We start from the raw sequence: 72,089 nt of genomic DNA, 5'->3' as shown, positions 1-72,089 counted from the left end.
CCGTTCGGTCCTATTCTGTGTATAAGTGGAAGACTGCTCGGTCTTACACTAAGTGTTCGGTTATGTTAGTCTAAAAAGTATTCAAATAGTTCGGTCTTGTTTCTGGGGTGGATGTTATTGTTCAGTTTTGGTTTAAGATGGGATCTGTTTTTATTGGTTCAGTTTGATTGTATTGATGAATAAATATGATGGTATTTAAAATGTGATATGAATGAAATAATATGGAAATGAAAGAGTATTCCAGGGAGGAATATCTCATGATTGGTTATTGAATGATAGAGTATGAATGTGGTTATTCTTAGCTGGCGTTTATCCTGATATTCTCTTATTACTCATTCTCAAGTAGAGAGGAGTAAGTCATGTGTGAGAATGGCAAGAGGTCCTAGTCCATAAGGTGAACTTGGACGAAACGGACTAACCTCGGGTGGCAATTGTTGAGGGCATCCCAGCTATTACATCACCCGGGTGCAAAAACGTCGTAGCTATACATAATTCATACAGTCCGGACAGTCAGAGTAAAGTGGTCGGTCATTGCATGCATTGATGTATGGTTATGGTTGGAAATGCATGATTGGTTGTTGCATGGTTGACAATTGAATTATGTTAGATTTATGTGAAATATATGTTTTACTGAATTAATTAAATTACATAAGCTTACCCTATTTTCTGTCTTGTCTGTATTGTCCGTTCGGTCGTTATTCTTGTTGCAATGATCATCCTGTAGATGTGAGCAGAAGGGGAAGAGTGCTTGTTGGAAGAAGCCTTGGAAGAAGTGGAGGTTAAGGTTGAACCTTAAAACCGTTCGGCAATTAGAGACTTTCTTTTTATATAACCGCTCAGTATAAGCATAGTTTTGAAAACCGTTCGGTCTAGACTGTAGATTTTGTAAAGCTTAAATTCTGAAGTATTGTTGTAAAGCCGTTCGGCCATAAACGTATTTATTCTCTTTCAGAACTGAACTATAATATTGTTAACTATGAATATTCTATAATATAATTTTATACTTTATTTTTGAGAGTCTACAATACAAATGTATATTCTCTTTAATATAACAGTATAGGTTAAATAAAAAAAATATTAGACTTGGATTATGTCAAGTATAAACAAATAAATTAGTTGCATACAGTAAGATAAATTAATATATAATATATTATTATTAACTACACGACATTACTAATAAATGTATTCATGCAGCTAAATGATCAACCTAAAGGATTTTGCTGCCATATGGCATTTTCAGTTACAACAATACTATGAAATACCATATTAAGTAATAAAAAATAATAAAATCACAGAAACATAAAAGAAACATACATGAAGCATTTATTATTTGATTAATCCAAAAAATCATTTAGTTTTGATAGTTTAACATAATTCCAGCATACTCTCATGACATGCATAAACAAATCCCTAATAAGAAATCCAAAATGGAAATTTGTCTTCCCAGTACTAAAAAATTCAATGCACGAACAAATGCAATTTGTATGGTCCTCTCAAAATTAGGTAACACTATATCAGTATCAAAATTGATAAAAAATAAAATAAAAATGAGCTAAGGGATAAACCTATTGTACAACAAAGTCTTGAGTGGGAAAAAAAATCAATGTACAAGTGAAAAATTTGAGATCCCTCTTCTGTATACAACTTGTGAGACAAGAAGCAGGTGAAAGGAAACGAAACCCATTGCAAAATGCCATATTCTGCAGCTACTAACTATCCACCATTATAAATAAACCAAAACAAATGAATCTTTCTCATGGCATCGATCCTGCAACCTTCAAGGGTAGTGTAGAATTGTGAAGTCTAATTCAGTTTAGAAGAGTTATGCTACTTCTGTTACAATTGATATCAGCAACTTTGTATCACTCAGCAATAACCAAACCGGCTGCAATCAAGGGTGGAACATTGCAAGCCAAATATGAGATGTGAATTAAGGAAAATTAAAGATCACCTTCACTCAAGCACACACAGATATCTTCAACACTTCCATAGCCAAAACACTCAACATCCAAGGCTTTTCATTATGTCAGTCAGCTCTTTGATCACAGTTCCAGGATCAGCATGTGATCCGGCAAGGTTGATAGCATGATACTCCAAACCTTTCCACCGTGCAATATATGCAAAATGGGGGCGTCTGAATTGGCTGCTAATGATCTCCAGAATCACAGTTTTAGGCAATGCAGATACTATATGAGTAAGACCAGCACCATGTGCGCCAATGATGACTGATGCATCTTGAATGGCTCGAACCTGATCCTTCATTGACATGTGTGCAAACAATCCGTTGACAAGGTTAATTTTACACCCTTTATGACCAGATACCCAGCTCTTCAAGGACTCAAAGACTTCTTGCTCGTTACTTAGTCGTGATTCAACTTTACCACCATGACGTGGATGAGCTAAATAATCTTCTCGGCGAACAAAGAGGACATTGTGTCCAAAGAGTGGTTTTCCATCACGCCGTATGTTTAAAGGTAGCCCAAATGCTGCTCTGATCATTTCTCCAAACTCAGAAAGGCGTGCAGTTTTGTGATCATCAGGCTTTTGCCAAAGTTCTTTTGCAGGAACACCAGAACAATCTATATCTTCTGTTAGTCCTTTAAACAATGCTGTCTCATATCCCAATGGTGAGAGAATAGCATGACGAAAACAAACTGAACCACTGAAGTTTTTGGCATATCTGAGGCTTGAGAATAAAGCCTTCCATGTCTCTTCAAGAGGAGCCTGAAAGTTTAGGAGGAAACTTGCAAATTTAATCACCTTTTAAACTTAAAAATGTCAATACTGGTGTCCAGCAAAAATCTAAACTAGTCATATTGTCAAGACATGACAAGAGTGTATTGTAGAATTGTTGAAACTTGAAAGTTTAAAAGATTATATTTGGGATTGGTAAGCCATGTATGTACAAAATTCTAAACACTCTTTACCAACTAATACAAAATACCAAAACAATTGCACATGCTTTGGAAATGCACGAATAAAAGAAGCTAAAAAGAATTAAAAAAACCAGGTCTATATAACATTAACATCATTAATTTTTTAGATTATAGTTGATGTTTTAATCTAATGTTTCCTACCAAAAAGTTCAAGAAATCCCAAGTTATAGTACCACCGTTGATTCTTTTCATGTAGATATGGAAACCCAGCTTGGTCCAATCAATTTCTTTTATGGTAGGAAGCAATGCGAATCCAGATTCTAGAAGAACCTCCTAAGTTATCAATATCAACCATACTTGTTAATTTCAAATTGGGTTACAGAAATTACCAACCTAGGTAATAACCTCTTAATAACTTCACACTTTGTATTTCAAAATCCTAGTTCTAACCTCATTTTTTTGGGAGCTTAGTCTACAGCTAATGCCAAAAGTTCTTTAAAGTGGTCAAATGCATGTGAATCAATGGCATCATAGATACTACATGTTCGCTTTTTGTGCTTTCGTATGCAACAGCATTAGAATGTTGAAAGTAAACGAAACTAATTGACAAAACTGATAGTTCATACCATACAGTGGCCATCAACAAAGATCAAATGTGGTAGATTAGGCAGACCAGTGACTCTAGAAGAAACATAAGCACTGTACCAGTCTGTAACAGTATGAAAAAGATTAGCATACTCAAAACGTGTCACCAGAAGTGTTGGTTCCTCAATCCACTGCAAGTAGAAACCTTCTCGTCAAACTCGTGGTAAAGTGAAGGTAATTGTGAAAAACTAAAGCTAAAACAAATAGAGGAAGTATACAGGGAATGATAAGCTTCATCAATCGAATATCTCATACACATTCACTACAGAAAGAAAAGAATACTTGCATCTTTAAGGTAGTCAAAGCACCTAAACTTGATCAGAATAAAAGATCTTACCCAACCATTGCACATTAAACCCCCCATTTGATCAGAAAAAAACAAAGCATACTTATTTCACCCCTAAAGTGAACTCAATTTAATGAGCCTTTCAAACTAAGACAAGATATAATAAATTAATAACGAATCACCATAACAAATTTCAATTCAGAATCAACAAACAAGGAAATCCTCAATTATCCCCGCTCAACCAAGCATCACTCACAACCCTACAACTAAGGTTTTAAAGATCAGTTCACACTCGCAAATCAAGGTTTACGAGGTGTCTGTGTCAGCAATTATGGCCATATCAGTTACATTTATCTGCAACTTGTCACAATATCAATGTTTTTGGAAATATCAGTTACAATTATCCACAATTTCTCACAACATGAAGTAAAAAAGCCATAACAGTTTAAAACCTTGCCTACAACAACCCAACCACTAAACAACAAAACACCACAAGAGCAAAGCCACAAAAAAACCCAAACTTTCCACTCCCCTCACCTCATCACATTCAAAATCCTTCCCTCCCACGATCCTAATCTTGCCGATCAAGTCCCTCATGGTGTGCCTCGTGACCTCTCCCCTCGGTACAAACCGATCCAAAAATTCACGGTCAACCAGAAACTTCCGGTCAACGAATCCACCCCCGTCAACCTCAAAAGCACCTTCTTGAAACGCCGGCAACTCCTCCTCCTCCCTCCGCCCAATCACTGCCGTCAGACTCTCCCCACCGCTCGTCATCGCGATCCTCTCCGGCACCATGCGCAACCTGCCCCCCTCGCACACGGAGCTCCGGAGAGTCTCGCTGTGCCAACACCGGAACCACCCGGCACCGTCTCGGGCGTGCAGAACGTCACGGCGGTGTGTGAATCCGTTCCCGAAGTAGGCCTCGCAGGAGCGGAGAGGGGCGGTGGTGGCGCTCTGCGGCCAGGGTAGGTACGAGGGAAGAATAGGCCATGGCTTTGAAAAGTGCGTTTGGTGGGAAAGAGGTGTGAGATAGTTGTTAACTTTGAAAGGAGAAGATTTTGACGTTGAAGAAGATGAAGAGGGTTGTCGTGAGTGGTGGTGGGTGAAGTAGTAGAAGAGAGACAAAGAGTTGAGGATGAAGAGGAATACGAGAGTTCGAATAAGCAAACTTGTTCTTCTGTTCATGGCTTCTTCTTCTCCTTCTCTCTGTTATCTCTCTCCTTTCTTTCTCCGGTGCGACAGTGTTCTGTTGTTGGAAAAGTTGGTGCGTAATTTTATCAAACCAAAACAGACCAATGGAATGGTGCCATGTAGCACATGGTGATGTGAATTTGGTCCTCCTCTTTCCCCGGTCTTTCTTCCACAAAGTACAAAGAAACAAACAGAAAAAAAACTGGAAATTTTCTGAGGATTTTTTATTTCGGGGTAGAGATTCTGTAAGGATAAATAGTTCACGATAAAAATCTGTTTCTTACTATTTTTAAATCATATATACAATCTAGGCGATTTATTTTAATTTTGAATATAATTGTAGGAATTTTTCGACACAAATTTTGGTTGACGACTTCCTGGAGATTGTTATGAAAAACTTAGAAAATAATACGAGGTAATATATGTTTTAAATAACGAGATTCGTTTAATAAAAGGGAATAAGTATAAATAGAATTTTAATTAATTAGTTTTATTATTTAGAATAATACTATTTTTCTAAAACTTATTAAGGAATTTTTATAGTTTCTCTAAGCTTTCTTATTTATAATTTATCTGTTTAAATATAAAAGAGTTGATTGATTATTAAAACGAGATCTAAGTTTCTCTAATCAATTTTTATATAAAAATAAGTTAATTTTTGTTTTTTTCTTGAGTTTCATATTTTGCCATGTATGTGAGCATTTATCTATGGCATTTGTCATCTAAATCTTACTAACAATATATATTGATCGTGATTATGTGATTTGTAAAAGCAGACTGAGTTCCTTGACTTTGTCATGTTGTTTTAAGTCTTAGTTTGATCCTTTAAAAAGTTAAAGAAAACTAAATACTTTGTTTCTAAATTTTTAGTAACTTGATATTTTGAGTTAGTATATTGGAATTGCATGAAACTATGTTAGTTGTTGAAATTGGTAGTTTGGTATGATGAATTGTTGTTATGAATAGCTTGCTCGATGTTATTTGTTTTTGGGTGATCTATAATTTATGAAACTTTTAATTTAGGTCATCAAATTGTTGTTGAATTATGTTTTGGTAATATGTTTGGATACTGGTTGGAACTATTGATGAACTGCCATTTGAGCAATTTGGTATTCAATATGATAGTTAAACATGTTTTTGAATTAATCACAAAGACATGAATACCAAATTGGTCATTTGGATAGGTCTTGAGTATATTTAGTTGTGCTTGGTCACCGTTTAACGCCAGTTACCACAGTAGGTGTGGAACTAAATTCATGTTAAGGTGTCAAAGTATATTGAAAGGGGATTCTGACTCAACTAGTATCTTATTCACATATAGTATGATATCTAGGTGGTTTGAGTCGAAAGAGGCTTCACATGAGAGACAATATGACATGGAAGATGATCATACTTAGAGAACTAGTAGGGTTAACCTTGTCATGACTTAGCGAGAGATATTGGTCCTAAGCGTTGGAACATCATTAGAGAATTGAGAGTAAGCATGATAAGTGCAGGGTTTCATGAGTCCATTCAATATATTAATCTTTTGAAAGGCAGTGCCGATAGTTATCTACATATAAAGAGGATTAATATATGTTTTTATTTTTTGAACTTTGACGTGAAATTGGAATTTTTCTTTGTCCGAAACTTTAATACATTACATTTTGATTTAAAAATGAATGTATATAGTCATTTTAACTCAATTACCTTAAATGTTTTTGACTTAACAAATGCATTTTATGCTAGTATTTGAATTTGATATGTTTTTACTTCAATATCAATTGGGAAACGTGTTTTACATGTAAAAAAATTTAACTAATTAAGAGAATTATATTAATTCATTTTTAAAATTTAAAACCCAAAATGTACCATAATTTTAAACCTTAACTAATTTTAATTTGCCGAACTAAAAATATATATACTTAACTATATATATTAATTGTAGTTAAAAATGGTGGGAAAAAATATATTAATATGTGAGCAGTGGTAGGTAAAGATAAGGCTAGTAGTTTTTGAACTGGGTCAAAACTTTGAAGACTAAGTAGTCATAATTTAGTTAGAGTGTTTCTAAACTTTTGAGATGAATGTACTAGGTAAAAAAATCCATCTTTTGAAAAACTTTACACCCTTGTTTTTTGTTGGTTTGTGATGATATTAACTTACATTGTTGAATTTTATATTATATATTTATACCATGAGACTTATAACATGTTATTTATACTATCACGTAGTAAAATTTTAAGATCGTTAGAGTCTTATTTTTATCTATTTCCAATAAATATAAAAATATATTACCTAAAAGTGTGTTTATGTACGGTATATATTTGCTTAAGTTTGCATTCATTTAAGTCTGTATCTTATCTAAATCCATACATGGAAAAAGAAAATTCTAAGATTAAGTTTCGAATGAATTTCTCATTAATTCTATATTGCTGAATAATATGTTGTATAGACTGGAGTTTGGATTGCTCCAACAAAGCAATAATCATTCAAACTTAGACCTTAATTTTTGTGTATCGTATCTCTCTGTTTATCTTTCACAATGAAGATGAATTATTTTTTCAATAAATATAAAATTTATTGTATACCCACATGTTCCATAATTTCATTGTGTCTAATATTCCATAATTATATAATCATAATATTTCATAATTATGACTTCTACATTCCAATTAAGTCTACATCAAACTTTTCAAATCAAAATAAAGACTGAGTGGATTCTGTAATAAGAAACTAAAAATAGAATTTATAAAGCATGAGAGAAACAAATATATTTTTTATGTAAATTTATATTTATTGCTTAGTTATTAGATTAATTTTAATAAATATTTTTTTTATTAAATTAAGTAATAACATTCTCTAAGCTTATCAATTATTTTAACCAAAGCTCTCAAAGTATGTACAAAAAAGTCTTTATTAGTTATTGCTTACCGTGGTTAATTACTAGAACTTGGAATTTGATATCTTTCCTAAACTAATTATTTTTTAACTGAGCAAACAAACATAGATATGCTTCGTCTAATTCATTCATTTAGATACATTGCATGTACGAAGGATTGTAATGTTAATTTATCCTCACTCCTTGTTATGCAAACCGACTAATGACTAATGCTAATATAATAAAGATTAATTCATATCCTTTTCAGATCTCCAATCTCTTGCTTTCTCAAATCCATTAGCAAAGTTCTCAAAATCATTAATGGTTTGGTCAATCTCCTCTTGAGTGTTCATCACAAAGGGTCCAAATTGCACTAAAGGTTCCCCCAAAGGCTCTCCTCCAACCAATATGAACCTAAGGAGCTTAGAAGATTTGTTCCATGCCTCTAGACCATCACCATGGCCAAGAAGAAGAATATGGTGAGAATTTGAAGGTTGAGATTTCATGTTTCCAAAGATACCCTCTCCTTCCAATATATACACAAAAGCATTCCAAGTTTCTGGTATAGGTTGCTGCAAGTGTCCTCCAGGTTTGAGAGAGAAATCCAAGAACATGGTTGGAGTCATTGTGTAGATTGGAGACTTTATCCCCAGTGATTCCCCAGCTATAACTCTAACCTTCACACCATCATCCTCAGCTTCTGCTATGTCCTTACTCAACACCTCTTGATACCTTGGTTCAATCCTGATATATCAGAACAGAAGAAAGTTATACAATGATCATCTTATACAATAATAAACAGTTCTTAAAGCAGTTCATTGACAAGTAAGAAAGAACTTATTTAGATAAACTTTTTCAAACACTTATAGAAGAAAGCAAATCAATTTTCAAATTGTCTTATATGAGTAATCTTGTATTATTGTTTTAGAAGAAGTTGTTTTCAATATGCATGAAATTTCATCCTTTTCTTTCTGCAATTTTGTTTCTGAAAAAGTTTATCCAAACCAATCTTTAAGATAGAAAATATGAAAGAGAAAAGTTGAAGTTTTGACAAATAGTGCTAGATTTTCCCATTTATAACGAGACCAAAGCTAACATGAGACCACTAATCCTTTCTTAAACAAGGCCAAAAGCCAACTTAAACAATGATGTGTCGTAGCATCACAAGTACTTCCAAAAAGCTATAGTGAGAAAAGTAGACTATATATACTGTAATGGGTCACTCAAAACCTGACAAAGTTTGAAACTTGAAGTGGCAATGTGTTGCCTTTATTATTGAAGTTACCATCATCACAGGGAATATGGATGAGAGGCACATATGCTTTCCATTTCAAACCGTTGTGCACACTTGCATCATGTAGCTACTCAAAGCTTTAAAAGCACTTCTAGGAAATGGTCCATAATGGCATGGTGAGAATCATGAGAAAAAAGTGGCATGTGAAAGTAAGCAAGGTATATATTATTTCCAAAAGTAAAAATTATATTTAACTTCTTTTTTCTTTGTAAAGAGAGGAATCCCTTTTTGTCTCATTGATAGTAAGCATCATCCGGACTAAAGGATCCTTCAATGACATAACAATGATGACCAATGACGCAAAAAATGTCATCAAAACATAAGTCCAAGGCTAAGGTTGTTGTTTGAGAAACTGAGAAAAGAGAAAAGGCTAAAATGTCTTCTCCTTGAAGGTTACTTCTAAAAGCCGTATTGTAAGATCTTTATCATTTAAATCTTATCCAAAGTGTGTTAGGTAAGTTTATTGAAACAGAATAATGTCTAAGTATTTCTTCTGTCATGTTGCCTAATAAAAACCTTATTATTCCACAGTATTTAAAATTGATCATTCAACCACATATGACTAAGTTATATACCAAAGTTTGAGAAGTAATCTAAGTTCAAATCCAATGAGGAAAAAGGGGTATTTTTTTACTAACATTTTATATTTGGAAGCAAGGTTGATCCACAATTGAAGACCCTTTTGTGTTCCTTGTGCAACAGGCATTTCTGAGTGCACAATCCCTCTCCCAGCAGTCATCCATTGCAAGTCACCAGCTTCTATAGTCCCTTTATGTCCTTCAAAATCTTCATGCGTGATAGCTCCCTGAAAGAGACCAAAGATTGTCCACTGGTAATAATAAATATGAGTACAGACACAAAGGAAGGGACTTGCATAGCACCTTCACAAGTTTAGGTACAAGTTGGTAATAGCTGTTGATATTCTAGAAGCAGAAACAAGACATTAATATGTGGGGTCATTCTTGCCCTTTTGCTTATGTAACCAGCTTTTATTGACAATTATTTTGCGGTTCGTTCAGATCTCACTAGTTAATGTGACTGATTTGGCAACTGTTTAACTTATTTGTTGGCATGTGTGAGTTCATAATATCTTATTAGAGTTCGAAACTTCAAATCAGAAAACCAAATCTTTAAGACATAATTGATTCTCCTTTCATCTTTGTTTTTTGGTTATATATATGGCTGTTTTCTTGAACAATCAGAGGCTTCTCATCAAAAGCTGTGAAGTTTTGAAAATTTTATTCAAATAAGTGTATCAAAACCCAAAATATGGAAACAACTAAGATGTAGTTTCATCTTCTTCTAATTTGTTCAAGTTCTTAGAAGATGCCTGATCAATATTGTCATCTACTAGGAGTTTATTGGTATATTTAATAAAATAAAGATTTTTTTTTTCGAAAGAATAATCAAACAAGTTTTCAGTCTGCTTTTGTATTTTATTTTGAACCTGGCCTTTTAAATGGCCATTAGTCCTTTAAAATATTATGTTCCTTACTTTAAAAGGGATTTCTAAGTCAAATATCTACTCAAAAGATTTGTCCAATGATGGCAAACAGTTATATAGGCAGCATGTGATGTTTTCCATTGAGAAAATGGAGCATGAGCTTGTCAATTGAAGCATTCAATTTGCTCTACCTGCAACATGTATGTGACTGTCTCAAAGCCTGTTCACGAAAAACATAAAAGAGAATGAACATGGAGTCATTATAACTCATAAGAGAAAAATTCTCAACAACAAAAGAAAAAGGCCAATTTTCAAACCTCTATGAGGATGATCAGGAAAACCAGCAGGAGCAGTAACTGCAATGTTCAAAATTTCACATTCTTAGAAAACAAAAAATCACACACTTTGCCTCAGCAGGAAAACAGAGCAAAAAACAGAGGCTTTCTCACCTGAGAATTCATCCAGCATAAGGAAGGGATCAAAGTACTTGAGCTCAAACCTGATCAAACCCACTTAATAAATCAATTCAAAGATCTCAACTTTGCAATTAGTGCAAACTTTTAATGCAAACAAAAAAAAGGGGATCGAAATTTTTAATTTCTTTCTTTTCCATTCTTCTTCCTGTCACTTACCTTCCTATGCTTCTTCTGACAACAGCTCCAACTCCCTCATGCTGAGGTCTTGCCAAGAATTTCTTGGCAACAAAACAAGGGTCATTAAAAACACTGCAACCTTTTCTATGTGGCATTTTGTGAAATGGAGCAGACCAAGAATCCAAGACTCGTGAAAAGTGTGAGGAAGAAGAGAAAATGGTTGAAGGTATATATAGGAAGGTGGTGTGGAGAATGAGAAAGAAAGAGAGAGTTACCCTTTGGAAAGGTCAAATGAATGAGAATGAAAGTGTTTGATGAAAGAAGGAAACTTTGGTTTGTTTGTTGTGAGTTTCTGTGAACGTCAGCATAACGCAGTGATGATGTGCAGTTCAGGGGATCCATCTCAGCCATTACATGAATGCCATGTGTCGTTGGTTTTGTTCAAAGTGAGAGCTCCAAAAAGGGAGAAAAAAAAATCTTCATTAGTGCTATTGACATGAAAATGAACAGCACCAAATATGTTTCATTTTCAGATAAATGTTAGTTAAAGTTTAATAGAAACAATGCATAGTTTTCAATCACTCAGAAATTAATAGATTTAGCCTTTGCTTCAGTGAGTTCACTGTTGACACAGATGGATGGAGATCTATGCACAATTATTTGAATTTATAGGTTATTTTAAAACAAATAAAGCTGCAAAAGAAAAGGTTTAAAACAAATAACAGTTCTAATTTTAAAATTAAACTTGCCTACAATTTTAAAAACCACCGAAAGCTAGTTTTAAGTTAACATTTTCTATTCTTAATTTTTTTAAATAAGAAATAGTGAAAATTGACGTGAATCATGGTTGTTTCTAATGAATATTTGTTTTTAATGATAGAAATAAGAAGATCCAAATTTGCGAGTTACTTTTATTTTTATATTTTATTTTTATTTTCTTTAATTTTTTTAAAAATATTTTATGTAAGGACTGAAAAATTTAAGAAATTGGAGAAGAGAGGTATTTGCATAGGATTGGACCGTTCAGTTTTCAGAGTCATATATAAATGAAAGTCTCAAAAATTCGTCTTATTATCTACATGCACAAACTCTCTCTAATCTTCTGATCTCTCTTTTCTCCTCCTTCTTTCTATAAATTCTCTCTAAAAATCTTTCATCTCACCTCATCTGATCTACAATCAGATTGTGCGTAAGCTATCCTAGTGTCAAAGACTTCCATTCTCACCGATCAAACTTACGTTTTGAACGGGTAAGTTTTGATTCTTGAGTTTTTGTGAAATTTGGAAAATTCTGTCACATGCAAGGTAGCCTGGCTGGTTGCATGTGTTCTTCAACCTTCTCTTCTCCTTTCTAACTTCATTTTGGTCTGTTGGGTGGTCTTTTCTCACCAATAGGTGAACTATAGGTGTTCCTAGGAATTTCTGGTGGTGATCGAGTATGAAGTTAACTAATTTAATTACTTGGTTTTGATGTATGAAAATATTGTTTGATGATTCTGTGTATGAAATTGAATGATTTAATGTTCGGTGATGTTTGTGTGAAATGTTATATGTTATGTTCATGAGTTTGGTGATTCTGTATAATTCTGGTTCAATAACTGAGTGAATTGTGAGGAAGTGTGATGGTGAAATTGGGAAAAATGTGTAGTTTTGATAAATCTAACTTGTTAAAACTTTTGTAGAAGTTCTGCAGAATTATGCAAAAAACAGAGGTTCGATGTTGACCGTTCGGTCATTATCAGACACTAGGTCATCAATGGGGTTAGATTTTCTTTAGTCTTATCCGTTCATGACCGTTCGATCTTAAGAGAGTGGTCGACCTCCTAGTTGCATATGGTATCTTAGTAGCGTTTATTTATTTTTTAATTCAAACAACTTCACTTTACACTCATTTTTTCTTTTTTTTTTCACTCAACTAAAGTCTTTTTTTTTCTCAATCTAGACAATTCAAGATTTTAAGATTTCAAGATTTTGTAGTAAGTAAATGGAAGCAAGGAAATAATGTAAGGAAATAATGTAAGGTAATAAAAGATTAATAGATAATAATAAATTTTTTTTATTAATAAATATTAAACTCAAATTTTAAACATTTTAAATATATATTTATGTTCAACCCAACGATTATAAAAATGTTTTTCTCACATATCATCGTCTTGTTATTCTTGTTTAAACTGTAAATTGTATTAGCATATCCAAATACACTTTATGAGTACCTATACATAAAATCAAAGATGAACATGCAACTTTTAACTTCCCACTTCTTTTCTCTCTCTCTCTCTCTCTCTCTTCTTTTCCTTATTTTTTTTTCACTTTCTCACTTCTCATATTCAATCCAAACAAAAGATTAATGATCTAATTCATTCATTATAATCCAATCATTTTAAGTTCAAATACAAGTAAATCATATATTATTACATAACCTTATTTTTTTTATTAATAGTTATATTTCTTTATTTTTACCATATTGTCACTTGCCATTATCATTTTCACTTATCCATTAGTTTCGCTATCACTTATTTTATAAGATGACAAAATGAGTAATCAATCACTTTTGATCTAAATCACCAAAATGGAACAAACCAAACTCACCTATTATATTAAAATTAAATAATATATTTTACTTGTTTCATCAAAGAACGAGTCAGACCACCATTTGTTTTTTATTATTTCTTTTATTTTTAAATATATATATATATATATATATATAATAAACCTATTTAATTATATACAAGTTTTCTAAACTTTTAATTTGATTAATTTATGTATTTAATTGAATAAATTAAAATATTTATTATATTATATGTTAAACTACTGTACTATAGTTAATAATTAAAATTTAATTAATAAATTTTAATAATTTAAATTATAATATTATTTATAATATAAAAATTTATTTTGTAATTATTATTTTTTATTTTTTTAAATAGGTAGTAAATTAAACAAAATAAACTGACTAAATTAGCGGAATTTTGACGGATTAAAAATTACTCCATAAGTCGTGAACCAATTTTTTGCATTTATCATCATTATTATCTGTCACTCTCCATTATTTTACCCATACATTAAGATTGATTAACTTACTCACTACTAATAATTATTGTTATCATTATTAATGTTATTTTTATTCATATCACTTTCATTGTTTTTTTTTACATTATTATTAATATTACCATTATTATTAACATTTAGAATATGATTTTCGTCGTCATCTTCTTCTTCAACTTCATATTCCGATCTATATTATCATTTTCTATCATTATTACTGTTATGATCACTTGTATTACCACAACATCTACTTCATCTTGTTGCTATCATTGTTTTCACAATTATTGTAATTACCACTTTCTTCTATTTTGTATAATTATCACACAACTTATTATTATTATTATTATTATTATTATTATTATTATTTATAATTAGAAAAAATAAAGAAGATAAGTGTTGGTTCCGTATGATTAGTGTATCATTTTCATCATTAACATGAACCGAACGACAATCGTAAATAACAATTACAATTAATAATAATTAACTTAAATCAAAATATGAACATTTATAATTAGATTGACATTAATTTAAAATTTATTTTGAAATTTATAAATAAAAATTTAAAATAGTAAAATAAATTGATTAAATGTATTTATAGTTAAGACTGAACATAACATAATAAAAAACAAACGATAATTAAGATAAACAAAATTTCAAAAACCTCGATCCCAAAACTAAAATAATTATTATATTAAAATTGTTAGCATTTAAAAAAGTTATTCTACCTTATGGTTTTCTTGGCACCAACAGTTCGATCATCTAAGCTGATCAACCACCAGGCCGATTACTCAAACTGGTTGAATATTTAGGTTGACCGATCATCTAGGTTGACCACATCGTTAGATTACAAACGATGATAACTTATTAACATCCTAATGTAGGTTAAGGTGTAATTGGGCCGTAATTTGGCTAGCGAAAGGTAAAAACCCATTACAGCCTATTATAATTAGTATAAATATAGGTCTCAGGTATGACTTTAGACCACGATGCACAATATACATGCATTACTTGTGCTAATCGCTCGGTTACATTACTAATTTGAGCGTCGGAACGCCTTTGATAGGTGTCCGCCCGCCCTGCTTAAAGAAGGAGGAGGGAGAACGAGCAATACAACCTCAAGTTCTTTGAGCAACGTCCATCTGGTCTTCAACGTCCGTCCGGTCTTCAACCTAGAGCGCTTCGAGCCACGTCCGTCCGATCTTCAATACAACCAGGAGTGCTTAGATATGTCTGGTCTTCAAGGTTCGTCTGGTCTTCAAGGTTCGTCCAGTCTTCAAGAACTGCCCAGTCAAGGTTCGTCGAGTCTTCAAGGTCCATCCAGTCTTAGAGACAACATGGAGTGCTTTGAGCAAGGGACCTCCAAACCCTACTAAAACATTTTGGCGCCCACCGTGGGGCCGAGCAGCATCCCCTATGATCCACAAGGAACCAGAGAAGGACACAGTCTTAGCATCATTATGCCGACCCGGCCCCTACATACTGATCCAGATTGTAGAAACTCTCACCATCAACGTCAACAAGCTTCCGCGGCTTTATAGGTCTAAGGACGCATTCACCACTTAGCCAAATTTGGCTTCGAGCATCCAGTCTTCCGACAATGCCTTGGCTTCAACTATTCGGTCGTCCAATCTCAACCATTCGACCATTCGGCCTCAAGTACTTAACCAAATTTGGCATCAAATATTCAACTTTTCGGCCATCCGACTTCGACAATTTGGTCATCCGGCTCAATTATTTAGTCGTCCGACCTCAACTATTAGGTCATCCGGCTTCAATCATCCGGCCTCGGCCATTTGGCCTCCGTCATCTGGCCATCCGGTCTCGACCATCTAGATTCAGTCATTCGGCCTCGGCCATCTGGCCTCTATCATCCGGCCTCGACCATCTGGATTCAGTCCTCCGAAATCAACCATCCGACCTTCGTCATTTAGCCTCGGCCTAGAATCAATAATCAGTCGTCCGGACACACCCCGACCTTAACTTTTCGTCTATCCAGCCTCAACCATCCTCAAGCTCTTGGCCATCCAACCTCAAGCTCTTGGCCATCCAGTCTTAAGCTCCTAGCCTCAAGCTCTCGGCCATCCGGCCTCAACTACTCGGCCGTTCGGCCTCAAGCTCTCGGCCATCCGGCCTCAACTGCTTCGCCATTCGGCCTCAAGCTCTTAGCCCGTCGGCCTCAACTTCCGCCATTCGACTTCAACCTCGACCATTAGGCCTCTTACTCGGCCATTCGGCCTCAAGCTGTCAACCATTCGGCCTCAAGCTCTTAGCCAAATTTGGCCTCTAGTGTTTAGTGTCAACCGTTCGACCATACCTTGCCTCCTCTTCTCGGCCATTCGTGGCCTCGCAGGTACTTAGCGAAATTTGGCATCTACATTCAAGCATTTGGCTACTCGACCTCAACTGTTTGGCCATTCGGCCTCAAATGTTCGGCCATTCGGCCTCAAGCTCTCAACCATTTGGCCTCAACTACTTGGCCATTCGGCCTCAAGCTCTCAGCCATCCCGCCTCAACCATTCGACCATCCTGCCTCATTTGTTCGGTCATTCGGCCTCAGATAATTAGCCAAATTTGGCCTGAAGTGTTCAGCCTCAATCGTTCGGCCATACCTTGGCCTCTACCTCTCGGCCTCCCATGGCCTCACAAGTACGTGTTCAGCCTCAACCTCTTAGCTAAATTTGGCCTCTAGTGTTTAGCCACATCCGTTTGGCCACACCTTAAAGGAATCCCGATCGGCCTCACCGAAGGTCGGCGATCATGGAACTTCATCAAAGGAATCTCGACCGGCCTCACAAAAGGTCGACGATCGTGGATCTTCACCAAAGGAATCCCGGTGGCCTCATCGAAGGTCGGCGACCGTGGATCTTCAACAAAGCTATCCTGGCTCGCCTCACCGAGAGTAGGCGACCGTGAATCTTCACGACTTGTTACTTAGAGTAAGGATCTATAGCTTATCTAGCTCGAGCGGCAAAGGCACGACCAATTTTTGTCTTCCATCCACTCATCTTAATCAAACGAAAAAAGAGGACTTAGAGACGAAAGCCAACCAGAGAACCCGTCCTATTCAGGAAGGCCATGTACAAAACCCCTTCGCAAGATAACATCATGCTTGGGCTTGAGGAACTTGTGTACCGAATGGTCTCCTTGGCTCCAACTGCCCGACCATCCAAGCCGACTAACCACCAGGCCGACCACCTAGACCGGCCGAGCACTCAGGCCGACCGACCATTAGGCTGACCATCCAGACCAGCCAACCACTCAGGCCGACCGACCATCCAGGCCGACCACATTGTTAGATTACAAACGATGATAATTCATTAACACCCTAATGTAGGTTAAGGTGTGATTGGGCCGTCATTAGGCCAATGAAAGGTAAAAGCCCATTAGAGCCCATTACAAGTAGTATAAATAAAGGTCTCAAGTGTGATTTTAGACCACGATGCACAATATACATGCATTACTTCTTGTGCTAACCGCTTGGTTACATTACTAACTTAAGCATCGGAGCGCCTTTTTTGACAGGTGTCTGTCCGTCCAGCTTGGAGAAGGAGGAGGAAGAACGAGCAATAAAACCTGGAGTTCTTTGAGCAACGTCTGTCCGATCTTCAAAGTTCGTCCAGTCTTCAACCTAGAGCGCTTCGAGCAACGTTTGTCCGCTTTGAGCCACATCCGTCCGATCTTCAATACAACCGAGAGTGCTTAGGTCTGTCCGATCTTCAAGGTTCGCCCAATCTTCAAGGCCCATCTAGTCTTCAAGGTTCGTCGAGTCTTCAAGGTCCATCCAGTCTTAAAGACAACATGGAATGTTTTGAGCAAGGGACCTCCAAACCCTACCGAAACAATTATTATCGGTTAAAGAGAAAAAAAAACGGGTTAAATATGTTTTTGGTCCCTTAACTTTCAGTGAAAATTGGAATTAGTCCCTCTTCAAAACTTTGACCTAATTTAGTCCCTAAACTTTAGAAATGTGTGAATTTAGTCCTTTTAGCTAAATTTTGTTAGGTTTATTTTATGTTTTAAGTGCGTATTATGCATTTGAATTGTTTATACCGTTTGACACATTTTTGCTTCAATGTTAATCGAGAAATACGTTTAAAACATCAAATAAAGTTAACAAAATTTAGTTAAAAAAACTAAATTTACACATTTTTAAAGTTTGAGAACTAAATTAATCCAAAATTTTAAAAAGAAACTAATTCTAATTTTTAATAAAAGTTAAGGGATCAAAATATTTAAAAAAAATATCTAAGTTATTTATAACGCCTTAGTAATTAGTAATTATAACGAAGAAGTCTTATATATATATTCAGAAAAAATATATGAAATCTATAATCGTTTGTGGCTGTGTTTATTAATTGTTGAGATAAACCAAACGCAGATACTATAATTAAATCAAAGTCACATCACATCTTTCATGATCAACTGTTGTGTTGAAAGACTGATGATGGAAGCAAATAAAAGGAAAATTGGTTCTTCTAAGAAGTCTATGGCAGTCACCTTCAATTCAGTTCCTATTTAATTTGTGTTTTATTCAATGAACTTAGCAAAATACCTTTCTTCATGTTAAATATTAGCAGAACCATGACGACAGGCTTACGTGATTGAAGGCTCAACAAATTTTGAGCTGGTACATTTTACCAATATGTATCGAATTTTAGTATACAAAAATATCATTATATATCATGGATTCTAAGTTTTAAGGTTAAGAATATTTTAATAATTTTCATCCTCAAAATTAAAAAAAAAAAATCAGAAACACTAGCTGTTAAACAATCTTACAAAAAATGATTTTATAATGAGTTTTCATTTTATAATTTTTGTCTTATCTAATTTTATCCAATTTTCATAAGCACAAAGAAATTAGTAATTGACCTCGAAAAAATCAGAAATACTCGTTGTTAAACAATTTCTTACAAAAAATTATTTTATAATGAATTTTCATTTTATAATTTTTGTCTTATCTAATTTTATCTAATTTTCACAAGCATAATGACATCAAAGGAATTGATAATTAGCCTGGAAAGAAAAATCAGAAACGCTCGTTAAACAATTTCTTACAAAAAATGATTTTATAATGAATTTTCATTTTATAATTTTTGTCGTATATAATTTTATCTAATTTTCACAAGCATAATGACATCAAAGGAATTGATAATTAGCCTGGAAAAAAAAATCAGAAACGCTCGTTAAACAATTTCTTACAAAAAATGATTTTATAATGAATTTTCATTTTATAATTTTTGTCGTATATAATTTTATATAATTTTCACAAGCATAATGACATCCGAAGGAATTGATAATTGACCTGGAGATTTTTGTTAGAGATGATGATTCAACATATGCAGATGATGAAATTAGAGACGTTAGTGAAAATTGTGAAATTGAGGATTTCTTGAATGAACCTTTGCCTGAAGGTGAATATGTCAATGACTTAACTTTTTACAAAGATAAATTGTTTAATGACAAATGTTTTTGATTTTTTCAATTGGAGAGGTGAGTAAGGGTTTGGAGTTTCTTTTTTTTTCTTAGTTTTGAGAATGAAAATTATTAAAATACCCTTAACCTTAAAACTTAGAATCCATTATATATAAGGGTATTTTTGTCTACTAAAACCCGATATACATTACTAAAATGTACTAGCTGAAAAATAGACGTATGCGCGTTAGCAAACCCATATATATATATATATATACACACTTAAAAATTTAGAAATTTATTACAAATAGAGTTAAAAATTTGGAATATCATAAAACATATTTAAATAAGTTTATCTTACTTTGTTAATTAAAACATTAATTTAATCTTGGATCATTATATATAAAAATCGTTCTACTATAATATACAACAAAAATAATTATATTATAATATACAATATCAACATTGTTTATATTTGTCTGAAAAAAAAAATTGATTTATATTAATATTAGCATAAATTAAATATATGTTAGTTTAATTTTTTTTTGGTTTTATGTATTTTATAGTAATTACTAAATATATATCAAGAAATTGTCATTGTAACATGTTAAAAAAAATAATTCATTATAATTAATAAATGAATATAATAATAATATAAGAATCTAAGGAGTATTTTGGACTATTAAATTTCAAAATAGAGTAAATTCAATTTTTACACTTTTTTATTTGGAGCAATCTGTTTTCCATCTTGTATGTAGTCTTTGTTTAGTTACATTGTTTTTTCTACCTTCTAGAAAGTAGTATTCTATTATTTGTAATCTTAGAATCATACTTTGATTTTTGTTTGGGTCATATTTTGTACGTAGAAAGAATAAAGAGGACAAGTTATGCAAAGATACTCTGTTTTAAGAACCAACATTGAGATAAGGAAAGCTAATTATTTAAGATTTTAGATGAAATTATCTAGAGCTTAAATCTAGGATTTTAACTATAGTTATAATTAATATAGTGTATTGTAGGTTCCTCTGTTTTAAGAGAATGAATTGTTAGCAAAAAGTCTAAATGTTGTGAAATCTATTGATGGATAAATGGAAATTCTGCAGTTTTGTTAGCATTGAGTAACATAGGAATGTAGAGTAGAAATGGTAATGAGGTGGTGAATTATGACTAGATTTTGTTTCTAAAACAGTATAATTATATATATATATATATATATATATATATATATATATATATATATATATATATATATATATATATATATATATGTATGCGATGAAATTAGATCTTTAGATGTTAATTGTGTCTTAGAATAATAATATTTTATGTGTTTTGATTTGTTGAGGAGATTTATAATAAATTTTCATGATGGATGTAATTTGGTATATAATATTTGGTGTGGAGGAATGCATTTAAATACACTAACACAAAAACATTATATTATGTTATTGAATTTACATCTGACATGTAGACAATAGAGGTAAAAAAATACACACTAATATTTTTGTAATTAAATGATTAATAGTTACATTATATGTAAGTATAAGACTTATTACGTCTAATGCTTATAGGTCACACATAAACTTATGTCTAACATGTAGACAACAAATGTAAATTTACATTTGACCTATATAAGTGTCAGATGTAAAAATAATCTTTTACATCTGATGTTTATAGGTCAAACATAAATATGTTTAAAGAAAATCCTATAGGACCATTTCTCCTCACTTTCTCTCCTGCGTGAATGTTCATCTCGACAGTGATATCATTTGGTGCGAGTTAAGACTTCTAATAATGGTGACCAAAAGTTATATTTTTGGTCATTCTCATGTGTAGTTCATTGGGAAACATCTTTTCCTCTGAACATTTTTTGCATTGAGGTTAGTTTCTCATCCTTCTCGTTATATTGTTGGCGCATGCGACTGTTTTTTGGGGAACTCAATCATTTTTATGTATGAATGCCCTTGTGGTTTGTCTTGAATGTGAGTTTTATGAATTTTGGTTTATATTAAATGTTTGATTAATTTTAGCTTTATTAGATGTTTTATGTTTATACAATTTTAGATTTAATAGATGAAGGAGGAGGAGATATGAGAGAAAAAAAAGATAAAAGATTTACTATAATGTTATAAAAGAACCAAACATAAAATTATGACTTAAATGCTTACTTTGTCCCCATGTTAAGAGGTGAATTTTTGTTTAGTACCCAGTTTTAAAAGAGTTTATGTTTAGTACTGGGCACTAAACAGAAATTCACCTCTTAACATGAGGACGAAGTAAAGATTTAAGCCTAAAATTATTGTTGTTATTAAGCCAACCGACGTAAATTTATGTCTCTCGCACTACAAAAATCTGCAACTTTTCCGGGAGTTATTTTTTATGTTACTGGCGTTTTTAATGACGAAACTTGATGGGAGTTACAAAAGTTAATAGCAATATAGTATAAATTTATATATTTGTATAATAAAGTTGGGAGTACGTGGCAAGGTGGCAAGTTCACGTAGGAACTTTAATGTAAAGATGGTTTTTTTGTTGATATATGTTCCAGGTGGTAAAAAAGGTGCTTTGTTGGGTGCCATCACGAGTGTAGGTATGAGAGTTGTGTTTCTTTCCTATGCTGTTCTTGCTTGAAACTTTGTTACGTTTTCGACTTCGAATTTGTTGCTTATATGTATATTATTGAGACTATGTATGGAATATCTTGAGAATGGTGAGATAAATTGTGTGATTTGTTGATTAATACATGTTATTGAGAATGTGTATGGATTTATGATGCGAATATGAAACTCTGTTATTTTTCTCGTATTGTTGTCGAGTATGTGTGAGCTTTTCGTATTGCGTTACGATAAGGATGTTGAGTCTCGTGTAGAGACAAAGATTTGAGTGTCACTTCCTTTTGCGTAAGGAGGTGAATGTCTCGCCCATTGTGATGTCGGGGAGATAGGTCTGAAGTTGCGATGAAGGACGACTCGAATCGCCCTATTTTGTGTAACAGATTGGGACGACAAAGTGCGAGGAAACGACATTGGTCTATAGATGGATTGATATGATATGTTTAAACGTTGAGATATGATACTATTACTTAATATAGCCTATGTTTAATGTTGTTTTACTGTAATATATTTTATGATGTTGTTTTTGGTTGCTCACCCTTGCATGTTTGTGGTTGTGGTTTCCACCTGCAATGATCGTACTTGTACGGGAGTAGATGATGTTGCAGATGATGTTGGAGTACAGTAGTGTGACAAGAGGAGGAAAATTAATTCTTTTGGGATTTTAGTGATTTTGTTCTTTAAATTTTCTTTTCAGGCTTAGTGTTTCGATAAAGATTATATTTTGGATTTATTTGTATTTTGCAAGAACTGCGTTTATGATTTTTGACTTTTGCTTCCGTAATGCTATTGGAATAAAGTATTTTATTTATCCGAAAAGATCAATTTTGTAGTAAACTATGTAAGGATTGTATTATTCTAATTCACATGTGACATTCGGTTAGGTGTGTTACAATTTGAACTTGTTAACCCTCGACAAGTGTAATCGAATCGTATCAAGTAATAATAAAATGGTAAAACCAAGTATCGTTTCCCAAAGGACTTACGGCCTAAACAACTATGTGATTTGTTGATTAAATTAGACTTATGAACGAATTCTTGTAGGTTTAAATGAAAATACTGAAACTTAAATATGAATGCATGTATTGATCAATTGGATCAAAAGAAGCAAAAGTGATTGATGTAAATTGTGGAATGATGATGTTGTTAGGGTTTTCAATTCATCTTATCCACTCTCATGTATTCAAGAATTCATCTTTCTTCATTAATGTTAATGCCACTTTCTAATTTACCTTAAACCTGATGTCTCGGTGAAGAAAGCCTACTCCTAATCACTAGTTTACAATGTCTTGTCTCCCTAGAAATTATTCATGCATTACATTCACACAGAAGCTTAAAGGAAACCAATCCTCCTATCCTTATGTCTAGGCAATATTACTCTTGGGAGAATTTCTTCAGTTCTAGATTTACTTATATGTGTCCATACAAATAACATCAATTATCATGCAATTGAATGAGTTAAACAAAACATGCATAGAGTATAGAAGAAAAACCCTAACAATTAATGAAAGAAAGCATATAGATTAAAGAACCAATTCAATACATGAGAGTTTCAAAGGATTACATTGATTCTCCAACAACAATGAAGGTTTAGTTCACCATAGACATGGTGAAACTAGATGAAAAATAATGACAGAATGAAAGATAGAACCCTAGAAGTTGAAGAATAGAGCTTGAGCATCCAAAATCCTCCTCCAAGGGGTAGAGAAAGTGTGATTTTGCTTCGTTTTGTCCAAAGATACTAACCCTAGGTCGAGTAAAACCTTATATAGCTTCCTTAAGATTACAGCAAAGTGGCCCAAGGCTCATTAAAATGGTGCTCAGCGGTAAGTGCAATTCTTCTAATTGACGCTCAACTACAGTTTTGCTCCTCAGCGGTGACTGCGGGTCTTCAGAGTGCCGCTCAGCGGTAAAAGTAGCGTTGAGCAGTACTTGCGGCTCTTCTTTTATGCACTTTTTCTTCCTTTTTTGAATCCAACTCCTAGCTAATTCACTTCTTTCATTCAATTCATCTTAAAACTTGCAAAAACAAGGAAAACCAAGCATAAAACCTATCCAACTCTCTTATTTCCAAAACTTAAACAAAAACATGATTCCAAGCTAGTTTCTAAGTCATAAAGGTTGTCTTTAAGGTCAAAATTAAGTATAAAAATAACAGTTTTTGAACTGTTATCAAGGGGTTGTCCTTGTCTATTTCTCTAAAAGTGGCCACCTGAAATACACAGAGCGCGTTCGACTTCCCCAAGGTCAATACCCTCCAAATCCGCCTCTAGGGCATCAAAATACTCACATGTCGCCTGGCCCCCCAGCCACTGGCTGTTCAGGAAGGAGTTGATTGTCTCAACATCGAATGCAACCCGCTTCCCCCTGACGTAGCTCATGAAAGGTTCCTCCTCATCAGAATAAACTCGAGCGTTGGCATAAAACTCTCTCACGACTGCTATATTGGTAGGCTCGGGATAGGTGGTGAGCTTGCTCTAGTGTCTCCTCCACACCTCTTCTACAAATTATGGTGCTTCAAGAGGTAATTGTTCAACCTTCCTTTCCATAAGCAGCCTGCGGTTTTGGACCCCCTCAAAGTTTTTCTGATGCTTATTGGAGAGGAAGGTGTGGGAGTGTACCTTCTACTTCCTCATTTGGCCCTTTTTAGTGTTGGCAGTAGTGGTTTTGATTCTCTTGGTACCAGAGGAAGAGGTTATTTCTGCACAAAAAGATTGGACACAATTTCACCAAGTGAGAATAACCAAGATGAAGATGAAGCAATTGCAATCACATTTTCAAGAAGATGCACAAACAAGAGTTCACAGGACATAAAACCTAGTAGAGAAACAATGGAAACAAGAAACATACATGCTGGAACAGGAAAAAGTGAAAACAAAGCGAAAACAAAAGGGCCAGGACACTGGTGGTGCGACCTGCTGGCGCTTAGGCGCCCCTAGATGGAGCGCGCCGGGCGCGAGTGTTGCAGAAAATTTCTACAGATGCAAGGGCTGGTTGTCTCATGACTGACCCAATGTTAAGCCCGTTACAAAAATATCATTCCAGAACAGACTTGCACAACAATGACAGTCAACAAAATAGAGTTCAATTGAGTATGCACATATACTAAAACATACAATCATGAAAGATTATGCACACTGATGGCCAAAGACAATGGAAATGCACACACAAAAACAACAAACAAAACAACCCTAGTCTAGAGCAGTCAAAACAAAAAATATACTTGAGTTGGATGATCAACAAGAGCGAAGAAAGCAACGTGTGGTGGGAGACCGTGGGGATGAATGAGGGTTTGAGAGATGAATGAAGGAATGAGTGGGTCAAGGTGTTGCAGCAGCGGTTTAGGCTCCTTTGAGTTCTTTAATCAGGAAGAGTAATTCGATGGGCGTGAGATAGTGAAGAGTAGGAGAAAGTGAGTATTTGAGAGTGTGGCCATGAGAGAATGAGAGTGGGTGAGTGATTGAGAGGGTGGGTGACCGTGAGAGAGTGGGTTGAGTGGAGAGAATGGGTGACCATGATAGATGAAGAGAAGAAGGTTTTGGTTTCGGGGGGATGGGGGGTTTGAGTGACGGCGGCACGGTGGAGAATGAGAGTGACAAGGATTGATGGTTTAGGGTTCGACACTGAGAGAGTGTGGCTAAGGGTTAGAAAATTTGAAATGGGCCAACTGACTCTGCATTTAAGCCTAACCCGAAATTGAGTCTGCAACTATGACGTTGGGCGCCCCTAGGTGGATGGCGCCGGGTGTGACTAAGCAGAAGACCACACACCAGCATAAGCTGGCCCTGTGCATCTCGAGCCGGGCACCCCTGGTCAGAGGGGGCTGGGCGTGAATTCTGCAGAATTCAGCAACTGCAGAATTGGACAACTCACTCTATGAGTTTTGGAATTTGACATTTCTTGGCACTAAATTCAGCCCATATCACTATGTTTTTTCTATACAAACTTGCTCAACACAAAAAGGGGTGAAATTGAGTGCTAGAATGACAAATCAAGTGCACACTTCCAAGCTCTCTAGTTCTTACAACTCAAGGCTTTACATTTTGACACTTTAAGCTTACCTAAACTCAATAAACTAATCAAAATAAACACAATTACCAGAACACATCTAAACAGGTTGAGCCATACCTATTCCCATCAATTTACTACAACACTCAACATGACACTAATACACTATTAACCTCACATAAGCTACACAACACACTAACATGCTCCAGAATAACCAAATCAACCCAACACATCCTAAAGCAATTTCAAACAATCAAAATACACTCAAATAACAAAATTACACAGAAGAAGGGTTAGAAAGTTGGGTTGCCTCCCAATAAGCGCTTGTTTAACGTCATTAGCTTGACACTGTTATGCTCAAGGGTCAACCAACTCAATACTTGTGTTGAGGCGTTCCACCTCACCACCCAAGTAATGTTTAAGTCGTTGCCCATTGACTACCCAGCTTCTTTGTGGGTCATTAGAGGATGGATCCATTAGCTTGATTACTCCATGCTATTTAACATCCTCGATGGTGAACGGGCCCAACCATTTTGACTTTAATTTGCCAGGGAAGATTTTGAAGCAAGAGTTAAACAACAACACCTACTGGCCAGGATGAAAGATCTTCTTAACTAGCTTCCTGTCACGATAGAACTTGACTTTCTCCTTGTAGCTTTTGGAAGCATCATAGGCATGAAGGCGCATCTCTTCAAGTTCAAGCAGTTGTCTCTTTCTCTTTTCATCCGACTTGAAGGGGTCAAAATTCAAGAACTTTAAAGCCCAATAAGCCTGGTGCTCCATTTCCACCGACAGATGACAAGCCTTTCCATAGACCACCTGGAAAGGAGATAGCCCCACTGGAGTCTTCATGGCAGTTCTATATGCCCAAAGGGCATCATCCAGCTTTTGAGACCAATCCTTTCTAGAGGAAGCAACTGTTTTCTCAAGAATCTTCTTTATTTCCTGGTTTGAAACTTCAACTTGGCCATTTGTTTGTGAATGATAAGGTGAGGCCACCTTATGCTTCACTTCATAATACTTAAGCACCTTGACAAGCTGAGCATTGTAGAAATGGGATCCTCCATCATTGATGAGGACCCTAGGAACTCCAAACCGGGCAAAGATTTGCCTTTTCAAAAATTTTATAACTGTAGAAGCATCATTCTTAGGGCAAGCAACTGCCTCCACCCATTTGCTCACATAATCAAAAGCCACCAGAATATACTCATTGTTGAAAGAAAGAGGAAGAGGGCCAACAAAGTCTATACCCCAGCAATCAAAAACTTCAACCTCTTGAATGGCCTGCAAAGGCATTTCATGCCTTCTTGAAATACTCCCCGTTCTCTGGCATTTATCACAGTTTCTATCATGACAGTGAGAATCCTTGAACAAGGTAGGCCAATAGAATCCAGATTGAAGAACTTTTGCAGCTGTTCTTTCTCCATTAAAGTGACCCCCATATGGAGAGTTACGACAGTACCATAGAATCCCTGCTGCTTCTTCATTAGTGACACAACGCCTCAAGAGGTTGTCAGCTCCAATCTTAAACAAGAAAGGGTCATCCCAGATGAATTGTTTTGCATCATGTAAAAATCTCTTTTTCTGATGCCATGATAGATCTTCTGGTATGACTCCTGCTGCCTTGAAATTAGCCATGTCAGCAAACCATGGCCTCTGTTGAATATGCAGGAGAGTCTCATCTGAAAAGGATTCACAGATCTCTTCTTCCTTGCAAGTGACTTCTTCATTAATGAGTCGGGATAAATGATCCACAATCACATTCTCACTATCCTTCTTGTCATGTATCTCCACAAACTCTTGTAGCAATAACACCCATCTGATCAATCTTGGTTTGGAATCAAGTTTGGTTAGCAAGTATTTGATGGCAGCATGGTCAGTATAGATGATCACCTTAGACCCAATGAGATAGGGCCTAAATTTCTCCAAGGCATAAACTATGGGAAGGAATTCCTTCTTAGTGGTGGCATAGTTGAGTTGGGCACCGTTCAAGACTTTGCTTGCATAGTAAATGGTGTGAAAAATTTTCTCTCTTCTTTGGCCGAGAACAGCACCTATGGCATAGTCGCTTGCATCACACATCAATTCAAAGTCTTGATCCCAATTGGGAGCTATAATCACTAGGGCCGAAATCAACTTATTCTTCAGGATTTCAAATGCCTTCAGGCATTCCTCATTCATTTCAAAGGGTTTATCCTTTACAAGGAGATTTCTCAAGGGCTTTGCAGTCTTGGAGAAGTCTTGAATGAATCTTCTATAGAAGCCAACATGACCAAGAAAGCTTCGAACACCCTTTACATTAGTTGGTGGAGGAAGCTTTTCAATAACCTCCACTTTAGCTTTGTCCACTTCAATCCCCTTGGATGATATCTTATGCCCAAAAAATGCCTTCGGTCACCATGAAGTGGCATTTCTCCCAATTAAGAATGAGATTGGTTTGGATGCATCTTTTCAAGACAGTCTCTAGATTTGCCAGGCATAGATCAAATGAACTCCCAAACACTGAGAAGTCATCCATGAAGACTTCTATACATTTCTCCACAAGGTCTGAGAATATGGCTTGCATGCATCTTTGGAAAGTGGTTGGGGCGTTACAAAGCCCAAATGGCATCTTTCTATATGCAAATATACCAAAGGGGCATGTGAAAGTTATCTTCTCTTGATCTTTAGGATCCACAGCTATTTGATTGTAACCAGAATACCCATCTAAGAAGCAGTAGAAGGCTTGACCAGCGAATCTCTCTAGCATATGGTCCATGAAGGGGAGAGGAAAGTGATCCTCTTAGTGGCCTTATTTAGCTTCCGGTAGTCGATACACATTCTCCAACCGGTGACTGTTCTTGTAGGGATGAGTTCATTCTTCTCATTACACACTACTATCATGCCACCCTTCTTGGGCACTACTTGCACTGGACTCACCCAAGTGCTATCAGAAATATGATAAATGATTCCGGCCTCAAGAAGATTTAGAACCTCTTTCCTCACCCCCTCTTTAATGATGGGATTGAGCCGTCTTTGAGGTTGGGCCACTGATTTGAAATCCTCTTCCATAAAGATTCTATGCATGCAATAAGTGAGACTTATCCCCTTTAAATCAGAGATAGACCATCCGACAACTCCTTTGTTGCTTTTTAGGACCTCTATCAGCTTCTTCTCTTCGTCAGATGATAAGGAGCTACTGATAATTACTGGTTTGTCGTTACCCTCTTCTAGAAAAACATACTTTAAGTGAGAGGGTAACATCTTCAACTCCAACTTCTTCTCTTCAACCATGGCATCAATCTTCAGGTCTTCAATCTTTATTTCTTGAGTTGGAATCTCCTTGAGCACATGAAGATTCGTCAAACACTCTTCAAGAATTCTCTCTTCTTCCTTATTGAGAGATTCATGTGCATCAATTAGGGTCTTCATAAGAGGGGATGAAATATGTATCTCCCTTTTCACCTTCATGCAAGCTTCATCAAGCACATCAACTTGAAAACACTATCCCTCATCATTGATGTGGAACATGGCTTCAAAGACATTAAAATTCACCTCTTCATCTTCCATCCTTACCTTGAGCTTGCCATCATTAACATCAATAAGCACTCTTGCCGTCTTCATAAACGACCTTTCAAGAATGAGAGGCACATCCACATCCACCTCCATCTCCATGATAACGAAATCCACCGGGAACACAAATTTATCAACTTTAACAAGCACATCCTCCACCACACCATGTGGATACTTGATGGATCTGTCAGCCAATTGTAGAGTCATCCGAGTGGGCTTGAGTTCTATCTCTCCAATCTTCTTGAATAAGGAAAGAGGAATTAAATTGATGCTAGCACCCAAGTCAATCAAGGCTTTCCCAATAGCTAGCTTCCCTACAGTGCAAGAGATGGTGAAGCTACCCGGATCCTTGAATTTTTGAGGGAGGAGCTTCTGGATAATGGCACTACAGTTGCCTTGCACTTCAATGGTCTATTCCTTTATGTATTTGTTCTTTTTAGTGAGGAGTTCCTTTATGAATTTTTCATAGGCCGACATTTGTTGCAGTGCTTCTCAAAAGGGTATTTTAATCTCCAATTGCTTGAAGATATCCAGAAACTGCCCAAACTGCTTCTCCTTCTCCTTTCTTGAGTAGATTTGTGGATATGGAAGAGGCTTCTCAAATTCTTTTTCTTTTCTTTTTCTTCTCTCATCCCCTCTTCTTTCTTTTTCTCTTCTCCAACACTCTCTTTTTTTCTCTCTCATTCTTTTCTTCTTTCTCATTCTCATCTTTTCTCTTATTTTCATCTTTTTTCTCAACACCCTCTTTTAAGTTCTTTTTCTCTCCACTCAATAACACCTCACCACTTCTCGTGGTGATCACTTTGCATTCTTCCTTGCGGTTAGCTTCCGTATTGGCTCCAAAATTCTTCTCAGACTTCTCCTCTAGCTTCTTGGCCAGTTGGCCAACTTGGATCTCCAGATTTCTGATGGAAGCTTTGGTACTTTTGTGGTTGGAGATGGACACTTGCATGAACTGTTGGAGAGTGTCCTCCAACTTAGAGGTCCTCTTTGATAGAGAAGGGTGTGGTTGGTATTGTTGTTGTGGTGGTCTGTTTGATAGCCCAGCTTGTCCTTGGCCCATGCTTGGGTATGGTCTCCACCCTTGGTTGTAGTTAGTTTGTCGGTTTTGATTACCCATGTAGTTCACATCTTCTTGGGTATTGGCCTGCATAGCACACTGACCGTTTGTATGTTCTCCACCACACAACTCACACCCTTGATGTTGGGCATGTGACACATTTTGGAGCTCTTTCGACAACTAAGATAGTTTGTTCATGAGAGCTTCAAGTTGTTGGGTCATTATCTTGTTTTGAGCTAACAAGGCATCCTGAGATTGTAGTTGAAAAACACCTTTTTGTTGAGCCCTTTCATTCTGCAATTCACTGTCATTTGCAGCCATGTTTTCAATTAGCTCATGGGCTTCTTCTGGTGTCTTCCATCGGATATTTCCTCCAGCCGAGGCATCCAACATCAATTTGGTTTGGGATCTCAATCCTCCCAAAAACATATTCAGGACTGTAGGCTCATCAAACTCATGAGTGAGTGTCTTTCTCAATAGCCCCTTGAATATATCCCAAGCTTGACTCAAAGTCTCACTAACATCCTGCTGAAAAGATGAAATTTCCTATTTCCCTTTGTTAACTTTGGATTGTGGAAAGTATTTGTTGTAGAATTTGGCCACAACATCCTCCCATGTAGTGAAGCTATTTTCAGGAAAGGAATTGAGTCATGCCTTGGCATTGCCTCCCAATGAGAATGGAAACAGGCTGAGTCTTATACCTTTATCAGGTACATCATGGATCTTCATCGTGTTGCATATCTCAAGGAAGCTGATTATGTGATTGAATGGCCTCTCATGCGATAGGCCATGAAACATATTACTCTACACCAGGTGGATGAGAGCAGGCTTCATCTCCATGTTTGTAGCATTGACCCGTGGCCGAGCAATGCTATTAAAGTGGAGAGATCATGAGAACGTAGAGTAGTCCTCCAAGGTGCGGCTGGCTTGCCCATCACCATTACCATTCCGATTGTCAACCATATCCTCCACTTCCTGATCAGATGTAGGGATGAAGGGTTGCTCATGAATCACAGGTATGGGAGAAGTTTCTCTTCAAGCCCTGTTCTCTCTTCTTCTTCTGCTATTGTTTCTTCGGGCTGTCTTCTCAACTTCAGGATCTAAGAGAAGAGGTTCAGAAGATGATGTGCTCCTAGTACGGATTGTGCCCTACATACACTAGAGACAACAGTACTAGAGCGCCAAGTTAGCCCCAAAAAATAATAAAGACAAAAATTATTCACAGTAAAAAGAATATAAGAATAAAGCCTAAATTGGTTAAAAATCACACAAAAGTAAAGTGTTAACATTGAATAATATTGTATAAAATAAACTAAATTGTTCAATCTAATATCATTCATACTGCTAAATGTTCATACATAAAAATTAAAAAGAAAGATGTTCATTACATATGTTCAATATAGATGTTCAATACATATATTCAATACAAATGTTCAATACTAATAATGACTCAAAGATATTCAATAACAATATCTAATTTTCTTTTTCTTCATTACATCCATTGTTTGACACACTCCCTTGATCAGATACCTACAATATAACATAATAGTTAGTTGATAATATATTAATAAAAAAATCATACAAATAAATTTAACAATTATTACCGATGATCGTTGAAATACTGCAAAATGTCAAGGCAATGGGCCTTGATGATTTTGCAACAAAAGTATCATCATTGCCTTCATTTCATTGACTTGTGATGTCAATGAAGATACCTATAACAGAAAAGTTTATTTAAAAAGTGAGAAATATGAGACCTAACATGTTAATCTTAAAAGGAACAAACCAAGTACATATTTATTAAATATTCATTAAGCTAAGATTGTAATTCAACATTAGAAGAAGTCAATGAAGATACCTCTATAACAGAAAAATTTATTTAAAAAGTGAGAAATATGATACCTACCATGTTAATCTTAAAAAAAAAAACCAAGTAAATATGATACCTGAGATTGTAATTCAACATTAGAAGGAGTAGATGAAGATGATTTGAAGAAAATACAAAAAAGAAAAGAAGTTTGTTGTGTGCAAGAAGAAAAGAAATGACAAAGAAAAGTCATTGGGGAAGGGAAAAACTGTTGGATCAACATTGGTTGTTATAACAAGTATTGTCAGAGTATCCTGAGACAAAATTGACTAGTGAGCAGTGTTAACTCATTGACAATCATACCAAATCGTTTTAAGTAATAAACCGGTAAGACCGAATATCGTATCCCAAGAGACTCGTATGACACTTTATAATCGTATAATTATCTAACTAATTTAGACTAAAGAATGATTCCTTTTAATGTGAATTAAGTGCAATGAAAATAAACATAATGCATAAGTGATAGATTGTACTTCTTGGGGTTAAAACACTTGGAAATTAAATGATTAAAGATGATATGGAATGAAGATGTTGGAAAATGATTTTACCTACTACACTTTCATGCAAATGCACATTACTACTTCTTCATTTAATTGCTCATGTCAACCTACTACGTTACTCAAACCCAATCCCTTGGTAGAGAGAGCCTAGATTCACTCATTAAATTTCAATCCCTTGGTAACCTAACAAGTTCATCTGCATTAAGACTAGAGGTTTAAGACAACTAAAGGTCCAAGCTCTATCCCTAGACACAATTTCCTTTAAGTGTTTATTCCAGTTCAAGGTTCACACAATAATTCCCGATATCAAGCAAACCTAAGAATCATGCTATGGTTGATCAAGTCACAACAAGCTTTAAGAGAAGGAAATAAAAACTCACAATAAATGAAAGAAGCTTATATTCATTAAACACAAGTGAATTTATAAGAAAGTTTCGTAGTTACATCATTCCCCAACAAAATGAACTTAGCTCTCCATAGTCATGGAGAGCTTGAACTTACAATGGAAGAAAATGGAAGAGATGGAGACCCAAGGAGGAAGAATGGAGAGTTCCCACTACTCAAAACCAGCTCCTAGAGGTCTAAAATGGTGTTTTAGAGCTTCAACCACCAAGAAGATGGCATCCTCGTTGCATGGAAGCCTTAAATAGGTCTAGGGTGCCATGTCAGCAAAAGTCGCACCCAGCCCCCCTCTTCTGGGGCGCCCAGGCGCGAGGGTTGCGTAGGAGCTGCGTGAAGAATGACGCCTAGCCCCCTGTTTGGGGCGCCCAGGCGTGAGGTTTGCGCACAAAAATGGGGCTCAGCCCCCTTTCTGGGGCGCCCTGGCGTAAAACTTGCAGTGAAATGCGAATTGAATGGGGCTCAGCCCCCTCTTGAGGCGCCCAGGCGTGGGAAATCTTTCATGATCCTTCAAAACACTTGCTTTTTGCAGCTTTTCCTAGGCTCCCACTCTTGGTAGTTTAGATGCTCTTCCAAAGCACACAAATTGCCTACAAAACTTGAGGAATTAGTGATGAAAACTCCTATGTATAACCTAAGCTAAACTTATTCACAAAGTTAGATAAAAGAGAGGATTAATCATGTTTCAAGCTTTAAGAGAGTTAATTTGATAAGAAAATTGCACCACATATAATGGTAAGAGTTACCGTTATCAAGCAGCAGTATGTGTCTTTGGGAGAATCCTATATTGAGTTGGTTCCTATATTGAGTTGGCAGCAGTATACTTATATTTAAACTTATGAGGTTTGCAAAAACAGTAGCAAGAACTGAAACTACAACGTATAGTAAAATGTGGCCTAAAGTCCATATATGCATTAAGGAAAGACTTAAGAAAATTCTGCATGATTTGGAGGGAAGGAAATTTACTTTAAGATCAAGGTATACTGGAAAGTCACATTATTTTACTTTAAGATATCAAAATTTGGGTCTGAAAAGCCTAGCATAAGATCACTAAAGAGATACACCATGAATTGCCAACCAATTCTGCAACTAAGCTCACGGTTAACCACCTTAATAACACATACCATGCATGAACAACTTGTATGAACTTATTCTGATTTATCATGTTAATTTGGATCAGTACTAGGTTAAGTCTTTCTCAAGTTTCAATTAAAAACTAAAGTGGATTCTAATTAAACACTAAAGAACTCTCAAAGGGAAGATTTTGTAGTTTCTAATATGGTGACTAAAGATACATGTGACATATGATTCTGCACTCAAAGTCCAAGAAAGAAAGAAAAAACTCATCAGCTCCTAGCATGTATGTTCAACAAGAAGTTCATATCACCTTACGTTCTCTCCTTATTTTCCTTATTTTGTTAATGTTTGCTTAAGTTTTGTATCTATATTAGAAATCATTACATTGGTGAATTTCCATTAATATTAACAAATGCTTATTAGGTATATCATAAATATTATGAGAAACAGAAAATTGAAGATAAATAACGCTTCACCATTTCTTCCCTCTTCCTTGAAATGCTCTTGGATCCCCTTGTGTGAGCAAGAGTTTGTTTTGTCGTATTGTGCTTATTTTTTAGGGCAATCTCCTAACATTGTGATAAAAAAAAGTTATTAATTCATAACAAGATTTTATGAAAAGAAATATAGGTTTTACCTTTGTTCTTTCATCAAGTCAATAGTCAACAAAAGAAATAAAATTTGTCATATACACTTGTGTCAAACAACTTCAACAGTAAATATTCATATAAGTAACGTAATGCAAACATTAATATGTTGAACTTGTGTCTTACCAATAACATCAGCCAACCATACTCCCTTGTGTGTTGGTAGCCTTTCTTGTTCAACTTCCAACAAAGTATCCTGATTTTCATCTTGTTCATGTTCATCTTGTACATGAGAATTTCCTCCAACTTGGTGGTGAATGAAGAGAGTTTCACAAAATAAAAACCAGATTTGGGCTTGGACTTTTGATAATATTGGGAAGTTTCTTACAGCTCGTGCAGATTCAAAATCTGGCCATTGCTTTGTGTGGAATTCTTCCACAATCATTAGCTCAACTAAAAATTTAAATAAAAATAATCATATTTATAAGTGACTTGAAACTTAAAATATGTAAATAACATATAATTCAATATAGATATTATTTAACAATCTCTCATGACAAATGATTATAAATATAATCCCTCCTTGTCCAGATGTTAACCAGGGATGGACCTCATGTACTATGACCAATTTTGAAAAGTAGCCTTAACTTGAATTGTTGATACCTTCCAACAGTTTTGGAAGAACATAAACAAACAAAAGATGAGGAAACATACATAGTGATGAAAAAGGGAACGATAAGTTAATTATTGAAGGAAAAAAAACACTTACATTAACTTGAACTGATGACTAAAAAATGCATTTGGGGACTGAATAAGTGCATGAGTGCATGCTGACTGAGAAACAAATGCATTTGGAGACTGAATAAGAGTAGGAGTACATGTGCTTTGGCTTGTGGAAGGTAGCTTTAGTCTGTATGTTCCTACAAATAAATGAATGTCAAAAAATGATAACAACATGAATAAAACAAGTATTAGACATTTAAAATTTGTGTGGTTATCCTAAAGTATCATATAAATTATAATTTTAAATTAAAAATTATAATATTTTAATTAAAATGTTTTTTTAAGTTGTTAAGGGGTATTTTTCGTTTTATGGATGTTAATATATTATTGCTCTATAAAAATAATTGCTTGTTTTATTAAAAGTTTTGTTATAATTGAAAAAATCACGATTTTTTTTGTTGAAATGTCTGCACCCAAACTAATTATAGAATATTTTTAAATAATATAATAATTTCAAATACTTTTTGGATTTTGGAAATTTGACACATGAATGACCAAGAATTATAATTCACACATTCTTAAAACAAAAAGAATGTTGCTGTTATATATTGGCTAATGCGAGATTACACTTCACAGTTAAGTTTGGAACTTTCATAAAATAAAAGCAAGCAACAGGAAAAGAAAACAGTGTCACATTTATAGTGAGAAAAATGATTTTAGAATGTGATAGTTTTTAAGGTAAGTTTCGTTTAAGCTTGGGTCCAATTTCAAAAGGAAGAGGTTGAGCTATAAAAATGAACATAGAAGAGTGACACTTTTGAAAACAGTGGTAGGAGCTAATGTTTCCTATTTTGAGAATATATTTGTAGCTGCTACACATTTCTTCCAAAGCAAAGCAGGGGAACAAGTAATCCTAAATTGTGAGGAGTGGAATATATTCTGGAAAGTAAGGGTCCAAATTTGGCAGCTAAGGTCCAAAATTCTCGCTTCCAAACAAAACCTATGATAATGGATGAATAGAGTTTCTGACCTCGTGAACAACATCATCCGCACCATTAACACACGCTCCCATGGGAGAGTGAGATGATCTCAATAGAAAATACATGGTTGCTCATTTTCATGCTATGATTCATGCTCCATTGATGAAAAATTTAAATGCAACTCAGTTGTTAAAATAAAAAATAAAAACTTCTACAAATTTAGGACCCACTGATCAAGATTAAAGGCATTTCTATACAAATATTAACTAAAATATCTTAGATGAAATAAACAATTTGTTAGAGAGAAAACATGCAAAGCTATAACGGCGAAGCCAACACACATTTTGGAACCAGAGAGATGAGGAGAGAAATCTATATTGAATAATTCATCAATCTATTCTAAAGTGCTCCGCAATAGCAGTTCACAACTACAATTTTGGCTAAAAGAGATCCAGTAACATAATTATGAAGGCTATCTTCATAGTACCTCAAGTAGTAATTATTAAACAAAAATAAAAAAGTTTGGTAGCAAAAATCAAAAATCAAATAGAAATAAAAAACTAATACTAGAACTAAGAAATGACTTAGTTAGTAAAAAATGACCTAGAACCATGTAACAAAAATGTCAGATCTCCAAATTAAAACTTCAGACAATGCTTTGCTTGCTAACTATTTTTTTTAGAAAAAAAAGTCATGTAACTCAAGCACATTTTTCAATTAGACAAGACTCCCTCCAACTGAACTGAAACACTACGTTCACCAAATGGAATAACGGAATGCAACATTGTCCCCCATTTTGAGAACAATAGGGAAAAAAGAAAGGGAACAAAAAGGGTGGGAGTAGAAACCGATAGGAAAATAAATTAAAAAGAAGAGAAACCTTTTTCTATGCATACCTTGGTGAGAGACGAAAAGTTTAATTGGGAAAATCCACAGATCGAGTAGAAAGGTTAAAGTTGAAGTTAGAGACGAACACCTCACTCAGCCTAGGAAGAGGAAGACCAACACGAAGCCAGATGAGCTCAACCAACAATGAAGCTTGTGGTGCAGCGAAATGAAGATTGTGGTGCAACAAAATGAAGATTGTGGTTTGGGAGAAAATGAAGGCAACACGGAAACGAAGATTGTGGTTTGTGGGAAATGAAGGCAGTGGGGAGGTATTAGGGTTTGAGGGAAAATTTTTAGCGATTTAGGTGCAAAAGAAATGAAGGCGCGGGGGGAAATAATTAGGGAATTATTTAGGGGTTACTGGAAAATTATTTTAAAAATAAAAACACTAGTGCAGAAAGGGCTTTAGACGTCTGTTCTTTTGGCTTTTTGACGTCCGACCTACCCCCGACGTCTTTGTGGGTGATGTTACTCAGACGTCGGAGGGTCCACAACGGACGTCTACGTAGACGTCCAATGTGTCAGCCCCGACGTCTATGTAGACGTCCGATGCGTACCCTCGGACGTTCACATAGACGTCTGATGTGCACCCCTCAGACGTCCACATACACGTCCGATGTCTCCTCCACCCGACGTCTACGACGTCCACATAGACGTCCGATGTCTCCTCCCCCCGACGTCTACATAGAAGTCCGAGGTGTATCCCCCCGACGGCCATATGTCTGAATGGTTTTGTGCTAGGGATTGGGTTGGACGTCGGTTTGTGCACTGCCGGACGTGGACGTCTATAGACGTCCGACAGTGCACTAACAGACGACTATTGGGTTTTTTTTTAAAAAAATTAATTTATTTTTGCAATAAAACCACACCTGAAAGCAGAAAATTGTCCCAGAACAATATAGTATAATATATATATGCGTTTCATATAAAGAAAGTTCTACTTAATGTAAAAAATAATCCACTACCAAAACTATCAAGATTAAACTTAAACTAAAACTAAGCAATGTTCAACAACAAATAAAACTATTCCTAACTCCATCTTTGCAGAAGATAAGCGGTCCACTCCTGCCTTATCTGCGTAATTGTGTCCTCTAGTATAGGAGATGTAGTTTTGAAGCGCTGCAAAATTCAAGAAAGATTCATTATGGTTTCATATATGTTTGAAGATGAATTTGATTTGTAATGTATTTAAGGTATACATCATTACCTCATTCTAGTCATCTGTAATGACAGCTCGAATGATGGTCTTAATCCAACACATCACATATAAGCCACATTCCCATGAATCTAGCTGCTGGTTACACTAAAATGCAAACTAAATAGTTAAGAATTTAGATCATTCAATAACATAGAAAATGAATTAGAACTATAAATGACTTACAACCTTTGGATACAAAATTTGAACCAGTTGACCTCGAGATTTACCAATAACTCTGTACAGATTGAAAACACAAAGTATAATTAATATGACTATATTTATCATAAAAGTTGAAGGTGAACATCAAATTCAAAGTCATTTTTGGAGAAACACTTACCCTTGAAGCATTGTTCTCAAGTCATTTTTCATCTTCCTATGCAAGGAACAAAACCATATAATTTTACATTGTTTGGGAATGATGACCATCAGCTGCCAGTGCGACCTATCACAAAGGACAAATAGTTATTTAACTAATTAAGGAAACTTTAATAATGAACTTTTACATATAACAACACCTACCCATCAATGTATGGCAGAAGGTATACGTCTCTTTTTTGACTCATCCATCCATGTTTGCAAATAATGTTGTCTGTTTTCAAGTGTGTTACCAGAAGGTTGAATGGTCTGAGGTTCAACAAATCCGTACATGGAAGACCGACCTTGGTCTACAACGATTGTGTCCATGTACCTAAAACAACAAAGTTAAGTTGTTAGAAACTATAAGAATCTAAATAAAAGTAATATGAAAGACAAAATTAACTATCTTACATGCACCACATTTGAATGATGGAAATATTCAACATCCTATATCCCTCAATCACCTCCAATGCATAAGACAATGTGATATATACTAGCACATGTGGGGGAAGACCAAATACTCTCAAATCCCAGTATACTTCTAATGGTGCTTTCTTCAACCTGGGTAATCTTGTCATTAGCTTTGATAGAGGATTATCCTCCGCTTTAGCCATGTCATCATCTTCATGTATGACTGTATCATGAATTGACTGCTTCTGAGGATGTGTGAACTGAAGATAAGAATTTACGTCAAAGAGTTATCAACAATTATTTGAAGAATAAACATAGAAATAGTAATAAAAAAGACATTATACCTGTGGAGTAGCGATGTGTGACATGATCAATGCTCTAGGCCAGGCTATAAATGATCCTATGGCCTCGCCCACAAAGTTAATTTCTGGAGTGGGTACAGGCACCTGAGCCTGGGGATCCCGAACCTCGTCAATCGTCACACGCACGTGGTGGGGTAATATGGGAACACTATGAATAGTCTACCCTCCCTCAAGCACTCGTCTGACAGCCACAATGCGTGGGGGATCCCCATCAACCAACATCTCATATTGACCGCTATACTGAGTAGGTTCTACAGCAGAGCATGATCCTCTAGTGTTGACACGAGGTGGTGTGGGAGTTTCAACATTCCCCATGTTGCCTTGCGTCATGGAATACAACTTCTCTTCAAGCGCTCTTTGTATTTCTTTTTGTTCTTGTAGCTGCTCCATGAATCATTGCTCCATTGATCTCATGCTTTGGTCGAGTCTTTCCTCCCATTGAAGATCCATCTGCCTCAGTGTCTCCTGACTCATTGATGTTGGGGTTTTTTGTGTAGGGCCAAAGTAGTCACGAAGACCAATCGCCCCAGGAACTCCACGTACACGTCCTGTGTGCTCGGGCTTTCCAATGGCCATTGTTAGAATGTCGTCCCTACCTTGGCCAGCAAATGTGCCCTGAGTCTGCTGCTCAACCAACTCATCCTGCACATAAAAAAACCAAGTTACTTAGAAGACATGCTATGATTGATACACAATCAAACAACTATTTAGAATTTGAACTTACAATTCTTTGTGAGATCAAGGCAGCTCAGGAAGATGTCATGTTCCCATCAGATTTAGTCCGAGCAGCCTTCCACAGCTCGTACCTAGCAGGTGCAGGTGCTAGGTCCGGCGACTCAAGTCCCAAGGCATCCGCTCTAGACTTTCTAATTTTCTTTTCCAGTTTTGCATAACTACCTCGTGATAGCAAGTGTGGTGCATCGTTTAGCCTTTGTCTTTCTTGGGCGGCTAACCTTTTACCCTGTGAAACCATGTATATAAATAAGAGTAAAACCATAAAAACTCAATGAAAGACTTTTTAGATGTTAAGAAACATACCTTCCATTCGTCAAACTCTCTAGATGCACGAAACTGTATCCAGTCCTCCTCTATGAAGGTATATTGCTGATATGAATTTTCATGTTGCCTGTCTCCAAAGACATATAGTCGTGTCAACCTTGTCTTGAAATCCCTCTATCTTATCGCTATATGCGATAACACTTTCTTTCTAATTTGTATTGTGTTTGGAATATCATAATGTTGCTGTTTAAAACAAAAAAACATGTTATTGATAAGAAAACATGAAAGAAATAAGTATATCACAAATTGCATGAAGTATAAACATACCTGAATATCTTGCCATAAGAGGTTCTTGTCGACCTTTGGGACGTCATCCCAAGTTGCATGAAGGATAGAGACATGGCTTTTTGCTAACTTACCAAGATAACTCTTAAACCTATCAGCATTTGGCCCTAATGGATGACCTGATCTGGGGTCGATGTTAACATGTCTCCTTTGCCCATCCACGCGTCCGGATATCACATCTGTCAATCGTGTGACGCCTCGACCACGTCTGGTCTGTTCCGATCCTGAGTCTGAGGCCGACATACCTGAAAAATTATACAAGGTTAGTAATAATTCAATTATGATGAACATACATATAAAGTCAACACAAAAAATATCACAACCTTTTAAGATATTGTTTTTTCCCAAATCCCTTCATTGTGATCACTACGAATTGCCTGGATGACATCGGCAACGTCATCAACTGGGTCTTCAATGGGTCTAGATGCAACAGATGTTGTCTCAAGTATATCAAGAGAATCGTCATCATCATGTCCATGTATGTTTTTTCCTTCTAAAACCACTGACCATTTTTTATTCGCTGGATCATTTACGTAGAATATTTGTCTTGCTTGACTAGCCATGATAAATAGTTCATCAGTGTAATTCATCTTGTTCAAGTCTACCAATGTGAAAGCAAAGTCATCTGTCATGACACCAGAATTTATATCAACCCATTTATACTTGAAAACTAGGACTCTAAAAGTGACGTAATCAACTTCCCATATTTCTTGTATTATTCCAAAATAACTCATGGATGCTGTGATTGTATTTTTGTCTTTAGAACTAGCAAAGTGCACAGCCTCAGCTTGTAGTGTGACGCCACTATTTTGAACTCTACTTTTGTCATCTTCTACCTTTGTTTGAAAAGAAATATTGTTTATATAGTACCCACCATATGTAATGACATCTGTGTTCGGCCCACGAGATAACCTCAATAAAATTTCAGAAACATTGTAAGAAGGTTTTCACATGTTCATTAAGATGTCATTTTTCACTCATTCTTGGGTTTGCTGCCTTTATTTCATTAACGTGGTCAGAAATTTAAGGAATCACATCAACAGTGTTGTTTAATACGTACGAATGAGCTTGGTCAACTTCTTTTCTGCTAACACTTTGAATGCTCACACCTCGAACACCCTTACCTTCACATTTTCCTTCATGTCTGCTCTTGGGAAGACCCACGGGTTCTGATGGAAGCTACTCTAGGACATGCAGAAGAAGCTCCAAAACTCAGAGAAGTGGCAGCAGATTGAATGAATTCAGTGGAGTTCTGGATGCACGTAAGGTGTTTATGAATATCCTGGAGGTGTTTTAGAGTGGCTATTTGGTAGAGTTCTAGCTCAGTAGGCTTTCCAAAGGGGAACAAGTGATGAAGATAACAATGCACAAGGTTGAACTTGAGAGTAAAAGCTAAAAATTGGCAGCATTTCCTTACTTCAAATCAAGTTACATTTACAAGTGATGAAGCTCTCTATTTATAGAAGAAGGAGAGCTTCTAAAACGTATTGTGCAAGTTATTTTAAATGTGCACATGCTGTAAAACAGATGGAGGAAGCTTGGGAAGCATGCTATAATTGCTAACTCAGCAAAGCAATTGAAGAAGATGAAGTTGTTGTCTTTGGCGTTGAACATAGTGCAAAGGCCGTGGGCACCAACCATCCATTTGTGCTTCTTTGATTTTCTTACATGGCAGCCTTTTTAAGTTGCATAGACATGGTTCCTCCCTTTTATTAATATTCTACAAAAGCAATGTAAAAGTATTTAGCAAAGAGAAAGAGAACTTAGTAAGTAATACTCCATAAGAGTAAGGTAGTGAGTGCTCCCTCTTCCTCTTGGATTCTCTTGGACATGGCTCTTGTTAAAGGTCCTATGTTAAGCTTAGATGGTCCTCCATCAGTCCCTCCCTCTTGAAAAAGATCTGTCCTCAGATCTTGGGAATCCTGTTGGGCATTTCCTATGAAAGGAATTAAATCACAAATGTTAAAAGTAGGACTGACGCCATAACTTTCAGGAAGGTCTAATTGATATGCATTATCATTTATTTTCTTGAACACTTTGAAAGGACCATCACCTCTTGGGCTTAATTTGGATTTACGTTGAGAAGGAAATCTTTCCTTTCTCAAGTGAAGCCAGACTAAGTCTCCCTCTTTAAGGATTACTTGTTTTCTCCCTTTGTTGTTGTAGTCAGAATATTTTTGAGTTTGTTTTTCAATATGTGTTTTAACCTTTTCATGTAACTTTTTGATAAATTCCGCTTTAGAAATACCTTCTTTATGAAGAAAATAAGATGAATTTGGAAGAGGAAGTAAATCAAGAGGTGTGATAGGGTTAAAACCATAAACAACCTCAAAAGGAGAAAGTTTAGTAGTCTTGTGAACTACTCTATTATAAGCAAACTCTATATGAGGTAGATGATCATCCCAATTTTTAATATTGCCCTTTAACATTACCCTTAATAGAATGGATAGAGATCTATTTACTACTTCTGTTTACCCATCAATTTGTGGGTGACATGTAGTAGAAAATAGTAGTTTAGTTCCTAGCTTGGCCCAAAGTGTTTTCCAAAAGTAGCTAAGGAACTTAACATCTCTATCAGAAACTATAGTTTTGGGTAAGCCATGTAATTTGACTACTTCTTTGAAGAAAAGTCTTGCTATATAGCTAGTATCATCTACTTTGTGGCAAGGTATGAAATGAGCCATTTTACTAAATCTATCAACCACCACAAAGATTGAATCAAACCCCTTTTGAGTTCTTGGTAGACCTAGGACAAAGTCCATACTAATGTCCTCCCAAGGGGCGCTAGCTATTGGAAGAGGAAGATAGAGTCCATGAGGCATGACTTTAGATTTAGCTTGTAAACAAGCTATGCAACTAGAACAATGCTTTTGGACATCTATTCTCATGTGTGGCCAATAAAATTTGCTTTTTAAAGTATGAAGAGTTTTATCAACTCCATGATGGCCCATGAGTCCTCCTCCATGACTTTCCTTGATAAGAAGCTTTCGAATGGATCCTTGGGGTATGCATAGTTTTCCTTTATTAAAAAGATACCCCTCAGAAATATAGAATCCGTCGAATGGCTTCTTAAGACAAGATGCATAAGTGGATGCAAATGTAGGATCAGTTTCATAAAGTTGCTTAATGTCATCAAAACCTATTATTTGTGATCCTAAAGTAACTAATAATGCATGACGTCTATATAGAGCATTCGCAACAACATTAGTACTCCCCTTTTTATGTTTGATGACATATTGAAATTGCTCGAGATATTCTATCCACTTGGCATGTCTTTTGTTCAGCTTTCCTTGCCCTTTAATATACTTGAGAGATTCATGGTCAATATTGATAATAAATTCTCTAGATACCAAGTAATGCTCCCAAGTTTGCAATGCTCGAATAAGGGAATATAGTTCTTTGTCATAGGTAGGATAATTCAATGTAGGTTCCCTGAGTTTTTCACTAAAATAAGCTATAGGGTGACCTTCTTGTATAAGGACAACTCCTATTCCTACCCCAGATGCATCACATTCGACTTGAAAAGCTTTGGAAAAATCAGGTAAATGTAGAATGGGTGCATGTGTTAACTTATGCTTCAAGGTCTCAAAGGCTAGACTTTGCTTTTCATCCCACTTGAATGACACATCTTCCTTTAAAAGTTCATTGAGGGGAGCAGCAATAGTAGAGAAATTTTCTACAAATCGTCTATAGAAACTTGCTAGACCTAGAAAACTTCTTACTTCTCCCACTGTTTTCAAGACAGGCCACTCTTGGATAGCGTTGATTTTGCTAGGATCAACATGTACACCTTCTTTCCCAACTTTGAATCCCAGAAAAATGACACTCTCTTGACAAAAGGTACATTTGTCAAAGTTGGCAAATAAGTGATGTTGTCTAAGTAAAATCAAAACTTTCCTCACATGGTGAAGATGTTCTTTAAGACCTTTGCTATAAATTAGAATGTCATCAAAGTAGACTACAACAAAGGTGCCGATGTATTCCTGAAGGACATGATTCATTAGTCGCATGAATGTACTAGGAGCATTGGTTAAGCCAAAAGGCATGACTAACCATTCATAGAGGCCAAATTTGTGGAATAAAGGCTAGCACACAAAAGGAACCTAAGATAGGGTCTAGAACAGATTAGAAAAGCAAGAACAAACTCAAAACAAAGAGCAAATGCAAGTGCAGTGAAAGTGTTTGATGAAAATGCCAAACTGTTTGACAAAATGCCACAAAGAACAACAGATTTTGGTGTTTTCTGGTTTTGGATTCGTGAACACTGGATTGCAGGGGTTATGTGCTTTTTAATGATTTGAATTCACTTGTATAATGAGTCAAAAATGGTTGGAACAAAATCCCCTAGCTTTTGCCAATCCAAATTGCAAATGGAAACTTTTTAAGTGTAGAAAACAGCAAAGAAATGCATACTGCACCAAAAATGTGGCTGGAAAAATTGGAACAGCAATGTGCAAAACGAATGACAGTGTATCCAAGGTTCCAATGATATGTCAAACAAGTTTATCTCATCAATTTTGGTGTGTACAAACACTTAGACAGCAAAGAATGATACTACAGCAGCAAATCAGTAGTGCACTTCCCAATTTAGACAAATTTGATGTTTTAGGAAGTGATTTGGCACAAAGGTGTAAAAATGACCAAATGAACAGTAAATATGAACTTTGATGCATCAAATATATGTATATAGACAACCAAACTGTGCCAAAAACCACTGAATCAGTATATGACTGGTTGAGTTTCAAATTTGAAGCAAAAAAAATGGGAAGTCAAACTATGCATTTGCAGATTTAATGAAATTGGACCAAAGCAACAGTGGTCAGAAGTTTCAAATGACTAATTGAACTTGTTTAAATGCTCACACTGCACTGAAATACACTGATGCATCAAATCACTGTGACAGTTGCTCAAAATGCAGAAAAATGCATTAATATTGGTTCAGAATGTTGAAAACAGTAGATTCAATGATGGCTGGTTCAATCAAATGCACAAGAAAGATCCTAATCCACTAGATCTAGTTGCTGATTACCAACTAGCAGATTAATAAGTGACCTAAGACATGGCAAAGATTACAGCACGGTACAAAACTGAAACAAAATTCTGTGACAGCAGTAAAATCCATATTTAAATCAACTCAGCTACTGATTTTGCAAATCTATGATTGATTGGAGTTAGTATCACTTGAGACACAGTTGAAATCACTAGGAAAACTTGGACAACTCTTGAAAACCTTCAAATCTGGACGAAAATCAGATCGGAAAATGCAAACCCGATACAACGCAATGTGTTGCAGAATTTGAAACAAAACAGAGTGCAATGCTGTATAAGCTCCAATGATCAAAGCTGACTGATTGTCTTTGCTTTATAGATCAACATATAGCTTAGCACATGCACACGACTCAATCAACAACGAAGAAATAAAGTTGGAACAGATTTAAACACTTGACAGCATGAAAACAACAAAAACATTTGCACAAGACTTGACAGAAACTGAAATTGATTTATAAAGCTGAATTTGAACTCAAACAAACAAAGTGCACCGATTAAAATGATGAAGAAACATTAAGGAACAACTGAATGAACACAAACAGCAAGCTCAAGTACGAATTAAGCCAAACAGAATTGAAAAAAAAAATTCAAAAACAGCATGACAGTAGAACAACACAACACGGACAAACTGGAAATGAATGAAAGAGCAACTTAGCTCTTGCAGTGGCAGCGTGGAAACCGACTGCCTCTGGATGCCAAATGATGGAAGCTACTCCAGGACATGCAGAAGAAGCTTCAAAACTTAGAGAAGTGGCAGCGGATTGAATGAATTCAGTGGAGTTCTGGATGCACGTAAGGTGTTTATGAATATGCTGGAGGTGTTTTAGAGTGGTTGTTTGGTAGAGTTCTAGCTCAGTAGGCTTTCCAAAGGGGAAAGAAGCTAGAGGAGGTGCAAGATAACAATGCACAAGGTTAAACTTGAGAGTAAAAGCTGAAAATTGGCAACATTTCCTTACTTCAAATCAAGTTACATTTACAAGTGATTAATCTCTCTATTTATAGAAGAAGGAGAGCTTCTAAAATGTATTGTGCAGGTTATTTTAAATGTGCACATGCTGTAAAACAGATGGAGGAAGCTTGGGAAGCAAGCTATAATTGCCAACTCAGCAAAGCAATTGAAGAAGATGGAGTTATTGTCTTTGGCGTTGAACGTAGTGCAAAGGCCGTGGGCACCAACCATCCATTTGTGCTTCTTTGATTTTCTTACGTGGCAACCTTTTTAAGTTGCATAGACATGGTTCCTCCCTTTTATTAATATTCTACAAAAGCAATGTAAAAGTATTTAGCAAAGAGAAAGAGAACTTAGTAAGTAATACTCCATAAGAGTAAGGTAGTGAGTGCTCCATCTTCCTCTTGGATTCTCTTGGACAAGGCTCTTGTTAAAGGTCCTATGTTAAGCTTAGATGGTCCTCCATCAGGTTCACAAGATGGCATATAACTTGAACAAAATTCAATGGCTTCTTCTGCAACGTATCGCTCTATGATTAAAGCTTCTGGTCTATACTGATTCTTGACATATCCCTTTAAGATCTTCATGTATTTTTCAACTGGGTACATCCACCTTAAGGAGACCGGCCCACATATTCAAATTTTTCTGACTAGATGAACAATCAAATGTACCATGATGTCAAATAAGGAAGGTGGAAAATACATCTCCAATTGACATAGTAGTCTTATTCTTTCATTTTCCAATTCATCTAAACCTCGAGGGTCAAGAACTTTCTTGCAAATGGCATTAAAGAACAAACTCAGACGTGTCAGAATACCCCTAACAAAAGGAGGTAATATGCCTCGAATAACAACAGGTAACAATTGTTGCATCAATACATGACAATCATGAGACTTTAAACCAACTAACTTTAAGTCTTGCATAGAAACAAGGTTACTAATATTTGAAGAATAAACTTGTGGAACCTTCACACTTCTTAAACAGTTACAAAAACTTTGTTTTTCTTTTTAAGAAAGTGTGTGACAGGCTGGGGGCAGATAGGTGCGTCTTCCTATTATCTGTGGATGTAACTCAGATCGGATTCCCATGTAAGCCAAATCTTGTCGTGCTTTTATTCCGTCTTTGCTCTTCCCTATGATGTTTAATAAAGTTCCGATGACACTGTCACAAACATTTTTTTCAACGTGCATCACATCAATACAATGTCTAACATCAAGTTCACACCAATAAGGAAGTTTAAAAAATATTGATCGTTTCTTCCAAATGTTTTTTGCAAAGGTATTTTTATGATGTTTTCAGAACACAATGTCAATGTTTTTGACTTCGTTGTACACCTCTTCACCATTCCGAGGTCTGCACGCAACCTCATCCTCAGCACTTCCATTAAATGCTTTTTTCAATCTACGATAAGGATGATTACGAGGAAGGAATTTTCGATGTCTTGTATATACCGTCTTCTGACCATGCTTCAATTGAAGGTAACTAGTGTTTTCTTCACATATGGGACATGCAAAATGACCTTTAACACTATAACCGCTCAAGTTTCCATACACTGGGAAATCATTTATAGTGCAAAACAACATTGCACGCAAACAGAATTGTTCCTCAACATGTGAATCAAACACATCGACCCCTTCTTCCCACAACAATTTCAAATCATCAATTAAAGGTTTTAAGTAAACATCAATGTCATTTCCAGGTTGTCTAGGACCCAATATCATCATGGACAACATCACATATTTTCTCTTCATGCACAATAAAGGAGAAAGATTGTAAATCATCAACATAAGTGGCCATGAACTGTGTTTGCTACATAAGTTTCCATAAGGATTCATACCATCAGTTGCAAGTGCAAGTCTTAAGTTTTTTGGATCTGCACCAAATTCTGGAAATTTTTCATCAATCTTTTTCCATTGTAGTGAATCAGCAGGGTGTCGAAGAAGATTATCGCACTTTCTTTCGTCAAAGTGTCATTTAAGGTTCTTTGCATCTTCTTTAACAGAGAACATACGTTTGAACCTAGGTATTATAGGCAAATACCACATCACCTTAGCAGGTGCACCATCATTACCTTCATTAGCAGTGATTCTATCAGATTTCTTTTTAAAACGGGATAAACCACATGTTGGACAATACTTTAGCGAAGCAAACTCCTTTGTGTACAAAACACAATCATTAGGACAAGCATGTATCTTTTGATATTCAAGACCCATTGGACATAAAAAAATTTTTGCCTCGTAATTACGAATAGGTATAGTATTATTTTCTGGAAGCATCTCCTTCAACAACTCGGTGAAACTTTTATCGATCCATCCATTCCTTGCTTTTAAACTAAACAACTTTAAAGTTGTAGACAGACGTGTAAAGTTTGAGCATCCTGGGAACAACGGTTGCTCTGAATCATTAATAAGAGAATCATACAAATTAGCTCTTCCAAAATTATGTTCACCGACATCACGTATCATGTCCTCTAAATGATCACTCATCCATTCTTCCACATAATCCGTTCCTCGTGACGTGGTAGGCCGGTCCAGTACTTCTCCATGCCAAGTCCAAACGGTATAAGTCCTCATTATGCCGAACATGAATAGATGGTCACGCACATTACCTAAGTCTTTCCGTATTTGATTAAGACAACGAACACAAGGACAAAAATATGTCCCGTTCACAGACTTAGCATTTTGTTCAACGTATTGCAAGAACTCTGAAACACCCTTATCATATTCTTCATTGATGCGACGTTCATTCATCCAGCTTCGATCCATACTATGTTCGTAAAATCATCAGTATAAGTTTTTTAACTCTCACAAGGTTAGGCCCTACCCATTCAAAAAAATTAATTTTCATAATTTGCTAAGACACGTGCAAAGAAGTATACATAATAAAATTGATAAGATTTCGGCAGCATTTCACATTGGTCTCTGAAATACACGAAATGAGAGTAGTCAACGATGACCACAATCAAATATGCATCTAGAAAACAACACAAATACTGAACCGAAATTTTATCAATCTTATCCATAAACTCCAACTTACATGTTATTGCAAATTATGAAAATTAATTTTCTCAAACTGTCCAATCCGACAATTCAAAATTTAACACAAACGATTAAAAGATTAATCGTTTGTGTTAAATTTCAAACGGGAACTAAGTGTCACTCAATAATTTGATACTTATATTCTAACATGACAATTATAATAACACAACTAATACATGCATATTCAAAAGCCAATAACACATGCAGACCTTAAAGTAAAAAACATGCATACACAAAAACCCAATAACTTGGGGGCACCGACGTTTATAATACTATAGACGTCGGGGCCATAACTAATATGACGTGCTTTGGATTTAAAAATTGATATTCGTGGGGGTTTTAGACGTCCGTTGTGGAGGGAACTGGACGTCTATAATATTATAGACGTCGGGGCCTCTCCAACAGACGTTTAAGAGGCTGGAACAATTACCTCTTCAACTACTCTGCCAGCCTCTTAAACGTCCGTTGTGGAGGGGGTCGGACGTCTATAATATTATAGATGTCGGGGCCCCTCCAATGGACGTTTAAGGGGCTGACAGGGTAATTGAAAAGGTAATTGTGTTCAGCCTCTTAAACGTCCGTTGTGGAGGGGGCCGGACTCGGACGTCTATGGAGTCCGGCCCCCTCCACAACAGACGTTTAAGAGGCTGAACACAATTAGACATCCGGCCCCCTCCACAACGGACGTTTAAGAGGCTGAACACAATTACCTTTTCAACTACCCTGTCAGCCCCTTAAACGTCCATTGGGGGGGCCCCGACGTCTATAATATTATAGATGCCCGGCCCCCTCCACAACGGACGTTTAAGAGGCTGAACACAATTACCTTTTCAATTACCCTGTCAGCCCCTTAAACGTCCGTTGGAGGGGCCCCGACGTCTATAATATTATAGACGTCCGCCCCCCTCCACAACGGACGTCTATAGTTCCACTTATTTACGAATATGCCACCGATCAATTATTTACGTTGGTGTTTTTGTGGACGGACGTCTATGGGGGGACGTTATAAGCCAATTCTGCACTAGTGAAAATTTAAATGTTAGGGGCGGTTTTGTTCAAAATCGTTGAAAATATTTCGGGCTTTATACTGAAAAATAACCCCTCTTAAAAAATATTTTTTTGTTAGTTTCGCAATTACTTTTGACGTGCAATAGACATAAAATGTCTAAAACTGAGAAAATAAAACATAAAAAAATTTACGTATATTATAAAATCAACAATATAAATTTATGTATGTTATTAAGCTAATAGACGTAAATTTATGTCTTTCGTCTGACTTGTAGACATAAAAAACTTAAGGTAACATACCTAAAAAGCCTTTTTGTTTATTAGTGATTGATATTGTCATTGAATCTAGGCTAAAGATAGATTGATAGTGGTGTTGTTGTTGGACAGATTGGAACCTTATTTGTGTTGGATAAGAACAAATTTGAGAGTTTTATGATGGTGTTTTGATAGTTTAAATTGAGTATTGTACATATAAAAGAGTTGTTTATGAGACTAATGGACAGTAGTTAAGTGTGCTTGTTTGATTGAGATTAGGGTTGACAAAAAGATTCATGCTCATGGATATCCAAGTTAGGTGCGAGTATCATACTATCCGACCGGTAAGTATTCTTTATTCGCAAAAATTTAAAATAAAAATTTAAGTTATATTTTATTAAGTTAAATTTTATTATATTTAAAATTTAATTTATATTTTATTATAAAGTTTAATTTATATTATACTTTATAGTTTTTGTAATTTTATTAGATTTTATTTTAAAAGTTTATAAAATATCTCTTTTTAAATATTGGCGGGTATTCACAAATACTTGCGGGTTTTAAAAAATCCATGAATATTTTCTAAATGGGTATTTGATGGGTAACAAGATAGGTAATGAGTGAATTTTTCTATTGCAGGTTAGGTGTAAGCATTATGTGTGTTCGACCTTATCCATTGTCATCTCCAAATGAGATTGATATGTTTGTTTGAATCAGAATTGAGAAAAACTCAAATAAGCATATGTGATAACGATTATGAATCTCCAAAAATCCTGAATTTTGGGCTTGCTTTCTCATTTTTTTTTTGCTTTATGCGACCGTTGGGTGCTAAGATCTAAACATTGTGTGCCTCTTTGAAAATTTAGAAAGTGACTTGTTACCGTTGGGCGTGATTCATGTCTCGTTGGACGCTATAGTTGTAGTGATGCGGGCACTGACGGTAGTAAGAACATGTTGGGTAGTGGATCTATTGTGCTAAAAAGTTTTTGTTAATGATTATGGTTTGTAAATATATAACTTTGTGAAGTTTGCTTGGTTTGATGATGTAAAGTTTTAGACCCCATAGTTATTTTCAAGGGAAAATACTATTGTTTAGTGTGTCAAAGTGTATTGAAGGGGATTCTGTGAGTAAGAATATCCTGACCCTACTAGTATCTAACTCAGAGAAAAATATCTTGGTGGTGAAAGTCAAAGAGATGTTGACATGAAACATGGTATGATATGAAAAGTGGTCATTCTTAAGGATATTAGATTTTGATATGGTTATAGTTAGAAGAGATTGATAGTAAGTATGATAGGTGCAAAATCTTATAGGTAAGCAGAGTTTATATTTATTTTGTTGTTTGAGGTGTTTTGGGCAAATAGTTATTTCAACAACTGGGTTGAGCCATGTGGACTGATGTTTAATATTTGATTTGATAAATGTGAATTGTTTGCATTTTAGGTTAGTTTATATAATGAATCTTTTGTTGAATGAGTTATTGGGCTAAAGTATATGGAAGGATGACGAAAGTTGAACTAAGGGTTTATTCAAATGGGAGTGATGCTCCCTCCTTCACCCCATCTTCTCCCTACACCTTTTCAATTTTTTTTAAATTTTAAATTTACCCTTTTTACTTTTTAGCTTTTAAAACCTTAATTTCAATCCTCTCTCACTTTCACTTTCTCTTTCAATCTCAGCAACAAGCCCACACCCTCCTCCCCCACTATCACTTTCTCTTAAATTCCACTTCCGTTAAACCAAAATTTGACAGAAAAAGCAAATTCTGCATGGTATAAATTTAAAATATTTATAACTTTTGATGAGTTTTGAAGTATCATGATTCCATAATATAATCTGCTAAATAACTAAACATGAAAATCTATGCTTAAACTTGAAACTCTAAACCCCTACGAGATAACCCTTGCCGTTGTAAATCAAATCGTTTAGGTCGCAGGAGCTGAACTTCTCTTCAATGATCACTAGGTGTTCGGTGAATCTCGCAGAATTTGAAAGGAAATGGAAAATGTTGTGTTAACGAAAATGGAAATTAAGAGAAAGAGAGAAAGTGACACTGGAAGGGGGGTGGGGGCTTGCTACTGAGAGTAAAAAGAAAAGTGAAATGAGAGAGGATTGAGATTAGGATTTTAAAAAATAAAAAGTAAAAAGGATAAATTTGGAATTTAAAAAAATTGAAGAGACGTAGGGAGAAGATGAGACTGGTGGAGGGAGCATCACTCTTCAAATGAAAGTATAAAATTATTTGATGTGTACACATTTTTAAAACACTTTATATTTATATTGCACAGTGATCCTATTTATCTATTCATTCATATTTATATACAATTATACACTGATTATATTTATTCATTATTTATATTTATATCTAGTTACATATTGATCCTAATTAATTATTTATTTATATTTATCTTCAGTTATATATTTGCCCCTTTGTTGTGTTATATGACTTGGTTTCAATAAATTAACTTATTATTGTGGAATGATAAAATTTATAATAAATAAAGATTTTGATTATTATAGTTAGAGGTGTGATTTTGAAGATTTAAATAAGTAAATATTTCTTAAGATAATTCGTTCTTAGATTATTTCATTAAGCATGGTGAAACTCATTTATCTCAAGTGGTCACTACAAAATTAATTTAAATCTTTATAAAGTATGATATAATGAATTTTTGGATTTAAAAATCTTTTTCTTATTTTTTATATGTTATGAGTTTACATTATATTGGTCTCATTTCTCTATTTCAGTGTTTGTGTAGAAAAACAAAAAATCTAAAATCTCATTTTAAATAGATAGAAGCGTCAAATGTTCCAAACCCTTTCTTTGCACTAATTACAACCGTCTTTCTAGGAACGAGTTGGAATACAAATATAGTTAATAATTATGTGAAATTTTAGGAGACTAGGACTCTTACTTTGGTATCTGCCTCATATGCATAAACCATTCTAGAAGGAACAATTGTGGTAACTTTGTATTTGTCCCAACCATACATATCAACCCTCTTATTAATGTTTCCACCAACCATATAAAAGAAGAAATAATAAATAAATAAAATTCCTTCTTCTCTAAGTATTACGAAGATAGAGATTGTAAAATAAAATTTAAAAATTGTAATACACACAAATCTTTAAGTTTACGTATATCTCTTTTGTCACAATTCAAGTATAATTTCACTATCACTTAAATAGTAATTAAATAAAAAACCATACTCTATTTCATTTTGGAAAAGACGTCACATATAAGATTATTGTTAATGTTGATAAAACTTTTAAAATATTGTGTTTTTGCAGTTTTGGATTACTCTCAGACTGGATATCACTCAAGCAACATGTATGTTAGTGTATAGTGTCCTTAATGTATGTCAGTATGATGATGTGATGTTGCCTAATGCTTTTATACCTGTTATGTTGATTATATGAGTTATATGAGGTAATATTGAATTATATGCCTTTAATAGATGTACATTTCATGTTGAGATGTATCACACGTTGTATGCATGATTTGTGCCTTTCATGAGTGATGTATTTAGGATGAATCACTAATATACTTGTATATGTGTTGGTATATACATATATAAAGTTTGACTCTCAATAGTGGTGTAAAGATACTCAGTAGGTATAAGACCTCAGATGACAATAATAAGCATTTCAATTTTTTATAAAACATTTCAACTTCTATGTTATTTTATTTTGTAAATAGTCACTTTAGGACAAAAAAATTTAATTATGTTAATTTTGTTTAAACACTATTAATACTTAAGGTAATTACACAAATGTTTTTGACCTTTGCTTTTTGCTAATAAATTTAAAATTCTTAATGATTTTTTCAAGATTGATTGAATATTAATGTTCATTTTCCCTTTAATAAATATATTTGCCAATTTCTATAGATGAAATACATGCTCAATTATATTAACCATTAACAAACTTAAAATAAAACTAGCAAAACAAAGGTTATTGTACTAAATTGTATTTTCTTTCTTGTTATACTAAATACGAAATACAATAAGAAAGTTATTTTCTTTCTTATTGTACAACAATACTTGTTCTACTGAATCAATTATTTTTCCATTTTGTTTCTATCAAAAGACATAGTTAGGAAATATAATACTTTGTGCTAATCTCTTTAACAAAATTAAAAAAGAAAACATGAAAACATATCTTTCAACAATCTAACCAAATATATTCACTAGGACAAATTGAAGGTTCAACCTTTGAAAGGTTACTTTGAATTGCATTTTCACCTTGCTTAGTTTAACTAAGTGAGAAGCACTTAAATACTAAAGGTAAGAAAAAAAATCATATCCAATTCAATCTATAATTATCTGAATTTATAGTACTTTAAGTTTCGTTAAATATATGTATTTAAAGTATAAATTTATATTGTTTTAATTTTAAGTCTAATCCATTTAATTAGATTTAAATTGGATATTTTTTTTTGGATTTTGAAACAAAATCAAGATGTGTCTATATCATTTCAAATTATAATATGTTAGGTCAAATTAGATCAAAGTAAGTAACACTCGGTCATATTAGGTTTGAGTTAAGAAAATGTGTTAAGGTGAGCCAATTCGACCTACATAGATTGACATAACACGTGTTGAACTAAAAATGAGTCAACTTAACCCGACTTATTTTTTTGTGAGCCATAAATTTTGTAACCTGGTTCTACCTACCACGAACTGATGTGTTGATTCACATATGAATATTTTGTTATCTCAATTTATTTTAAATACTTATCACGGTACAATCGAAGTGTTTTAACTGGACTCATCTATTTATAGCTCACCAATCATTATTATAAATATAATAGTTGGAAATTAAAGTTTAACCTATGTAATTGGTTAAACAAAGAAATTAACATCTAAATCAAAACATTATTGAACAACATTCTAGCCAAAATTCAACTTAGTTGGACTAGGCTCGAGTCGAGCTAAGTCTATTTAAGTCAGGCCTAGGTGGTCAAGCTAAGTTGAGTTGGCTTGTGTTGGGATGAGACATTGAGCTCACATCAGATTATGGCTATGTCAAGTTGAGTTCATTGATTCCAAGTTAAGTTGAGTCGAGTTAAGTTAAGCCAAGTTGGTCTAATCTCATCATCTTCAATTAAGTTGTGTTAGGCCTTGAGTCTAAGCAATATTAGGTTAGATTGGGCATTGATTGAAGGGAGTCCAAAGGATTTCAAGTGAAGTCAGGATCAAGTGGGATCAAAATGGATCAAGTTATGTCAGGTCAAGTCAAGTTAGTTCATGTTCATGGTTATCAAATTCATGAATTAACTCGTTAACTTGTTTGACGTTTCCACTCATCCTAAACAAGTTAACTTGAAAGCAAACTCTTTTGGAACAAATTCAGTAGACTCATATATATGTTTTTACTCGTGCTAGGGTTTTGTTCATATTATTCGTGGTCGCAGGTTGTTGGTTGCCACTACATCATCATTAGTGGTCATATTCGTAATCACATTTGTGGATGATCATGTTTATTGTGGCATTTGTGGTCATGGTGATGCTTGCAGTGGTGTTCGTGGTATGCAACATTCATGTACTACTTTCTTACTACACTAGTAAATGTATGGAATAATGAGAGATGAAATTTATGTGTAGAATAGAGTTCTTACTCGCCTTTCGGCTTTAAATTTTTGGATCTCATGATTTATTTATGTTATATTAAATAATTCAATCACTTTTCTTATATTAATTATGATATGTATTATTAATTAAATTTATTATAAAAGATAGTTGGGAAAATATAAAAAATATAAAAAGTATTAAAAATATATAATATGATCCACTAATAATAATAATATTTCATTAAAAAATATATAAAAATTTATTTATAATATCATATAATAATAAATTATTATATTATTTATGAATATTTTAATATTTTTTATCTAAAGTAAAATTCTTACAAATTTATTATTCGATATTACATGGAGTTTATGTAAAGTCTTTGACTTTAACAACATGTTTGACTTCAACCAATACATCAAATCAAGATTGATTTGCACATCAAATCAAGATTGATTTGCACATCAAATTCAATCTAACTATGCAAGTGAATATAATCTAGATTTTATTTAATTTAAATTGTTTTGGAAAAATTCAAATCAATTTGATTTAGTTAAAATAATCTATATTTTAGATCTAATGTATTTGAGAAAATCCAAATCAATTTGATTTAATTAAAATATATCTATATTGTAGATCTAATGTATTTTATTAGATAGGATTGGGAATCCATGATCACCCTAAATTCCTTATATTTTCTAATAGTCAATTTTAGTATTATAGCTAACTATAATTAGTTTAATATTAAAATGAAAAATTGATCTAATTAAAATAACATTATTTTAAATTAAGATAAGTATATATTTTTAGTCACTGTGTTATCTTTACATTTTCATTTAATCACTTACTTTTAACATGAAATTTTATTTAAAACAATAAAAAATGTCATTAATTTAAAACTAATAAATAATTTTTCAAGAAGTAAAAACAGTCATATTAGATATTTCCTTTATATTTCCAAGAGGTTTATCTTCTAATGCGAGAAATGTGGTAGGCTAAGAGCTCGATTTGCTTAAACAATTCATGTTTCGATAACTAAATAATTAATGAAAATAGTGTTGGCAACAAATCTGGTCTAAGCAGTATAGACTTGAGCTCCTTATACACTAAATAAAAAGAGGTGATTGAGAAAAGAAACTCCACTTAAGATGACTAGTCAAATTTCTTAAAGAAAATTAGTGGTGATCTGACTCGGTGACGTGATTCGAAGCTTAAGACTCTTCTTTCTCCTTTGATACACAGATAAGAAGGGTGGGACAGTATAGGTTAGTAAGTACAATTTACTCTTACACGTCTTAATTCTCAGAGATCATGCCGAGACACGATGACAGGTTTTCTACAGTCCAGCAGAAATTACTCCCAGTATTTAATAATATATGTCTCTTTAGAATCAATAACTATTGTAGAAAACATAGTTTCCAACACCAGCCAAAGATTGACCATAATCAGATTTCCTAATTCCCAAAAGCTGTTTCCTACTCCATATGCTACTGCTACAACAGGAAGAAAAAGGAGAAGGGGAATAAACCTAACTACAACAGCTAATGGAAATAATTTACCGCTACAAGTAAGAAATCAGGACTATACAAGCAGTCTGAAAACAAAAGCTTCATTCTGCTTAACCAAGAAAGAAATAGGGGAACTAGAGGGCTACATCCAGCATAACCAACCCTTTCTTTCAAATTTTATTTTTATTTTGTTTTTTTTTTCCACCGGGAATTAGGAAGCGTGCAGCATCACCTAAAGCATAAGAGAAGCTACAAGCAATGTCAGAGTGGATAAAAAGATGCAGACAGTGACCTTAGCCTGTGCATTTCGCGGTGGTGGTGCTCCTGGTCCAGAAATAGGGCTTGATGGCGAAATTTTAGAAAGTGGAGGCAAAGGGGGTTCTGTCACTTCATCTTCAGTCAGGAGAGGGGCTGGAGCCATAGCTGGTGGCAAGAGAGATTTATCCATGCCTTGCAAAAGGCCACCTACTGCAACCGGTTCCATGTAAAGAGGTGTCTTATCGCCCAAATTTAAGCATTTGTTCCCTGTGTCAGGATGAGGAACAATAATATCAGTAATCAGATGGGAAGACTTCATTGTAGTCCTGAATTTGCTATGAAAACAATTTGAGACCCCGTCAAAATTATGATGGAAAGTGAACTAGAAGGAGTTGTGAGGGAAAATTACAAACTTAAAATGAATTACGGAAGAGAACTAGAAGCAAGAAGTGCCAAAACCCTAGAGTGATTAAACAGAAAATATCAAAACCAAATAGTGCCGAAGTTGCACCTTTAGTTCCACGAACAGGAAATAAAGGTTTTGTATGCACTTACTTCTATATCTATTAGCTGTTTTTGGAAAGTCTGTGATGACACCGTCAATTTCAGCATCTTGAACAAATGTGTTGATCTCCACATATGCATCTGACAAGAAATCCCATGCCTGAGATACAAACTCATTGCTGAATGTTTCCACGTAAACAGAGAGATTGGAAGCTTTGAACTTTGATACAATCTTTGTAGAGGAAATCAGGAATAATTCACTAACAGGATATACAGATGCCTTTTTGACAACCACAGAATGAGCAAATCTTTTGATATCCGAAATAGCTGAATCAACAGCACCACCAACTATCTCGTCAATCTTGTAGACAAGCTCATATTTGGCTTTCTCTTTGAATTTCAATAGCACAGAACTATTAGTGGATTGAATCATAACTTTTGGAGCACCTGGTTTATCATAACCTGATTTGCTCAAAGTATCAATGACTGCATCAGTCACACTTAAGTTTTGATTCCTTGCAAGATAGGCTGCATTCTGACAATGAGTAAACAAAATAATTTTAATAAAATAAGAGAAAATAAATTTATAGAAAGAAATTCATTATGTCACGCTAAAAACACTTATTATCTTTCATACTTAAAAAATAGAAACCACACAACTCTCTCTTTCCCTCACTCTCTCTTAGTGATTTGAGATCCCTAATGTGATTTGGATGGGGAATTGGATTAGGGAATGAGTGCAGGGCTCAAGGTTGTCTCTTTGAAGTTCGTACTTAAGAAGAAAGTCAAACAGGGCACCAGGTTTATTACATGCTTATATCAAGAAGCAATGATGATTTATAGTTGCATGTGATGCTAATTACATCTAGTAATGCTTCTGTGTCCCAATAATTGCTTGACTCCCTTCTCAATGTTGCCTAGGGATTTTACAAGGATTATATAAATGCCCCTCATGAATAAAAAAAGTCATTTTTTAAGTTTTACCGTATGGCTTACACTCATTACATGTTCACATAATCTACAACTAAGGAATGAATAGAAAACTGAAATAACAGGCATAAGCAGAGCACACCTCAATGATGATCATAACATTTAGTGTGGAAGTGTGAGCTTTTGTCAAGTTCAAGAAATCTGACAGTGTTAAAAATTGACCCTTCTTGTTGTATTCTGGGTTCCTATACAAATTGTTATTAGAATATGGGTTCAACATTAAGGCTGCAGGGAAAAAGAACAAAAAACACAGACGTCAAGTATTTGTATATATTTTTTTCATATTTTTGAAATACATAAATACATTAACAGAGGTTATTGAAGCACAAAATGAAAATTAAAGTGAGGGCAAATTGAATAAAAATTTTCATGCTATTTTTCCGAGAAGCTATAAATAACTCCGGGATTTGTCAGAGCATGATTTCGTGCACCTCCTTCAGGTCCATATCCAGCTTTAAGGAATATCTTTACACAAATAAAAACACCAAAAAAAATTATGATAATATATCTGTAAGATTGATTATGCTGTACAGAGAAGCAATAATGTTACTTTCGTCTCAATTATTCCTAACGTATTATTTGTCTGTATAGTGGATGTGTATCTCATTCCACATGAGTTTCCACTTATTTAAGGTATATATCATTTATTGTTTGATAGATCTTTGTAAGAGAATACTCTTCTCAAATATTCTGTCTTGTGTATAATATTGTAAATAGGTTGTATCTTGTTCTGGTAGTTACAGCTGTTAGGTTGTTACAACAGCTGTCATTGATTAGACAGTTACAACTATATTACAGTTCTAACTAGTATAACTATTGTAGTTATTCAGATATTCAAAACTAACAAAAAAATATTCTTCGGTTTCTAATTACTAATACTTCTATCATTTCTGAGTTTTCTTTCAAATTGATAGTCTTGCATGTAAATGAACTGAATGAATAGTATTGGACCATTTGACTTACGGCTCAAGCTTTTTATATCATCCCATGCCAAGTCGAATGTAAATATTCCATTGCCAGATTTGATCTCTGGGATAGTTTTACCAAGTCTACTGAAACTTGATTGAGCAACATTTGTGCTCTCTATAAGATCAATAGAGCTTAAGCAAAAAGGTATCCCATCCTTGGACATTTGAACAGGACAGTCAAGAACATCCACACCATCTGAAATAGCCTTCTCATATGCTAAGTCGGTACAAGGAGGATAGTCTCCACTTGCTCCATATTTTGAAATAACCAAAGTGTTAACTGAAACATGATCAGAATGAATGTATGTGGTTAACGATGATGTAGTCTGCACAAGCATAGAGGTATTATGAAATGAATTGATCATGGATACACTAAATAACAAGATGAGTACACAATCATAGAAGCATAAAAGCATTGCTTTTAACGCACCTTTCCTTGGAGCATTGAGGCCTATGTGAGCAAAGCAGTCTGCATAAGAAGAATAGAAATCAATAGTCATTTAAGGGGGGAAATTTTATACTCACGCCTACATGCATTCTGAAGTTAGTGTGTGTGATTGCAATGTAGAATCCGCATGAACTAAAATCAAGCAATGAAGTACATACAAATTTTTAGAAAAAATCGATAATGTAATTTTCAATTTGGAAAGATAATAGCATGCAATTCTTAAGAGGAAAAATATCTATATTTGTGCTAATTCAGTAAGAAATTTACATAGTAAAATAGCACACAAATGCCAGAGAAACTCGTTTAGGGTTATTCATAAAAAATGCTTAGCACACAAGGTATGCAGTACACTAGTAACAGGGACCATAGCTGCATCAACTCCATTGCAATGAACAAATACAGCTTCTCAGTAGAAAAAAAAAATGCTGATTGGAAAGGAGATTTGATAAGTTCAAATGCACATTATATTATTGAAGGACATTCTAACAAAATGAAGAAAGACCTCACTTACCTATAGTTTCAGATGGAGTTAAGGGGAAATCAGACAGCAGACCATCAACAGAGAAGTTTCCATTGTCAATGAAATTGAGGTACTCAGCAACAGGGTCATAACTGTAATTATAGCTGATTGGGATATCATTCATAAAATCTGAGGCAAAGACTTCCAGTCCCACTTTGTGCGCATCAGAGACCAAAGATGTATGTGGTAATATATAACGACTTGATGGATCTACAGGCCATATGTACAATTTGGGAACAAGTATTCCTGAAGCAAATGTCTTGATAGATGTTAAATTTTTTAACAGCGAACCATAAGTCTGATTGGTTGATGGATCTACTTTATCTTTCTCCAGAAACCTAAAGACCAGTTTTGTTTTGCTTGGGTTGACGTGTGCCCTTAAACTTCTCAGGAAACTAGCTTCAGGTGATGAGATATAACTGACATTTACTGTTCTAGAAACAGTAAGTACAAAATTTTTCATACTCAAATTGTGTTGTGCATAGAATGCATCATGCTGCAAAATATCAGAAAAAGAAGGGTCTTAGTTCTGGAAAACTAGAATACTGGGTGATGAAAATGCATTATACCTGAATATTCAACCACAATCCTGGTGGGTTTGGAGCTTCCTTTCTAAGCAAATCATTCACAGTAAGAATTTGACAACTACTGCCATCAAACCTGCTTGTTCGAGTATAATCTCCCTGAATCACTGTTCAGTACCCAGCAATTAGTATGTATGTATGTGTGTGTATGTGTAACTGACATGTAAAATATAGATAATATTAGTGTCTAACATAAAGTATATAAACAATTAATTAAGAGGTATGCAACTGTAAGCTGTTTCAAAGAACATTGTTGAAAATCTCAGTTGATTATAAAAGTTGAAAAAGAGACTTGGGCTTAAAACTATCAAAAGATTAGTTGTTGTGTTTATCATCATCATAACCCATATAATATACTCAATGCATAATACCAAAATATGGGTATATCTATAACTCAGGGCCTCCAAAGTCTTGATTTATACAGCTAGACATTATACATGACTCACAAAACAATCTATTATAATGTGAAAATAGCTAGTCTTAAATGTATAAGATGCAAAGAAATTGCATTATCAAAATAATAATTATCAACATAAAAGTAATTGAAGATAGGTCACATGCTTGAGAGAACTGACTTAAAGGGGATAGCCCAAATGAGTAGAGGATAGCTTGATCAATAAAAGAAATAAGAATAAACTTCACTGTCATAAATTTCGCACTTGCCTGGGCATAACCTTTGATACCTTCTGCAAACAATCTAATTAAACATGGCTTAAGAACAGTAGAGCAAACAAAATCAGGTATAATTTTAATTTAAGGTTTATATATATTAAATGGACCTTAAATTAGCAGGAATTATCTGTTTTAAAATTTGAGAGGCATATTTCGTTCCAGTTTTGTACACTATGATGTTTGGCAGTACAGTATCTCGTAATTTGGAAGTGTGATTACCGAGTATACTATTTTGGCACCTCCATTTAGCTTATTTGGTGTGTTGTTTGGATATTCATAGTTATTAAATCCATGGAACCATGTTTTCTTTCATTTGTGTCACAAGTCTGGACGTTCCTACTGTACCAGAGTTTCTAAGAGAGGAAAGTAGAACTAGAGTATCCTAGTTTCTGAATGGGTGCGCAGCACTATCTTCAAGGTTCGGAAGTCCAAGATTCACAAATGTGAACCTCAGGGTTGTCTTGCTCTTCTTCTCCACTTATATCATCCAACCCTCTCAATAAGTGCTAGTGTATATGTATTAGAAACGGTATGGGTGTACCACACAGCTGTTAGTGACAGCTGTCAACAGTCTTTGTTAGTTAGTAATGGAGTTTCTTGTACCTATAACAGGAGTTTATAGAGAGCTTGTCCTGCTCTCAGTGAATAGATGATCATACTCTAGTAGTTCTTAGATTTGGTTCATACAAAAGAATTCTGTGTTGTATGTTCGTAGATCCTTCTGTAAATCTTAACAAGAATCACAAACTTAAATGAAAATGATTTTTACTGTTAACTTCTAAAATTATTATAAAACATCTATGTATAAGAAACGAATCAGTTAATCCATCAATTACTGAAAGTATGTAACAATAAAATTACATCTATAACATAAGTTGAACTTACAAAGGACATTCGAAAGCAGCTCCTTTAGGGTGTAGTCGACAGAAAAATAGCCACTGGTTTGTACACCATTAACTGAATAAGTCTTACTTTTGAATTCAGAAATATGACCAATGTCAGTAGCATTTTCAAGTTTGATGCTTGGAATGCAGATTCCCTCTCCATCTTTTGTTAATTGCACATCACACCATAGAATGACGTTTGCTAAACTAGTTTGTGCAGCAAGACTATATGCAAAGTCACTGGAGTCAGGATATATCCCAGAAAACCCTCCGCGTGCTATGACCAATGGTGGACTTCCTGCAAAAGAAAGTATCCAAGTGAGTTTCAAGACACAAAGTACAGAGCAGAAGTTTTTCCTAAAACTAAAGAAAAGTGTCCATAAATCATTCAAGTACATGTCAAATGCTATTCAAACAGTGGCTTCTTAATTTATGCGAGGAAGAAGGCTCTAACATCTAATTATATCTAGACTTCTATCAATGGTTGAAGTCCTTTCCATTATAACCATACAAAGACTTCAATTTCTCGACTCACAAACAGTCCATTTCACCAAAAAAATATGCTCTGTAAATTAATTTCCCTTTGTTACATACGAAGAACTCAAACTATTTCTCTTTTAATCTCTTCATATTAGATAATTCATAACTCAGCTATATACAAAAAGTATTAAATATCTCAAATTTCCACTTGCTCTACACTTTGGAACTTTCCATTCATCACATGTAAGGTTTAATAGAATATTTACCAATATGAATGTAACCACAGTTCAAAAACCTTGTGTTAGTTTTTTGAGAAGAGACATTGAGGAAATTCAACACCAATCAATCATGAATGAATCTATATACGATACCAGGATAACATATTGACACAACATTCAATTGAAAATTTTAAGCCAATAAGTTTACGGATCTTCTACTTACATAGTATTTATCTTATTCATTTTTTATACAATGTGGAACTTTCAACTCACTTTGAATTTCTAACACCTTAACTGCATGCAAAAACAGATTTATCGATTGCCGATAACAACTCAGCTACATCACTCCAACAAGTTGATTCCTAATTTCCATTTCCATACTCTAATTATAAAAACATCAAATACAACTATACAATTTTCTAAGGACCAGAACACAGTACTCCACAACATCTCAATCGTCAGCCTCTTTTACTTCCATTTTCACCAACAAAATTTCAATTAAAGTATAAGCAACAAATGCACACTTAATTTTGGAATTAACAAGAACTCGACGATGAAGAACAAATTTCACTGATTTCAATTTTTTTAAGCATTTCCTCAGAACCACATGCAGAAGCAAAGAAAGAGAAAGAAGAGCGAAACGAGAGACGAACCAGAGAGAGTGTTCCAAGAGGTGGTTTTGGATCCTTGAGCAGAGACCAGAGGCAGCACCGAATGAAGAAGAAGAAGAGAATGCATCAGAGAGAGTAAACAGAGAATAGCGCGTGAGTTCCACATTCCGGTGAAGTTTGAGTTTCCGGCGAAGTTCCGACTATCCCTGCAGGAGAAAAAGTCCAGTGATTTGGCCACCTTAACGTGAGTACTATGCCTTGTTATATACAGAAAAAGAGAGAAGTGTTGCATTTGCTGAGTGGGACCCACTTAATTTGGGAAGACTAGTGTTATTATTATCATTACAATGTCTAACAACCTCTTCTATAATAATTAATTATTAAAAAGTAAAAACAATGAAATTTGAAACAAGGTTTACAAAAATATTTAACTTTTAATGAAATTTATTGAAAGGTAATACATACATATATGTGTGTAAACTTATTTGATAAGAAACTGTATAAATTTATTAACATAGTGACGTTGAAAAGCAAATGAAAAAAATAAATAAATAGCATCAACAAATTGTTTTAAAAATTATATTCCCATTGTAAATTTTTTTATTTTTTCCTATTATTCAATCACAAATAACTTTGTATTAATGAGTCTATTAATATTGATAATAATTATTTATCAATATATTAAAATTGATTTTTAACGGATTAATGGTATAATATTTTACAACAAAACACATATATAAGATTAAAATATGTTTACGTTACACCAGTTAATTTTATGAAATCTGATTATGCACAATGACATTTGTTGTATAGTTTGTTTTTCCCTTAAACTCTTTTTGGTTGGAGTAAATTGATATGATGGACTATCATATTTAATAATTAATTTAATAATTATGACAACTGGCATATGGTGTAAACTGAACATAATATATACATTTATTCATAGAAAATAGTATTTTAAAAATTATAACATTCAGCCATATTTATTTTCTAAAAGGAGTTGTTATGAATAAAAACTAATTTTGTTTGTTCTGTCTGGATGCTCGTTTTGGTGTATGCGTGTTCGAAAAGTTTATATCCTTTTTCAGAATAAGTATAACTTTTATAGAAATAATAAATTATTTACCATTAGAAATTAATGAGTACTAAATTTATTCTTCTAATACTTAATTGCCATGTTAAAGAAAAATATTAAATTTATTAATCATCATTAAATTAATATGTTAAGATTATACACGATTTTATAGAAATAATAATATACATTAATAAAACTTATAACTTAACAATGAATTTAAAGAGAAAAAAAAATATTTAATGATAAAAGTAAGTTTAGCTCATATTGGAGTATTTCGAAATCAGATTTTTTGCTGAGTTTTTTTTATGCCTTCTATTGAACAATAAAAATACATTGATGATGATATTTTAAAAAAAAATTAATATATTTTTAAAATTTTAAAATCAGTGTTCATTAATATATTTTAAAATCAGTAGAATAACAACGCATAAAATTCAGTACAGAATTCAAATTCAATAATGTATCTTATATTTAATATCTTTACTAAAGAGCCAGTGTGAAATTTAATATAAATCCATTAGGTTTACACATTTTAGGACTAAACCTTTATATTTTTTGCGAATGTTTTTTTCTAAACTTTTAACTTTACGAATTTTATCATTCTAAATTTAAAACATACATATTGTCATTTCATTTGAAACCTTGACATTAATAATTGCCTTCAATTTTACTATTGATTTGTCAATTTCATCTATTTTATTATTTGATTTTCAAAATTGTATTTATATTATACGTGTGTATGTTAAATAATCTACTTAATAAATGTTGCTTATAGCTTTATTTTGAATAAATAATAAGATTTTCTTTCAAGTGAAACAGATATTCTTCATCTAGTCAATTTTAAACGTTGGCAACAATAATGGATTAAGTAGTATGGGCCATTAGTTATAATATTTAATTATTTGTTTTCAATTTGAACTAATTGAGTTATTTTAAAATTATAATAATTTTTTGAAGTTTAAATGGTTAAGTTGTTGTTAAAGTGAGTTCATTATTTAATCACAATTCAAACAAGAAAGAATTCTACGAGCTAACTCTATTTTATTATATAATATTATTTAAGGAGGGATGTGATCATACTCAATCAACATTTTTTCACATGTTAACTTTTAAGTAGTTGTATCTTCAATAACTATAATTTATATATATTATATAAATTTTGGATGTGTTTATTTTAATAAATTATAAATAAAAGATAAAATATTTTACCGAATGCATTATAAATGTCATTTACTAACACAAAAATACTTAGTCAATAAATTTACGTATGACATATTGACAACAAATGTAAAAAAAAATACTCAATGATATTTTTGTAATCAAATTGTCAATATTTATGTTTGACCTATAAGCATCAAATGTAAAAAAGAGGTTTTACTCTAACACTTATAGACCAAACGTAAATTTACGTCTTACACTTTTAGATCAAACGTGAATATGTTTTAAAAAAACTTACAACACTTATTTCTCTTCATTTTCTCCTATGCACGAAGCTCTCTCTCAATCGTGGCGACCATTTGGTACAAGTTAGAGCTTCCATTAGTGACCAAAACTTACATTTTTTGTCATTTTCATATGCAGATCATTGGAAAACATCTTTTCTTTGAAATATTTTTCTGCATTTAGGTTAGTTTATCATCTTTATCATTATAATATTGGCTCTTTGGGGGAAAACTTAGTTAGTGTTGTATATCAATGTCTTCATTTCTTGTTTAAATGTGAGTTTTATGTTTTTATTTGTGTATATTAGATGTTTGATTAATTTTAACTTTAATAGATTTTTTATGTTTAAATAATTTTAGATTTATAAGATGAAGAAGAAAGAGAAGAAGAAGAAGAAGAATAAGAAGGAAAAGGAGAAAGAGAAGAAGAAGAAGGATAAGGAGAAGAAGAAAAGAAAGAACACGATCACGAAGTAGTAGAAGAAGAAGAAATTTGACTAATATTTGAGAGAGAAAAAAGATTAAAAATTATGTTTGTTTGAGAGAAAAAAAAAGATAAAAAATTTATGTCTGTTTATGTCATAAAAGCAACGGACGTAAATTTATATATCCTGCAATTACGTCTAACCTATAACAGTCTAAAAAAGGAAAACCTAAAATAACATATATGAAGTCTTTTTTGTGTTAGTGATTAGTGACTAATTGAATGATTCTAAAAGGTAATCAATTGAAAAAAAATGAAATTAAGTAAGAAATTTAGAATGATATTTAGATATTTTACAAAAGTTTGTACAACATAAGCTTAAAGCTTGACTTGAATTGTCATTAGTCCAGAATTAATCTCTAACTCACTATATTTATAATAGAAAAAAATAATTTTAATGTGTAAAAAACATCTTTGTTTGTGTTAGAATTTTTTATCATTAACTTAATAACCAAAATATATTATTATAAAGATGATAATGATGGCATCATAACCTCAACATGCATAGTTACAAAGAAAAATAACATCAGTAGTGGGTTAATTATCATAGTTTTCACCATATAACTCAACATTTATTTAGGGGCTATAAGATTAACTTAGTCATAAAAGTTAGAAGGGAGGGTGTGAGAGATTCTGGATTCAACTTTCTCCATTGACATGTGAGATATATAAGGTTGGTCTAAAGGGTTTGGAAGAGAGGGTGAGAGAGGTTGTGGGTTCAACTCCCCCTAACAAAATACTAATAACTAACCTTACCAATAAAAAAAAGAAACTCAATATCTCCTTAATACATTATGCTAGACTTGTCAAATTAGTCCACCTTATAGGACAGCCTGTTTCATCCTGCACCTCCAATCATTTCATCCTGCACCTCGAATTTTTTTAAAATTCCAAAACTATCCTTGCAATTCAAAAACCCCTACACCCTATTTTTTGTGCTTCATCGAATATCGAAATCCGATGAAGGATTTTTTTCTCATCAAATTCCGTAATTCAATGAAGGATTTTTTATTTTCTTCATCAAATTTTGAAATTCGATGACAGATTTTTCATTTTCTTCATCGAATTTTGAAATTTGATAAAGAAAAATGTAAGGCTTTTTTCGGAAATTAGAGGTGCAGGATGAAATCATTAGAGGTGCAGGGTGAAACAACCTATAGGACATGGCCCTAGCCCACATGGGTTGGGGCCAAAAATGTCCATAGGACCAAAAACATCCTTTATTAAAAGGCAGTTGCTCCCTCCACCACCCCAAATGTTCTCTACACCACCCACAATTTTTTTTATTTCAAAAATATCCTATGTTAGTTTAATTTTTTTTTCAAAACTTAAATCTCGATGCACCCCTACACCTCTACGTTCCTACACCTGCACACACTGCAGGGAGTTCCGTTACCCTTTGTTGGACGAATGTCAACATCCGTGGGCTACAAAACTACCCATATCAGAGTTGAAGGGAGTTCTTGCTTTTCTCTTATGACAACATGTATGAGACTGAGAAGCCACCCATTTTGTGCTCTTCTGGTGAAGCATATGCATGTGTGTAGATAACTACTAACAAATGATTAAGTAATTAATTTGTACAGGAGCATAAAAGTTTAATTATAGAGCTAGACTAGATTGATGTGGGACATAGAAAAGAAACATAAACATGATTAGCATATAGAAAAGAAAGTAATTAAGGCTTGTACGTCTAATGCGACAAAGAAAGAGAAATTCTGTTGTAGTATAGTCTACAGTCCACATAGAACTCAAATGATGCAATTTTATGGTTAATAATAATGTCTTAACATATTATTAAATCTCTCAAATTTCCAGAACTTCTTAATAAGCTTTTTGAATCAAAAAACTAAAATTCAGTAATTAAATTTTGAAATTAAAAATCTCTCCATCTTAAAGTTTGAATGGCCTAAGTAAGCACTGTGAAATGTTTCTAATCTGTAGCCACATTTACAACCATATGAACCTTTCGCAGACACACACAACTTTAGGTAGCACTTCCCCCACCTATCAAACAAATGAAACTCTAAGATTATTACAAAGGATTGGATGGGTAGTTTTGCACCCCACAGATGTTAACAAGGAGTTGATGAGCGAGGTGAGGAGCGAGTTGACAGTGCTCTCGTAGGGCGAACTTGACGTGTACTTGGGCTGGGAGTAACCGCCGAAGACAAAGGTGTCGATGGCAGAGGAAGAGGGGGTTGCGAGAACGAAGAAGAAGAGGAGAAGGAGACGATGCATGGTTGGTGATGTGTGAGTAAATGTAATTGCATTCATGTCTTAGTTTAGGTCATTTGCATGCATAATTGCATTCATTGAAGGATTTAGTCATGAATTATCTTTGTTTCGGATCATACATTGGCATTTTGTGTTTTTATTGTAGATTGATGATTCTAAGTGCCAAAATCACAATTTGGGAAGCATTGATGTACAAGATACCAAGATGAAACCAGAGAGTTCAATAACCAAGCTGTGAACAGTCTCACAACCTATGGAGTTACATGTGAATGTTGCTTCTAAATGGAGTTGCAAAACAGAAAGTTCAACAACTATGCTGTGAAAGTTCCCACAACCTGTGGAGTAATATGTGGATTCACGTAAGAAAACAGAATTAAAACAGAGAAGAACACAGGCAGAGTGGGGAGTTTTCCATGGGCTATGAAAGTTTCCAGGAGCAGTTATTGAGTAGTTATTGATCTCTTTTATGACTGATTTAAAGAGATTAAATTAAAGGAAAAGTGGAGGAAGTTAGGAAAAAGGAAAACCACTCTCCTAAAAAGGAGGAATTTATGGAAATGAGGGGAGAGGGAAAAACACGTGGAAGGGGGAGACAAAAAGGGGATTCACGCACAACAAAAGGGCTTCTTCTTCGTCTTCTTCTTGGAGCTTTGGGCTGCAACTTTTTGCGGAACTTTTTGCTTTTTGATTTTTCTTTTCCATTATGCAGAACTAAATTTCCTTTTGTTAGTGGATTGATGTAGTGCTTTGGATTAT

General features: G+C 34.4%; 3 protein-coding genes across 3 annotated transcripts; all 3 read right to left on the bottom strand.

The window, feature by feature from the left end:
* Positions 1-1,443: 1,443 nt before the first annotated feature.
* Positions 1,444-5,184, bottom strand: LOC108343439 (beta-1,2-xylosyltransferase). The gene is made up of 3 exons (XM_017581722.2): positions 4,345-5,184; positions 3,503-3,652; positions 1,444-2,724 (listed from the first exon to the last, which is right to left on the bottom strand). Exons 1-3 carry the CDS (start codon positions 4,993-4,995, stop codon positions 2,002-2,004), a joined length of 1,524 nt encoding a protein of 507 aa, XP_017437211.1. The 5' UTR covers positions 4,996-5,184; the 3' UTR covers positions 1,444-2,001.
* Positions 5,185-7,987: 2,803 nt separating this feature from the next.
* Positions 7,988-11,458, bottom strand: LOC108342371 (pirin-like protein). The gene is made up of 6 exons (XM_017580141.2): positions 11,232-11,458; positions 11,049-11,098; positions 10,917-10,955; positions 10,791-10,819; positions 9,794-9,960; positions 7,988-8,605 (listed from the first exon to the last, which is right to left on the bottom strand). Exons 1-6 carry the CDS (start codon positions 11,345-11,347, stop codon positions 8,110-8,112), a joined length of 897 nt encoding a protein of 298 aa, XP_017435630.1. The 5' UTR covers positions 11,348-11,458; the 3' UTR covers positions 7,988-8,109.
* Positions 11,459-58,814: 47,356 nt separating this feature from the next.
* On the bottom strand, positions 58,815-66,401 carry LOC108343305 (glycerophosphodiester phosphodiesterase GDPDL3-like). Its single transcript, XM_017581500.2, has 9 exons — positions 66,137-66,401; positions 64,787-65,083; positions 63,215-63,336; positions 62,637-63,141; positions 62,108-62,146; positions 61,673-61,957; positions 60,792-60,934; positions 59,771-60,254; positions 58,815-59,482 (listed from the first exon to the last, which is right to left on the bottom strand). The coding sequence occupies exons 1-9, from the start codon at positions 66,384-66,386 to the stop codon at positions 59,190-59,192; spliced, it is 2,418 nt and encodes an 805-aa protein (XP_017436989.1). The 5' UTR covers positions 66,387-66,401; the 3' UTR covers positions 58,815-59,189.
* Between the last annotated feature and the right edge of the window lie 5,688 nt (positions 66,402-72,089).

The sequence above is a fragment of the Vigna angularis genome, chromosome 6 (genome assembly GCF_016808095.1).
Source record: "Vigna angularis cultivar LongXiaoDou No.4 chromosome 6, ASM1680809v1, whole genome shotgun sequence".
NCBI lineage: Eukaryota > Viridiplantae > Streptophyta > Magnoliopsida > Fabales > Fabaceae > Vigna > Vigna angularis.
This window is presented reverse-complemented; position numbering and strand designations above follow the sequence as displayed.

Excerpts from the sequence above, each read along its gene's own strand:
- LOC108343439 (XM_017581722.2), bottom strand. The coding sequence starts at position 4,995 with ATGAACAGAAGAACAAGTTTGCTTATTCGAACTCTCGTATTCCTCTTC. Across the intron at positions 3,653-4,344 it reads AGGATTTTGAATGTGATGAG|TGGATTGAGGAACCAACACT; the intron begins GTGAGGGGAGTG and ends TTCTACTTGCAG. Across the intron at positions 2,725-3,502 it reads TTGTTGATGGCCACTGTATG|GCTCCTCTTGAAGAGACATG; the intron begins GTATGAACTATC and ends CTAAACTTTCAG.
- LOC108342371 (XM_017580141.2), bottom strand. The coding sequence starts at position 11,347 with ATGCCACATAGAAAAGGTTGCAGTGTTTTTAATGACCCTTGTTTTGTT. Across the intron at positions 10,956-11,048 it reads TATGCTGGATGAATTCTCAG|TTACTGCTCCTGCTGGTTTT; the intron begins GTGAGAAAGCCT and ends TGAACATTGCAG. Across the intron at positions 10,820-10,916 it reads TCCTGATCATCCTCATAGAG|GCTTTGAGACAGTCACATAC; the intron begins GTTTGAAAATTG and ends TTTCGTGAACAG.
- LOC108343305 (XM_017581500.2), bottom strand. The coding sequence starts at position 66,386 with ATGCAACACTTCTCTCTTTTTCTGTATATAACAAGGCATAGTACTCAC. Across the intron at positions 63,337-64,786 it reads GCTGCTTTCGAATGTCCTTT|TGATTCAGGGAGATTATACT; the intron begins GTAAGTTCAACT and ends GGTACTGAACAG. Across the intron at positions 62,147-62,636 it reads AACTCCATCTGAAACTATAG|ACTGCTTTGCTCACATAGGC; the intron begins GTAAGTGAGGTC and ends CTTCTTATGCAG.